At 43.8% G+C, this 72,089-nt stretch overlaps 2 protein-coding genes across 5 annotated transcripts; one reads left to right on the top strand and one right to left on the bottom strand.

Annotated features, from left to right (window-relative positions):
• Positions 1-28,673: 28,673 nt before the first annotated feature.
• Positions 28,674-49,490, top strand: mtx3 (metaxin 3). 4 transcript variants are annotated; one of them, XR_014570389.1, is made up of 10 exons: positions 28,674-28,800; positions 32,841-32,913; positions 35,506-35,582; positions 37,414-37,506; positions 39,445-39,630; positions 42,337-42,413; positions 44,276-44,448; positions 44,728-44,813; positions 45,009-48,991; positions 49,085-49,490. XR_014570389.1 is itself a non-coding variant. In XM_083784369.1 (9 exons), exons 1-9 carry the CDS (start codon positions 28,720-28,722, stop codon positions 45,114-45,116), a joined length of 945 nt encoding a protein of 314 aa, XP_083640495.1. In that variant the 5' UTR covers positions 28,674-28,719; the 3' UTR covers positions 45,117-49,490. The 4 variants fall into 4 exon arrangements, 2 of the variants coding, with proteins under 2 accessions (XP_083640495.1, XP_083640494.1); XR_014570390.1 differs by having other exon boundaries at positions 49,025-49,490; XM_083784369.1 differs by having other exon boundaries at positions 44,276-44,439; positions 45,009-49,490.
• LOC310872667 (gamma-aminobutyric acid receptor-associated protein-like) lies at positions 31,639-32,160 on the bottom strand (the record flags this gene model as incomplete). The annotated part of the gene is made up of 1 exon (XM_083784711.1): positions 31,639-32,160. The coding sequence occupies one exon, from the start codon at positions 32,158-32,160 to the stop codon at positions 31,639-31,641; it is 522 nt and encodes a 173-aa protein (XP_083640837.1).
• Positions 49,491-72,089: the final 22,599 nt, after the last annotated feature.

Here is a 72,089-nt window from a genome sequence, read left to right as displayed (position 1 = left end):
ATCATGAAGCAGAGGGAAACACAAAAGTCAGTTGGCAGCGCCACAGCCCAGCGACACCCACGTTGTGGCCAGAAATGTCACTCCGTTTGTAAGCTAAAGGATCCCACATAATGTAGGTTTGTAATAATGTTGTTTTTTGATGAATTGAACAATGTGGACTTTTGATGAATTGAACAATGTGGACCCTCTAAAACAAGTGTAATGCTTAATTGGGTCGTCCACTCACAGTTAACAGTCTTTGTATTGAGTTTGTGCTTGAAATGTACTGTAATTCTACAAACTATTAATAAAATATTTAAATCAATCAATCAAACCAGAGCTAGACTACACCATGATATATTATTAGGAGTACAATAACTTTGCATTGTGAATAAAAAGGTATAGCCACAGTGGGGTTGCAGTGTAATGTAATGCTGAAGGTTTAATCACAGGGCTGTCTGCTTTATGTACTATGATTAAACGTGCATTCTGGTATTGTGAATCAATGATTGAGAAAAACATCAGAGGGGTTTGAACCCGTGAAGTTATATAAAGTTTAATTCAAAGTCGGGTGTCTAAACCGCTAGACCACTGAGGACGCTGCCAGGAAGGGGACTCATGTCTGTATTGACTATTTATAAGCCGTGACGTAACCCGCTTCCGGGTCTTACTCAAGGAAGCTCCACGTCCTCGCGGGCGTGGCCTCACGTCATACCCGGAAGGAAGTGCCGCCCCCCCTCAAATCAAGAAAGCTCCACGTCCTCGCGGGCGTGGCCTCACGTCATACCCGGAAGGAAGTGCCGCCCCCCCTCAAATCAAGAAAGCTCCACGTCCTCGCGGGCGTGGCCTCACGTCATACCCGGAAGGAAGTGCCGCCCCCCCTCAAATACGGAAGAGACGCGTGGAGGGGGTTTTGCTCAGTGTTGTTTTGCCACGTCACCATGTCGGTCGTCGTCGTGTCCGCAGCAAGCAGGTACGTTCAATGTTATTTAATACTTCACGTTGTTGTTGTTCAAACATCTGTGATCACTTTATATGTTAACTTGTTGTGATGTTTATATATTATGTTCGTGCCACTCTGTGAAACCGTGTTCCAGTAGCCCAATGGTTACTCTCGGCGCCTAGTAGACAACAGGGCCCGGGTTCGAGTCCCCATCGAGGACTGAGAGTTAGCTTCATTCTTACCAAACTAGCACAATTGTTTTAGCTTTTCTCGTCGAGGTCCATTATTCATTCAGTATTTGAGCCTAAAAATGGTGGTCCCGTGGCTCAGATACGGAATGAATAAAGGACCTCGACTTGATGCAAACAAACAGTGTTGTGTTTGTTAAGAAGAAAATAAACTCGGTCATCGACTGGGAAGTGAACCCGGGCCCGGATGTTCACATACCATCGACTTAACGATTAGGCTACTGGATCATGGTTTTATAAAGTAGTAGTAGTAACATATATGAACACAACACAGTAGGAACAAAGCATTCTGGGATGCACGCTAGTTCGTTAGCTATCTAGCGTGCTGCCGTCGTGAACGTGCACAATGATAGTCAACGGACCAGCGCGTTCATGTGTTTGGGGCCAGGCTGCAATTCCTTCATTCGGCCACTATGTCCATTTCGCCTCAGGGTTTCCTCTGGGTGCCTTCTCTATTCATAATATACTCTATGCTCACAATGGTGGTCCGTGGCTGAATAAATAATCGACTAGAGGTGAACAGAGTAGTGTTTAGATGGTTCTGTTATGACTGCATGCTGTAGTGTTTAGATGGTTCTGTTATGACTGAATGTTGTAGTATTTAGATGGTTCTGTTATGACTTCCCCTCTGCATGTTGTAGTGTTTAGATGGTTCTGTTATGACTTCTCCTCTGCATGCTGTAGTGTTTAGATGGTTCTGTTATGACTGCATGTCGTAGTATTACTATTTAGATGGTTCTGTTATGACTTCCCCTCTGCATGTTGTAGTATTTAGATGGTTCTGTTATGACTTCTCCTCTGCATGCTGTAGTATTTAGATGGTTCTGTTATGACTTCTCCTCTGCATGCTGTAGTATTTAGATGGTTCTGTTATGACTGCATGCTGTAGTGTTTAGATGGTTCTGTTATGACTGAATGTTGTAGTATTTAGATGGTTCTGTTATGACTTCCCCTCTGCATGTTGTAGTGTTTAGATGGTTCTGTTATGACTTCTCCTCTGCATGCTGTAGTGTTTAGATGGTTCTGTTATGACTGCATGTCGTAGTATTTAGATGGTTCTGTTATGACTTCCCCTCTGCATGTTGTAGTGTTTAGATGGTTCTGTTATGACTTCTCCTCTGCATGCTGTAGTATTTAGATGGTTCTGTTATGACTTCTCCTCTGCATGCTGTAGTATTTAGATGGTTCTGTTATGACTTCCCCTCTGCATGCTGTAGTGTTTAGATGGTTCTGTTATGACTTCTCCTCTGCATGCTGTAGTATTTAGATGGTTCTGTTATGCCTTCTCTGCATGTTGTAGTATTTAGATGGTTCTGTTATGACTTCTCCTCTGCATGCTGTAGTGTTTAGATGGTTCTGTTATGACTTCTCCTCTGCATGCTGTAGTGTTTAGATGGTTCTGCTATGACTTCTCCTCTGCATGTTGTAGTGTTTAGATGGTTCTGTTATGACTTCTCCTCTGCATGCTGTAGTGTTTAGATGGTTCTGTTATGACTTCTCCTCTGCATGCTGTAGTGTTTAGATGGTTCTGTTATGACTTCTCCTCTGCATGTTGTAGTGTTTAGATGGTTCTGTTATGACTTCTCCTCTGCATGTTGTAGTGTTTAGATGGTTCTGTTATGACTTCTCCTCTGCATGCTGTAGTGTTTAGATGGTTCTGTTATGACTTCTCCTCTGCATGTTGTAGTGTTTAGAATGGGGGTGGGCAACTTTGACGATAGAGACTATATTTCCACAGTCCACTATATTTCCACTCTCACTCCAGAGGGCCACGTTGCATATTACTGTTGTAGCAAAAATAGCCGATGTACAAGCTCAAAACGCGTCGCAGTGCAACGCGTTTGGGGCTTATTGATCAGCTATTTTTTCCCCAAGACGGTGGATTGTGGCCCATGCCTTCCTGCTGTTATTTGTCATGTTGGTGTTCTCTATATCTTTTCGTCCTGGGCATGACGTTAAACTGTTCCGTTCGAGAGGACCGGCGACCCTCGAATGTAAACAGCCACGAAAGGAAACTATGTGTGTGTGAGGTGTTCTCTATCATTTCATTCCAGTACTACTACTTTGGGTAGTGGCTGGACGTTTGTGTAGATATTGAAAAGGAGGGGGCGAGCAGGCTACCTTGTGGTAGGCCGTTCTTTTGGGCTTTCCATTTACTCCTCTGGTCATTTAACTGGACATAGAAGCGCCTGTTGTTGAGGAGGCTTTTCCTGACCATTGTGCGGTGTTGGACAGTGTCGTAGGCAGCAGAGAGATCTCTGAATGCTGCTCCAGTTATTTGTTTTCCCTCAAACCCATCCTCAATGTGTTGGTTGAGGTTGAGCTCTGTCCAGCACAGGAGCGGCCAGGACGGAAACCACCTTGGTCTTTAGTCAGCTTGGTGTCTATGAGTGGCAAGAGGCGTTGGAGTAGCAGCCTCTCTTCTAGGTGATGCAGAGGAGGGAAATGGGTCGGTAGCTCTTTGTGGATAATGGGTCTTTGCCAGGTTTAAGGATTGCAACCACTTTGGCCTTTTCCCAGACAGAAGGGATGGTTTTCTGTGCTATGCATGTGTTCAGCATCCCCACAAGCCAGGTCTTTGCGTTGGGTCCCAGGTGCTGTAACATTTCTGCCAGTAGGTCATCAATCCCTGCTGCTTTTCCGGGTTTCAACTTTCCCATTGCAGTTTCAAGTTCTTCTAGGTCGAAGGGTTTGGTTTGAGGGCTGGCTGATTGTGCTTGGTCTGATACCACTGCGCAATGGTATTCTCCTGTGGGTCGGTGGCGGTCTTGGTCACAACTGGTGGCCAACAGTTGTAACCAACACCGCCACCGACTCACATAGAATACCATCGCACAGTGGTATCAGACCAACCACAATCAGCCAGCCCTCAAACCAAACCCTTCGACTTAGAAGAACGTGAAACTGCAATGGGAAAGTTGAAACCCGGAAAAGCAGCAGGGATTGATGGCATACTGGCAGAAATGATACAGCACCTGGGACCTAACGCAAGGACCTGGCTTGTGGGGATGCTGAACACATGCATAGCACAGAAAACCATCCCTTCTGTTTGGAAAAAGGCCGAAGTGGTTGCAATCCCTAAACCTGGCAAAGACCCATTATCCCCGAAGAGCTACCGACCCATTTCCCTCCTGCATCACCTACAAGCTCTATGAGAGGCACTAACATTTCTGAACAGACTATATTTACATCAATATGTCTGGGTCCCCACCTACTCACTCAGGGTTGACGTGTCACACCTGCAGTGATGGGAGGGGTACCAAAATGTGGTGTTTTGATTGGTTGATGGGGGCACTCCCTTAGTATAAAAGTGTATGTTTTGTGTACACATGACCTGATGAAGATCAAATAGATCGAAACGTTGTCAGTATTTCAATACAGAACGTTTTTTTTATACCTGTGAAGTGCGGGCTCAATCCAATACCTACACCAGTTGTGATGCAACAGAGTTTGCTGTGACCGTTGTGAATTATGGGTGGTGTGGTTTTTGCCAAGACGGTGGATTGTGGCTCATGCCTTCCTGCTGTTATTTGTCATGTTGGTGTTCTCTATATCTTTTCGTCCTGGGCATGACGTTAAACTGTTCCGTTCGAGAGTACCAGCGACCCTCGAATGTAAACGGCCACGAAAGGAAATTATGTGTGTGTGAGGTGTTCTCTATGGGTTGGGTTTCAGGTGGTTGTATTGTAGTAGCTTGACATTTCTTGGAGGGCACTTTCAAGGACAGACTCAATCTTCTGGAAGTCTGCTTGTTGGGTCGTAATGCAGAGGTTGTCGGCGTAGATGAAATGCTGGCATTAGGCATTGGGTAGTGGCTGGTCGTTTGTGTAGATATTGAAAAGGAGGGGGGCGAGCACACTACCTTGTGGGAGGCCGTTCTTTTGGGCTTTCCATTTACTCCTCTGGTCATTTAACTGGACATAGAAGCGCCTGTTGTTGAGGAGGCTTTTCCTGACCATTGTGCGGTGTTGGACAGTGTCGTAGGCAGCAGAGAGATCTCTGAATGCTGCTCCAGTTATTTGTTTCCCCTCAAACCCATCCTCAATGTGTTGGGTGAGGTTGAGCTCTGTCCAGCACAGGAGCGGCTGGGACGGAAACCAGCTTGGTCTTTAGTCAGCTTGGTATCTATGAGTGGCAACGAGGCGTTGGAGTAGCAGCTTCTCATATAGCCTTGTAGGTGATGCAGAGGGAAATGGGTCGGTAGCTCTTTGTGGATAATGGGTCTTTGCCAGGTTTAAGGATTGCAACCACTTTGGCCTTTTCCCAGACAGAAGGGATGGTTTTCTGTGCTATGCATGTGTTCAGCATCCCCACAAGCCAGGTCTTTGTGTTGGGTCCCAGGTGCTGTAACATTTCTGCCAGTAGGTCATCAATCTCTGCTGCTTTTCCGGGTTTCAACTTTCCCATTGCAGTTTCAAGTTCTTCTAGGTCGAAGGGTTTGGTTTGAGGGCTGGCTGATTGTGCTTGGTCTGATACCACTGTGCAATGGTATTCTCCTGTGGGTCGGTGGCGGTCTTGGTCACAACTGGTGGCCAACAGTTGTAACCAACACCGCCACCGACTCACATAGAATACCATCGCACAGTGGTATCAGACCAACCACAATCAGCCAGCCCTCAAACCAAACCCTTCGACTTAGAAGAACGTGAAACTGCAATGGGAAAGTTGAAACCCGGAAAAGCAGCAGGGATTGATGGCATACTGGCAGAAATGATACAGCACCTGGGACCTAACGCAAGGACCTGGCTTGTGGGGATGCTGAACACATGCATAGCACAGAAAACCATCCCTTCTGTTTGGAAAAAGGCCGAAGTGGTTGCAATCCCTAAACCTGGCAAAGACCCATTATCCCCGAAGAGCTACCGACCCATTTCCCTCCTGCATCACCTACAAGCTCTATGAGAGGCACTAACATTTCTGAACAGACTATATTTACATCAATATGTCTGGGTCCCCACCTACTCACTCAGGGTTGACGTGTCACACCTGCAGTGATGGGAGGGGCACCAAAATGTGGTGTTTTGATTGGTTGATGGGGGCACTCCCTTAGTATAAAAGTGTATTTTTGTGTACACATGACCTGATGAAGATCAAATAGATCGAAACGTTGTCAGTATTTCAATACAGAACGTTTTTTTTATACCTGTGAAGTGCGGGCTCCATCCAATACCTACACCAGTTGTGATGCAACAGAGTTTGCTGTGACCGTTGTGAATTATGGGTGGTGTGGTTTTTGCCAAGACGGTGGATTGGGGCTCATGCCTTCCTGCTGTTATTTGTCATGTTGGTGTTCTCTATATCTTTTCGTCCTGGGCATGACGTTAAACTGTTCCGTTCGAGAGTACCAGCGACCCTCGAATGTAAACAGCCACGAAAGGAAATTATGTGTGTGTGAGGTGTTCTCTATGGGTTGGGTTTCAGGTGGTTGTATTGTAGTAGCTTGACATTTCTTGGAGGGCACTTTCAAGGACAGACTCAATCTTCTGGAAGTCTGCTTGTTGGGTCGTAATGCAGAGGTTGTCGGCGTAGATGAAATGCTGGCATTAGGCATTGGGTAGTGGCTGGTCGTTTGTGTAGATATTGAAAAGGAGGGGGGCGAGCACGCTACCTTGTGGGAGGCCGTTCTTTTGGGCTTTCCATTTACTCCTCTGGTCATTTAACTGGACATAGAAGCGCCTGTTGTTGAGGAGGCTTTTCCTGACCATTGTGCGGTGTTGGACAGTGTCGTAGGCAGCAGAGAGATCTCTGAATGCTGCTCCAGTTATTTGTTTCCCCTCAAACCCATCCTCAATGTGTTGGGTGAGGTTGAGCTCTGTCCAGCACAGGAGCGGCTGGGACGGAAACCAGCTTGGTCTTTAGTCAGCTTGGTGTCTATGAGTGGCAACGAGGCGTTGGAGTAGCAGCTTCTCATATAGCCTTGTAGGTGATGCAGAGGGAAATGGGTCGGTAGCTCTTTGTGGATAATGGGTCTTTGCCAGGTTTAAGGATTGCAACCACTTTGGCCTTTTCCCAGACAGAAGGGATGGTTTTCTGTGCTATGCATGTGTTCAGCATCCCCACAAGCCAGGTCTTTGTGTTGGGTCCCAGGTGCTGTAACATTTCTGCCAGTAGGTCATCAATCTCTGCTGCTTTTCCGGGTTTCAACTTTCCCATTGCAGTTTCAAGTTCTTCTAGGTCGAAGGGTTTGGTTTGAGGGCTGGCTGATTGTGCTTGGTCTGATACCACTGTGCAATGGTATTCTCCTGTGGGTCGGTGGCGGTCTTGGTCACAACTGGTGGCCAACAGTTGTAACCAACACCGCCACCGACTCACATAGAATACCATCGCACAGTGGTATCAGACCAACCACAATCAGCCAGCCCTCAAACCAAACCCTTCGACTTAGAAGAACGTGAAACTGCAATGGGAAAGTTGAAACCCGGAAAAGCAGCAGGGATTGATGGCATACTGGCAGAAATGATACAGCACCTGGGACCTAACGCAAGGACCTGGCTTGTGGGGATGCTGAACACATGCATAGCACAGAAAACCATCCCTTCTGTTTGGAAAAAGGCCGAAGTGGTTGCAATCCCTAAACCTGGCAAAGACCCATTATCCCCGAAGAGCTACCGACCCATTTCCCTCCTGCATCACCTACAAGCTCTATGAGAGGCACTAACATTTCTGAACAGACTATATTTACATCAATATGTCTGGGTCCCCACCTACTCACTCAGGGTTGACGTGTCACACCTGCAGTGATGGGAGGGGCACCAAAATGTGGTGTTTTGATTGGTTGATGGGGGCACTCCCTTAGTATAAAAGTGTATGTTTTGTGTACACATGACCTGATGAAGATCAAATAGATCGAAACGTTGTCAGTATTTCAATACAGAACGTTTTTTTTATACCTGTGATGTGCGGGCTCCATCCAATACCTACACCAGTTGTGATGCAACAGAGTTTGCTGTGACCGTTGTGAATTATGGGTGGTGTGGTCTTTGCCAAGACGGTGGATTGTGGCTCATGCCTTCCTGCTGTTATTTGTCATGTTGGTGTTCTCTATATCTTTTCGTCCTGGACATGACGTTAAACTGTTCCGTTCGAGAGGACCGGCGACCCTCGAATGTAAACAGGAGTAGCAGCCTCTCTTGTAGGTGATGCAGAGGAGGGAAATGGGTCGGTAGCTCTTTGAGGATGATGGGTCTTTGCCAGGTTTGGGGATTGCAACCACTTTGGCCTTTCTCCAGACAGAAGGGATGGTTTTCTGTGCCATGCATGTATTCAGCATCCTCACGAGCCAGGTCTTTGCGTTAGGTTCCAGGTGCTGTATAATTTCTGCCAGTATGTCATCAATCTCTGCTGCTTTTCCGGGTTTCAACTTTCCCATTGCAGTTTCGAGTTCTTCTAGGTCGAATGGTTTGGTTTGAGGGCTGGCTGATTGTGGTTGGTCTGATACCACTGTGCGATGGTATTCTCCTGTGGGTCGGCGGCGGTGTTGGTTACGACTGTTGGCCACCAGTTGTGATGCAACAGAGTTCGCTGTGACCGTTGTGAATTATGGGTGGCTCCCTGAGGTCCTTGATCGCCATTGGGTCCAACAGTGGTCATTGAAGCGTGCGCACACATGCACCTACACACGCACAGGCGCACATGCGTATGCACACCTGGACCTTTAAATGAACAACAACACAAAAACTAAGGCACTGGTGTCGGACTTCTGGTTTACCGGAACGGGGTTCAACTCCCTGCAGTGCCCTGCTCAATGTGTTGTATTTCATTCATTGGTCCATGGTCTCAGAGGTCATTGAGCGGCGCGCTATAGTGCGCGATTCTTCATCATTGTTGAGGATTTAAAAAAAAGGTGAAAATCAAGGAAAAGCAAAAGGCTATAGTCCATGGTCACGGACCACATACTGGTCAAGGTCATTTATACTGGTGAAGATCATTTACTAGTCTTATGAAGGTCATTTATACTGGTCAAGGTCATTTACTAGTCTCATGAAGGTAATTTATAATGCCTTCCTGCTGTTATTTGTCATGTTGGTGTTCTCTATATCTTTTCGTCCTGGGCATGACGTTAAACTGTTCCGTTCGAGAGGACCGGCGACCCTCGAATGTAAACAGCCACGAAAGGAAACTATGTGTGTGTGAGGTGTTCTCTATCATTTCATTCCAGTACTACTACTTTGGGTAGTGGCTGGACGTTTGTGTAGATATTGAAAAGGAGGGGGCGAGCAGGCTACCTTGTGGTAGGCCGTTCTTTTGGGCTTTCCATTTACTCCTCTGGTCATTTAACTGGACATAGAAGCGCCTGTTGTTGAGGAGGCTTTTCCTGACCATTGTGCGGTGTTGGACAGTGTCGTAGGCAGCAGAGAGATCTCTGAATGCTGCTCCAGTTATTTGTTTTCCCTCAAACCCATCCTCAATGTGTTGGGTGAGGTTGAGCTCTGTCCAGCACAGGAGCGGCCAGGACGGAAACCAGCTTGGTCTTTAGTCAGCTTGGTGTCTATGAGTGGCAACGAGGCGTTGGAGTAGCAGCTTCTCATATAGCCTTGTAGGTGATGCAGAGGGAAATGGGTTGGTAGCTCTTTGTGGATAATGGGTCTTTGCCAGGTTTAAGGATTGCAACCACTTTGGCCTTTTCCCAGACAGAAGGGATGGTTTTCTGTGCTATGCATGTGTTCAGCATCCCCACAAGCCAGGTCTTTGCGTTGGGTCCCAGGTGCTGTAACATTTCTGCCAGTAGGTCATCAATCCCTGCTGCTTTTCCGGGTTTCAACTTTCCCATTGCAGTTTCAAGTTCTTCTAGGTCGAAGGGTTTGGTTTGAGGGCTGGCTGATTGTGGTTGGTCTGATACCACTGTGCGATGGTATTCTCCTGTGGGTCGGTGGCGGTCTTGGTCACAACTGGTGGCCAACAGTTGTAACCAACACCGCCACCGACTCACATAGAATACCATCGCACAGTGGTATCAGACCAACCACAATCAGCCAGCCCTCAAACCAAACCCTTCGACTTAGAAGAACGTGAAACTGCAATGGGAAAGTTGAAACCCGGAAAAGCAGCAGGGATTGATGGCATACTGGCAGAAATGATACAGCACCTGGGACCTAACACAAGGACCTGGCTTGTGGGGATGCTGAACACATGCATAGCACAGAAAACCATCCCTTCTGTTTGGAAAAAGGCTGAAGTGGTTGCAATCCCTAAACCTGGCAAAGACCCATTATCCCCGAAGAGCTACCGACCCATTTCCCTCCTGCATCACCTACAAGCTCTATGAGAGGCACTAACATTTCTGAACAGACTATATTTACATCAATATGTCTGGGTCCCCACCTACTCACTCAGGGTTGACGTGTCACACCTGCAGTGATGGGAGGGGCACCAAAATGTGGTGTTTTGATTGGTTGATGGGGGCACTCCCTTAGTATAATAGTGTATGTTTTGTGTACACATGACATGATGAAGATCAAATAGATCGACACGTTGTCAGTATTTCAATACAGAACGTTTTTTTTTTATACCTGTGATGTGCGGGCTCCATCCAATACCTACACCAGTTGTGATGCAACAGAGTTTGCTGTGACTGTTGTGAATTATGGGTGGTGTGGTCTTTGCCAAGACGGTGGATTGTGGCTCATGCCTTCCTGCTGTTATTTGTCATGTTGGTGTTCTCTATATCTTTTCGTCCTGGGCATGACGTTAAACTGTTCCGTTCGAGAGGACCGGCGACCCTCGAATGTAAACAGCCACGAAAGGAAACTATGTGTGTGTGTGAGGTGTTCTCTATCATTTCATTCCAGTACTACTACTTTGGGTAGTGGCTGGACATTTGTGTAGATATTGAAAAGGAGGGGGCGAGCAGGCTACCTTGTGGTAGGCCGTTCTTTTGGGCTTTCCATTTACTCCTCTGGTCATTTAACTGGACATAGAAGCGCCTGTTGTTGAGGAGGCTTTTCCTGACCATTGTGCGGTGTTGGACAGTGTCGTAGGCAGCAGAGAGATCTCTGAATGCTGCTCCAGTTATTTGTTTTCCCTCAAACCCATCCTCAATGTGTTGGGTGAGGTTGAGCTCTGTCCAGCACAGGAGCGGCCTGGACGGAAACCAGCTTGGTCTTTAGTCAGCTTGGTGTCTATGAGTGGTATGAGGCGTTGGAGTAGCAGCCTCTCTTGTAGGTGATGCAGAGGAGGGAAATGTGTCGGTAGCTCTTTGAGGATGATGGGTCTTTGCCAGGTTTGGGGATTGCAACCACTTTGGCCTTTCTCCAGACAGAAGGGATGGTTTTCTGTGCCATGCATTTATTCAGTATCCCCACGAGCCAGGTCTTTGTGCTAGGTCCCAGGTGCTGTATCATTTCTGCCAGTATGTCATCAATCCCTGCTGCTTTTCCGGGTTTCAACTTTCCCATTGCAGTTTCGAGTTCTTCTAGGTCGAAGGGTTTGGTTTGAGGGCTGGCTGATTGAGGTTGGTCTGATACCACTGTGTGATGGTATTCTCCTGTTGATCGTTGGCGGTCTTGGTCACAACTGGTGGCCAACAGTCGTAACCAACACCGCCACCGACCCACATAGAATACCATCGCACAGTGGTATCAGACCAACCACAATCAGCCAGTCCTCAAACCAAACCCTTCGACCTAGAAGAACTTGAAACTGCAATGGGAAAGTTGAAACCCGGAAAAGCAGCAGGGATTGATGACATGCTGGAAGAAATGATACAGCACCTGGGACCTAGCGCAAAGACCTGGCTTGTGGGGATGCTGAACACGTGCATGGCACAGAAAACCATCCCTTCTGTCTGGAGAAAGGCCAAAGTGGTTGCAATCCATAAACCTGGCAAAGACCCATTATCCCCGAAGAGCTACCGACCCATTTCCTTCCTCTGCATCACCTACAAGCTCTATGAGAGGCACTAACATTTCTGAACAGACTATATTTACATCAATATGTCTGGTTCCCCACCTACTCACTCAGGGTTGACGTGTCACACCTGCAGTGATGGGAGGGGCACCAAAATGTGGTGTTTTGATTGGTTGATGGGGGCACTCCCTTAGTATAAAAGTGTATGTTTTGTGTACACATGACCTGATGAAGATCAAATAGATCGAAACGTTGTCAGTATTTCAATACAGAACGTTTTTTTTATACCTGTGATGTGCGGGCTCCATCCAATACCTACACCAGTTGTGTTGCAACATAGTTTGCTGTGACTGTTGTGAATTATGGGTGGTGTGGTCTTTGCCAAGACGGTGGATTGTGGCTCATGCCTTCCTGCTGTTATTTGTCATGTTGGTGTTCTCTATATCTTTTCGTCCTGGGCATGACGTTAAACTGTTCCGTTCGAGAGGACCGGCGACCCTCAAATGTAAACAGGAGTAGCAGCCTCTCTTGTAGGTGATGCAGAGGAGGGAAATGGGTCGGTAGCTCTTTGGGGATGATGGGTCTTTGCCAGGTTTGGGGATTGCAACCACTTTGGCCTTTCTCCAGACAGAAGGGATGGTTTTCTGTGCCATGCATGTATTCAGCATCCCTACGAGCCAGGTGTTTGCGTTAGGTTCCAGGTGCTGTATAATTTCTGCCAGTATGTCATCAATCCCTGCTGCTTTTCCGGGTTTCAACTTTCCCATTGCGGTTTCGAGTTCTTCTAGGTCGAAGGGTTTGGTTTGAGGGCTGGCTGATTGTGGTTGGTCTGATGCCACTGTGCAATGGTAATCTCCTGTGTGTCGGCGGCGGTGTTGGTTACGACTGTTGGCCACCAGTTGTGATGCAACAGAGTTCGCTGTGACCGTTGTGAATTATGGGTGGCTCCCTGAGGTCCTTGATCCCCATGGGGTCCAACAGTGGCCATTGAAGCGTGCACACACACATGCACACATGGACCTTTAAATGAACAACAACACAAAAACTAAGGCGCTGGTGTCGGACTTCTGGTTTACCGGAACGGGGTTCAACTCCCTGCAGTGCCCTGCTCAATGTGTTGTATTTCATTCATTGGTCCATGGTCTCAGGTCATTGAGCGGCGCGCTATAGTGCGCGATTCTTCATCTCCATCCAATAACTACACCAGTTGTGACGCAATAGAGTTTGCTGTGACCGTTGTGAATTATGGGTGGTGTGGTCTTTGCCAAGACGGTGGATTGTGGCCCATGCCTTCCTGCTGTTATTTGTCATGTTGGTGTTCTCTATATCTTTTCGTCCTGGGCATGACGTTAAACTGTTCCGTTCGAGAGGACCGGCGACCCTCGAATGTAAACAGCCACAAAAGGAAACTATGTGTGTGTGAGGTGTTCTCTATCATTTAATTCCAGACTTTCCTTCGTTCATTCCCAACTTCACTGTCTATCTCCTGTGTTCTCCATTCATCTTGAGCGATACACAGTCGTCTGATGTGCGGGGGGAGGTGCCGGCTAGCGCATAAAGGCACGGGACAGGTGTTGTCTTGACGCATCCCGTGTTGATGCGACAGGTGTCATTTAGGGCTGTGTCGACCAATTTGGTGTGACGTGATCGGCTCCAGCTTGAGCAGGCATACTCTGCTGTAGAGAAAGACAGGGCCATGGCAGTTGCACAGATTGTTTGTGGGTCTGCGCCCCTCTTGGATTTCACTAGTTTTCACAGGATGTTATTGTGGGTGTTGACCGTGGCTTTTGTGTTCTCCAGGTGTTTTTTGAAGAAGAGTGTCCTGTCCAGTGTAACTCCAAGATACATGGGGTGGGTATGGTTGGAGAGTTTGTGACCATCCCAAGTGACGCTCAGTTCTTTTTTCGCGTCTCGGTTCCTCAGGTGGAAGCTGCATAGTTGGGTTTGTGTGTCTTTCTTTTTCTGTCTTTCTTTCTTAGGACGGAGATCAAGGTAGACGCCGTTGGAAGGCTCAACACAAGCCGGTGCCCCTAGAGATCCATCCCAAAGCTTCCCTCAGGGAGCCCAGCATGCCAGCTAGCCAGCAAGCCTGCCCAGTCAGCGAACGCAGCCAGTCAGCTCCGCCAGTCAGCCAGTGTAGATAGTCAGGCTGCCAAGCCAGAGCATATCAGCCCTTGCAGTCAGCCACTGCAGCCATGCCAGCCTTGCTCAGTCAGCTCAGCCAGGCCTCTCTCGAGGCCTGGCTCTCTGTCTGCCTGGCCCGGTCTGCCCCGCCCTGCCTTGCAGCAACAGAACCAGCCTTTCTGGCAAGCCAGCCAGCTCAGAATGCGAGCTGAGCAAGCCAGTGCAGCAACAAGCCCAGACTAGGTTACTGCAGCCTTACTGTGCAGCCACAGCCACTCAGCGGAGATCAGCAGGAGCTGGCCAGGCTCCAACCCTTGCAGCGCAGCCTTAGGCCGGATAGTCCCCCTGCCTGCACTTTGTTGCCTTCCTGGCCTGTCTGCCTGCCTAGGCGCCTCGGTCTTCCTGTCTGTCTGCCTTGGCCTGCCTGTCTGAAACTGGTTAAGACTAACTGCGTGCTTGCCAGCTGCGCTGGCTTGCTGAGCTCGTATTCTGAGCTGGCTGGCTTGCTAGCAAGGCTGGTTCTGTTGCTGCAAGGCAGGGCAGGGCAGACCGGGCCAGGCAGACAGAGAGCCAGGCCTCGAGAGAGGCCTGGCTGAGCTGACTGAGCAAGGCTGGTATGGCTGCAATGGCGGACTGCAAGGGCTGATATGCTCTGGCTTGTCAGCCTGACTTTCTACACTGGCTGACTGGCGGAGCTGGCTGGCTGCGTTGGCTGACTGGGCGGGCTTGCTGGCTAGCTGGCTTGCTGGACTCCCTGAGGGAAGCTTTGGGATGGATCTCTAGGGGCATCGGCTTGTGTTGAGCCTTCCAACGGCGTCTACCTTGATCTTCATCCTAAGAAAGACAGACAGAAAAAGAAAGACACACACAAAGTCAACTATGCAGCTTCCACATGAGGAAGGCAGGCAGGAAGGCAGGCACGCAGGCACAAGCTGCCTGCGTGCTTGCTTCGCCCTCCAGTTGCTGCTCCAGTTATTTGTTTTCCCTCAAACCCATCCTCAATGTGTTGGGTGAGGTTGAGCTCTGTCCAGCACAGGACGGGACGGAAACCACCTTGGTCTTTAGTCAGCTTGGTGTCTATGAGTGGTATGAGGCGTTGGAGTAGCAGCCTCTCTTGTAGGTGATGCAGAGGAGGGAAATGGGTCGGTAGCTCTTTGAGGATGATGGGTCTTTGCCAGGTTTGGGGATTGCAACCACTTTGGCCTTTCTCCAGACAGAAGGGATGGTTTTCTGTGCCATGCATGTGTTCAGCATCCCCACGAGCCAGGTCTTTGCGTTAGGTTCCAGGTGCTGTATCATTTCTGCCAGTATGTCATCAATCCCTGCTGCTTTTCCGGGTTTCAACTTTCCCATTGCAGTTTCGAGTTCTTCTAGGTCGAAGGGTTTGGTTTGAGAGCTGGCTGATTGTGGTTGGTCTGATACCACTGTGCGATTGTATTCTCCTTTGGGTCGGCGGCGGTGTTGGTTACGACTGTTGGCCACCAGTTGTGATGCAACAGAGTTCGCTGTGACCGTTGTGAATTATGGGTGGCTCCCTGAGGTCCTTGATCCCCATGGGGTCCAACAGTGGTGAAGCGTGCACACACACATGCACACATGCACCTACACACGCACAGGCGCACATGCGTATGCACACCTGGACCTTTAAATGAACAACAACACAAAAACTAAGGCACTGGTGTCGGACTTCTGGTTTACCGGAACGGGGTTCAACTCCCTGCAGTGCCCTGCTCAAATGTGTTGTATTTCATTCATTGGTCCATGGTCTCAGGTCATTGAGCGGCGCGCTATTGTGCGCGATTCTTCATCATTGTTGAGGATTTTTGAAAGGTGAAAATCAAGGAAAAGCAAAAGGCTATAGTCCATGGTCACGGACCGCATACTGGTCAAGGTCATTTATACTGGGGAAGGTCATTTACTAGTCTTGTAAAGGTCATTTACACTGGTCAAGGTCATTTACTAGTCTCATGAAGGTAATTTATACTGGTCACAGTCATATACTGGTCACGGTCATTTCTACTGGTGAAGGTCATTTATACTGGTCAAGGTCATTTGTACTTGTCAAGGTCATTTATACTGGTCAAGGTCATTTACTAGCCTTATTGAAGGTAATTTATACTGCTCAAGGTCATTGATATTGGTCAAGGTCATTAAGTGGCACGCTATAGTGCGCGATTCTTCATCATTGTTGAGGATTTGAAAAAAGGTTAAATCGCAGAAAAGCGAAAGGCTAAAGTCCATGGTCACGGAGGGCATACTATAGTATGTTGTTTTTCATTTTTTGGTGGTGTGCGGGCTCCATCCAATAACTACACCAGTTGTGATGCAATAGAGTTTGCTGTGACCGTTGTGAATTATGGGTGGTGTGGTCTTTGCCAAGACGGTGGATTGTGGCCCATGCCTTCCTGCTGTTATTTGTCATGTTGGTGTTCTCTATATCTTTTCGTCCTGGGCATGACGTTAAACTGTTCCGTTCGAGAGGACCGGCGACCCTCGAATGTAAACAGCCACAAAAGGAAACTATGTGTGTGTGAGGTGTTCTCTATCATTTCATTCCAGACTTTCCTTCGTTCATTCCCAACTTCACTGTCTATCTCCTGTGTTCTCCATTCATCTTGAGCGATACACAGTCGTCTGATGTGCGGGGGGAGGTGCCGGCTAGCGCATAAAGGCACGGGACAGGTGTTGTCTTGACGCATCCCGTGTTGATGCGACAGGTGTCATTTAGGGCTGTGTCGACCAATTTGGTGTGACGTGATCGGCTCCAGCTTGAGCAGGCATACTCTGCTGTAGAGAAAGACAGGGCCATGGCAGTTGCACAGATTGTTTGTGGGTCTGCGCCCCTCTTGGAGTTCACTAGTTTTCACAGGATGTTATTGTGGGTGTTGACCGTGGCTTTTGTGTTCTCCAGGTGTTTTTTGAAGAAGAGTGTCCTGTCCAGTGTAATTCCAAGATACATGGGGTGAGTATGGTTGGAGAGTTTGTGACCATCCCAAGTGACGCTCAGTTCTTTTTTCGCGTCTCGGTTCCTCAGGTGGAAGCTGCATAGTTGGGTTTGTGTGTGTCTTTCTTTTTCTGTCTTTCTTTCTTAGGACGGAGATCAAGGTAGACGCCGTTGGAAGGCTCAACACAAGCCGATGCCCCTAGAGATCCATCCCAAAGCTTCCCTCAGGGAGCCCAGCAAGCCAGCTAGCCAGCAAGCCTGCCCAGTCAGCGAACGCAGCCAGTCAGCTCCGCCAGTCAGCCAGTGTAGAAAGTCAGGCTGCCAAGCCAGAGCATATCAGCCCTTGCAGTCAGCCACTGCAGCCATGCCAGCCTTGCTCAGTCAGCTCAGCCAGGCCTCTCTCGAGGCCTGGCTCTCTGTCTGCCTGGCCCGGTCTGCCCTGCCCTGCCTTGCAGCAACAGAACCAGCCTTTCTGGCAAGCCAGCCAGCTCAGAATGCGAGCTGAGCAAGCCAGTGCAGCAACAAGCCCAGACTAGGTTACTGCAGCCTTACTGTGCAGCCACAGCCACTCAGCGGAGATCAGCAGGAGCTGGCCAGGCTCCAACCCTTGCAGCGCAGCCTTAGGCCGGATAGTCCCCCTGCCTGCACTTTGTTGCCTTCCTGGCCTGTCTGCCTGCCTAGGCGCCTCGGTCTTCCTGTCTGTCTGCCTTGGCCTGCCTGTCTGAAACTGGTTAAGACTAACTGCGTGCTTGCCAGCTGCGCTGGCTTGCTGAGCTCGTATTCTGAGCTGGCTGGCTTGCTAGCAAGGCTGGTTCTGTTGCTGCAAGGCAGGGCAGGGCAGACCGGGCCAGGCAGACAGAGAGCCAGGCCTCGAGAGAGGCCTGGCTGAGCTGACTGAGCAAGGCTGGTATGGCTGCAATGGCGGACTGCAAGGGCTGATATGCTCTGGCTTGTCAGCCTGACTTTCTACACTGGCTGACTGGCGGAGCTGGCTGGCTGCGTTGGCTGACTGGGCGGGCTTGCTGGCTAGCTGGCTTGCTGGACTCCCTGAGGGAAGCTTTGGGATGGATCTCTAGGGGCATCGGCTTGTGTTGAGCCTTCCAACGGCGTCTACCTTGATCTTCATCCTAAGAAAGACAGACAGAAAAAGAAAGACACACACAAAGTCAACTATGCAGCTTCCACATGAGGAAGGCAGGCAGGAAGGCAGGCAGGCACGCAGGCAGGCACAAGCTGCCTGCGTGCTTGCTTCGCCCTCCAGTTGCTGCTCCAGTTATTTGTTTTCCCTCAAACCCATCCTCAATGTGTTGGGTGAGGTTGAGCTCTGTCCAGCACAGGACGGGACGGAAACCACCTTGGTCTTTAGTCAGCTTGGTGTCTATGAGTGGTATGAGGCGTTGGAGTAGCAGCCTCTCTTGTAGGTGATGCAGAGGAGGGAAATGGGTCGGTAGCTCTTTGAGGATGATGGGTCTTTGCCAGGTTTGGGGATTGCAACCACTTTGACCTTTCTCCAGACAGAAGGGATGGTTTTCTGTGCCATGCATGTGTTCAGCATCCCCACGAGCCAGGTCTTTGCGTTAGGTTCCAGGTGCTGTATAATTTTTGCCAGTATGTCATCAATCCCTGCTGCTTTTCCGGGTTTCGAGTTCTTCTAGGTCGAATGGTTTGGTTTGAGGGCTGGCTGATTGTGGTTGGTCTGATACCACTGTGCGATGGTATTCTCCTGTGGGTCGGCTGCGGTGTTGGTTACGACTGTTGGCCACCAGTTGTGATGCAACAGAGTTTGCTGTGACCGTTGTGAATTATGGGTGGCTCCCTGAGGTCCTTGATCGCCATTGGGTCCAACAGTGGTCATTGAAGCGTGCACACACACATGCACACATGCACCTACACACGCACAGGCGCACATGCGTATGCACACCTGGACCTTTAAATGAACAACAACACAAAAACTAAGGCACTGGTGTCGGACTTCTGGTTTACCGGAACGGGGTTCAACTCCCTGCAGTGCCCTGCTCAATGTGTTGTATTTCATTCATTGGTCCATGGTCTCAGGTCATTGAGCGGCGCGCTATAGTGCGCGATTCTTCATCATTGTTGAGGATTTTTTAAAGGTGAAAATCAAGGAAAAGCAAAAGGCTATAGTCCATGGTCACGGACCGCATACTGGTCAAGGTCATTTATACTGGTGAAGATCATTTACTAGTCTTATAAAGGTCATTTATACTGGTCAAGGTCATTTACTAGTCTCATGAAGGTCATGTATACTGGTCACAGTCATATACTGGTCACGGTCATTTCTACTGGTGAAGGTCATTTATACTGGTCAAGGTCATTTGTACTTGTCAAGGTCATTTATACTGGTCAAGGTCATTTACTAGTCTTATTGAAGGTAATTTATACTGCTCAAGGTCATTGATATTGGTCAAGGTCATTAAGTGGCACGCTATAGTGCACGATTCTTCATCATTGTTGAGGATTTGAAAAAAGGTTAAATCGCAGAAAAGCGAAAGGCTAAAGTCCATGGTCACGGAGGGCATACTATAGTATGTTGTTTTTCTTTTTTTGGTGGTGTGCGGGCTCCATCCAATAACTACACCAGTTGTGATGCAATAGAGTTTGCTGTGACCGTTGTGAATTATGGGTGGTGTGGTCTTTGCCAAGACGGTGGATTGTGGCCCATGCCTTCCTGCTGTTATTAGTGTGGTTGCCCGAATGGGCAACCAGACTCTAGTAATTGTAACACTTTATTATTATTATTTCACGGGAGTAGTCTTTTTTTTGTCGCTTTATACCTCCCACACTGTACGCTGTACGCACTTGAGCCATATGTCAAATTGACCGGAAAAATCGGGAATCGTGTGCTTGTATTTTGTTAAGAGAAATGTTGTATAGTTTAATTGATATGAATTTATTAGTGAATTAAATTTCCCCATTGACATGAATGGGAAAAGGCAAAAAATCACATTCAAGTATTTTTTCCTCGGAGACTGTAATCACTATAGTTACAAAACTTTTAGGGATATTTCATAATTATCACTAAAATTAATTAAAATTATAATTTTATAGGTCGGCCTCATGGTGGCGCTATAACAGCCCACTTTACCTTTTGGCTTATAACTCTTGAACCGTAGGTCGTAAAATCAAAATTATTTTTTCCCTGGATTCCTTGGGTCATGACGCATCTCCCCATATAGGCCACGCCCATTTCCGCCATGATAGATTTTCCGCCATTTTGAATTTTGTCCAAAACAAACTTTTTGCTTTTCCTCCTACATATTTTGTCCAAATCTCACAGAAATCGGCACACAAGATCTCTGGACATATCCGATTAAAACACCAAATGCAGAATTTTGGTAGTGCGTATCGTTCGACCGTAATCGTCTTCCGAAGTTAGTAGGAGGGGCCTATATCACAAAAATGCCATAAATCACGAACGGAATGTCCAATCCATCCCAAATTTTTAATCACATGTCCGGGGTTCTAAAAGCAATTCCATTTTCATCCATAGGGGGCGCCGCAAATGCGAGAAATGTAACCGTTTGTCGCAAAAACATGAATTTCGGGGGTTAAATCCCCTCTGAATTACTTACGCATGATCTAAGGCGTGACTTGAAATTGTAATTGGCTGGCAATATTAGTGGGAGGGGCATATGTAAGCCACTGCGGCAACCACACTCTGCAATTTTTTTAAATTGCGAATTTTCTAGTTTTTCCTGCTTCCACCGCTCCCTATCGGTTGGTAGGTGTTCTGCACCCCCAATTACATCATAATGAGACAATGTCCACAGATGTGATTCAAATGTATTTAATGTAACAATAGTGAAGATAATGTTACTTCTATCATCCCGAGGAGGATTATAACATCCGTGGCTCTGAGGAGAGACCTTTATATGTGAAACCTGAACGTTTATGTAGACTGAGAACTGTAAAAGGAGCAAGAAGTGCAAACGGGTTGAAGTTCCATAAAGTTTAATTATGTCACCACATAAAAATGTAATCTTTGATTGTAGGCTGTACATAACCTTTTTATGTGGCCTATGTTCTTTCACACAGACTCAGAGACCAGTTTGTGAGTGGATGTAGAATTATGTGCAGGGTGTAATTTATAATTATGTGAGGGGACTTCATTTCACAGACTAAATCTTTTTGAAAAAGTTATTAAAATAAAAGATCTCTCTCACACACTATTATCATGCCACTGACCAAGGTCAAGGTAAACTTTATTGTCCACAAGGGAAATTTATCTTGGGCTTTCACCCCAGCTACAGCCACACATAAAACATCAATGACAACAAAAATACACTACAGAGGAAGACACAACATTACACAATTGCGGATGTGGAATCGTGGATTATAGCCTCACGTAGTTACCGCTGTTTCAGAGCCTCGTTCAGCATCTTAGTTGATGCTGATACAAACGATTTTTTAAATCTGATGTAGCCTACTTCCACTTTGGTTCTTTGTATCTTCTCCCAGAGGGCAGAAGTACAAACTCGCCATTTAACACTAGGAAGTCTGAGCAGCCGTTCTGACCGAATTTGAGATTTCAATGTTTATTTTCTCAGCCCATGGAGTCCAGAGAAAGTTCCCCTTTCATGACTTTGTCTAAATATTCGATTGAAATCATCTCTGTTTTTTTCCCCATTTGAAACTTTTTCTAAATATGATTTTAGGCATATATCTCTTACTCAGTCTGACTATATCGGCCCATTCGACCGCTCTCCCCCTTTATCCCCCCACCCCCGCACCACTCGTTCACACCTCTTCAGCTGGAGAAGTCATTGTTGCCTACACGCACTCACTTTTATTTATTTTTTCTTCCCTCTCTTATGAATACATTATTATACACCCAATGAAAATGTACACTTCACGGATTATATAGGCCATTTGGAATTAGAACAATCGGTAGAAAATTGGCCGAGAATAGCACAATAGCACATTAATTATTGCCTAAATGTAGGCTACGGACTTTTCTGAAAATGGTTAATCTGCAAGCTGCCCGACATTTCAACTTGATATGTTTCGTAGAGAGGGCATAGGCCTACACAAGCCAGAATTCCGTAGTTTACATGGTATTTTGAATTTTTTAAAATGAGCAAAAAATAAGCGAGTTATGTAAAGAGGGGTGGAGGGGAAAAGGCGATTATTTGGCACAATCAATCAAATATATATTAATTACATCGCGTAGCCTATAATGTTTCCCCCTCTATATAAAAATGACAATATATAACTCTAATGTCGTATTTCGTCATGTATGTGAACTATAGGCTGCTTGAAATACTGTTGGTCAAAGTAACTAGTTGGGCAGGCTAAATATAATAGTAGGCTATAAGCCCGTTTTCAGCTAAATGCGGAAATGTCCAGGCTAAAAAACTTATCGAACGGGAGTCGTGTTAATATTTATTTACTCGTCATTGTCATGTTCACTCCAAATAAGCAAGTATTATGTAATAAATAAATTAATTTCGTGGCTTTTTGTTCTCTTTTCTCCAGGCGCATACCCGCATCGAGATGAGCTCTGCGACAGCCGTGCTGTGCTGTTTTCAATTAAATTACTTGCAGTATAATATTAATAAATACTACATCCTATATACATTGCTTGTCTGTCTAATCATTCAAATGTTTTTCTATATGCATATTGCATAGTTTATGTAAGCCTGAATTAAAGTCTGATTACTGAGGCTTTTTCCCCCGTCTCTCTCACAAACAACGAAGCCTATAAATATTGTCACCTTTATGCAAGTTCGTTTGATATTGTTTAATTCGATAACGATAGCGAATATGCAGCTATCCGTATAGGTGCCCTTTGTGTCAGTGTGCGCCTGCCCAACCCCTGGCCTCTGTAGAACCTGAATCCCCCCCCCCACCTCATTTCCCCTCACTGTATTTTACATTCCTGCTGTTGTCACCACGCGGTAAATAATGAATACTTTGTGTTAATTCAACCATGTTTATTTTTTCTTATTGTTCACAATATCAGAAAGCATGAAAGAAAGTAAATATAAAGCGAAATAAAATCAGGGAAAACACAAATCCAGTTTCTGTTGCTATACTTAGAGACACTTGACACATGTCATTGTAATTGTTCCCGTACATGTGCCACATGCCCGTTTGCCACATTTGTGGCAGCTGGATAGCGTCTTGTTTCCACATCGAATATTTGGGCCTAAGCAGTTTTGTGTGTGTGTGTGTGTGTGTGTGTGCACCTGCACCTACAGTATATATATATATATATATATATACAAATAGACACTTCTATGTTGCTAAAGAACAGAACAGGAATTCATCATATAGGAAGCAAAAAGGGATAGTGTTAAAACTACACTTTTGGGGTGGAATTAACTCTAGGCTGAGTTTGGTAACACTGGCGTGATCAACTCTTTCAAATGACTCCAACACTGAACCCAATTTAAATCTGAAGGTGTTAAAATGACACTTTGGGAGTTGAAATCAACTCTGCAATGTTTAACCCTGGAATTTTAACTCATGTTCTGTTCTTTAGCCACATAGAAGTGTCTATTTGTATGTCTCTAAATGTTGTGATGAATTGAACAATGTGGACCCTGTTGTAAACAAGTGTAATGCTTAATTGGGTTAATATAGTATGTTTTTGAACGAATATTTGGGCCTACAGTTTTGTGTGTGTGTGTGTTTCTGGCCAGTGTTGCCACATCTGCTGTTTATAAGCGATTTTGGGATTATCTTTGTAGATTGAAATGTTTGAGAACCACTGCTCTAAAACAATATTAGACAAAGTTTGAGTGGGCTATATTACTACAGAATTCCAATGCATTGACAGAGAGGGCGTGGTGATTGCGCGGTAATTGCTGTTGTCACCACGCCCTCTCTGTCAATGCATTGGAATTCTGTATATAGCCCACTCACAATGTGACACATTGTGACAACAGTCACAACAATCCCAAAATCGCTTATAAACAGCAGATGTGGCAACACTGGCCAGAAACCCCATTTCCCCTCACTGTATTTTTTTTAAAAAGTGTTAGTCGACTCGGAATTGCAGCCATCCGTAGGTGCCCTTTGTGTCAGTGTGCGCCTGCCCAACCCCCCCAACCCCTGATGTGTGGCACCTATACGGATGGCTGCAATTCGAAGTGGCCTCTGTAAAACCTGAATCCCCCCCCCCACCCCATTTCCCGAGTCGACGAGCAACACTGGTCACACACACACACAAAAAACTGCTTAGGCCCAAATATTCGTTCAAAAACATACTATATTAACCCAATGAAGCATTACACTTGTTTACAACAGGGTCCACATTGTTCAATTCATCAAAACATTTAGAGACATACCAATAGACAAATAGGGAAATATATATATATATATATATATATATATATATATATAGCTTGTCCCATGTAGGCCTAAATGTAGGCCCCCCCCCCCACCCCATTTCCCCTCACTGTATATGTATCTTTTCCCTTTTTGCTTCCTATATGATGAATTCCTGTTCTGTTATAGCGCATCATTATATCAAAACCAGGCCTATACTGAATGTATTACTTTTGTTTAAATCAACTGAACTAGACCAATAAAATAGTAGGCTAGTATTTATGTTTTTCGTTAATAATAATACATGCTGAGGGAATGTGCTCCGTTCATTGGCTCTATATAGGCCGTGCGAGACAGGATTATTTTAAATAAATATGTCTCTGCTCTGACAGAATGCGGCGGCATGCTTAAAATAAAAAGATATACAAGGCCCTATACAAGACATAGGCTACCAGCCAGTAGAACAGGAATTCATATAGGAAGCAAAAAGGGAAAAGAATAAAGATACATATACAGTGAGGGGAAATGCCAGGCCAGGTCCTACTGCTTTTGCCAAAGTCAGAATCCACGACGAGTTGAGCAGTTTTTTGTGTATGTTTGACCCCGACATGTTGGAAAACGTCAAAGACTGCACAGTGAAGTTTGCCCGCAGTGATGGACAGAATCAAGAATGGGATCTGTCTGTTACTGAACTGAAAGCATTCATCAGCGTGTTTTTCATTCGTGCGATGTCGACATCTGGTTATCCATTGAATCAACTGTGGGCGAAAGGGGCATGGGGGAATGAGACGGTGAGAGAAACAATGTCTCGTGACCGTTTCAAATCCATAATGCGATACCTGCGATTTGACGACAAGGACACCAGAGAAGCACGCAAAGAAACAGACAAGTTTGCTGCAATAACGGACATTTGGAATCAGTTAGATTAGTTACAATAGGGGACCCTACAATAAGGCAGAGTCCACATTTAAAATAAAAGATTTAGTAGATAAACTAAACAAAATAAAATGTACTGTATGCGATTGCCATTTGTAGATAGGCTAGTTTCTGCGACCCCAATTTATATTGTAAAATCAATGTTAATTAAACTCAGAGTGTACAAATGGAACCAAATGTACACTCTCAGAGTTACAGACCCCCTGGGGGTCCCCGGACCCCACTTTGGGAACCACTGCTTTAGAGCAGTGATTTTCAACCTGTGGTCCGGGGCCCACTAAGGATATTCCAAGTGGGCCCCCAAATAATTGGCAAAAAGCTAATGCTTTAATGTGTATAAAAATGATATATATAATAAATAATAACTTGAAAGTTTATCACGTTAGTTCCTCTGCGGAATACGACTGATTGATCATTAAAATAAATATGCTCTGTAAATACTACATCCTATATATATTGTTTGTCTGTCTAATCATTCAAATGTTTTTCTGCATGCATATTGCATAGTTTATGTAAGCCTGAATTAAAGTCTGATTACGGAGGCTTTTTCCCCGTCTCACAAACAACGAAGCCTATAAATATTGTCTGAGAAGTTGAGAATTGGTGTCATGCACATATATATGCACCACACATTCCTGCTGTTGTCACCACGCGGTAGCAAGATATGCAGTTATCTGTGAACTGATTCCAAATGTCCGTTATTGCAGCAAACTTCACTGTGCAGTCTTTGACGTTTTCCAACATGTCGGGGTCAAACATACACAAAAAACTGCTCAAGTCGTGGATTCAAAAAGGGAAAAGATACATATACAGTGAGGGGAAATGGGGTGGGGGGGGGGCCTACATTTAGGCCTACATGGGACAAGCTATATATATATATATATATATATATATATATATATATATTTCCCTATTTGTCTATTGGTATGTCTCTAAATGTTTTGATGAATTGAACAATGTGGACCCTGTTGTAAACAAGTGTAATGCTTCATTGGGTTAATATAGTATGTTTTTGAACGAATATTTGGGCCTAAGCAGTTTTTTGTGTGTGTGTGTGACCAGTGTTGCTCGTCGACTCGGGAAATGGGGTGGGGGGGGGGGATTCAGGTTTTACAGAGGCCACTTCGAATTGCAGCCATCCGTATAGGTGCCACACATCAGGGTTTGGGGGGGTTGGGCAGGCGCACACTGACACAAAGGGCACCTACGGATGGCTGCAATTCCGAGTCGACTAACACTGGTCACACACACACACAAAAAACTGCTTAGGCCCAAATATTCGTTCAAAAACATACTATATTAACCCAATGAAGCATTACACTTGTTTACAACAGGGTCCACATTGTTCAATTCATCAAAACATTTAGAGACATACCAATAGACAAACGTTAAAAAAAATACAGTGAGGGGAAATGGGGTTTCTGGCCAGTGTTGCCACATCTGCTGTTTATAAGCGATTTTGGGATTGTTGTGACTGTTGTCACAATGTGTCACATTGTGAGTGGGCTATATACAGAATTCCAATGCATTGACAGAGAGGGCGTGGTGACAACAGCAATTACCGCGCAATCACCACGCCCTCTCTGTCAATGCATTCCTGTTCTGTTCTTTAGCAACATAGAAGTGTCTATTTGTATATATATATATATATATATATACTGTAGGTGCAGGTGCACACACACACACACACACACACACAAAACTGCTTAGGCCCAAATATTCGATGTGGAAACAAGACGCTATCCAGCTGCCACAAATGTGGCAAACGGGCATGTGGCACATGTACGGGAACAATTACAATGACATGTGTCAAGTGTCTCTAAGTATAGCAACAGAAACTGGATTTGTGTTTTCCCTGATTTTATTTCGCTTTATATTTACTTTCTTTCATGCTTTCTGATATTGTGAACAATAAGAAAAAATAAACATGGTTGAATTAACACAAAGTATTCATTATTTACCGCGTGGTGACAACAGCAGGAATGTAAAATACAGTGAGGGGAAATGAGGTGGGGGGGGGGATTCAGGTTCTACAGAGGCCAGGGGTTGGGCAGGCGCACACTGACACAAAGGGCACCTATACGGATAGCTGCATATTCGCTATCGTTATCGAATTAAACAATATCAAACGAACTTGCATAAAGGTGACAATATTTATAGGCTTCGTTGTTTGTGAGAGAGACGGGGGAAAAAGCCTCAGTAATCAGACTTTAATTCAGGCTTACATAAACTATGCAATATGCATATAGAAAAACATTTGAATGATTAGACAGACAAGCAATGTATATAGGATGTAGTATTTATTAATATTATACTGCAAGTAATTTAATTGAAAACAGCACAGCACGGCTGTCGCAGAGCTCATCTCGATGCGGGTATGCGCCTGGAGAAAAGAGAACAAAAAGCCACGAAATTAATTTATTTATTACATAATACTTGCTTATTTGGAGTGAACATGACAATGACGAGTAAATAAATATTAACACGACTCCCGTTCGATAAGTTTTTTAGCCTGGACATTTCCGCATTTAGCTGAAAACGGGCTTATAGCCTACTATTATATTTAGCCTGCCCAACTAGTTACTTTGACCAACAGTATTTCAAGCAGCCTATAGTTCACATACATGACGAAATACGACATTAGAGTTATATATTGTCATTTTTATATAGAGGGGGAAACATTATAGGCTACGCGATGTAATTAATATATATTTGATTGATTGTGCCAAATAATCGCCTTTTCCCCTCCACCCCTCTTTACATAACTCGCTTATTTTTTGCTCATTTTAAAAAATTCAAAATACCATGTAAACTACGGAATTCTGGCTTGTGTAGGCCTATGCCCTCTCTACGAAACATATCAAGTTGAAATGTCGGGCAGCTTGCAGATTAACCATTTTCAGAAAAGTCCGTAGCCTACATTTAGGCAATAATTAATGTGCTATTGTGCTATTCTCGGCCAATTTTCTACCGATTGTTCTAATTCCAAATGGCCTATATAATCCGTGAAGTGTACATTTTCATTGGGTGTATAATAATGTATTCATAAGAGAGGGAAGAAAAAATAAATAAAAGTGAGTGCGTGTAGGCAACAATGACTTCTCCAGCTGAAGAGGTGTGAACGAGTGGTGCGGGGGTGGGGGGATAAAGGGGGAGAGCGGTCGAATGGGCCGATATAGTCAGACTGAGTAGGAGTGATTTTTTTTCAGCCTTCCTAGTGTTAAAACATGGGTAACATCACTGACATTTTTTTTTAGCCTGTTTTAATGTAGCCTGCTCATAAATAGACTGAAGAGAGGGGACCAGTGACCACCCTCCCCTGTGCCAATGTGGGCACCCGTGCCTGAGGTTTGCTACCCCTGCACTAAGCCACGCCTCCTCCTCCTCCTCCACACAGAGGATCCAACATGGCGCTGCCCATGGAGCTGAGATGTTGGGGAGCGGACTGGAGTCTGCCCTCCGTTCACCCCGAGAGCCTGATCGTCCTGGTAAATACATGATACTAATATACTACAATACTAATAAACATATATATATACTCACCGTCTGCATGGGTGTGGACGCACGCGCCGTGCACGCACGGACCGTGCACAGTCTGCCTTTGAAACGACGTTATTTACAGTTAAAACAAAAACAAATAACCTTCGTTTTTTTTGTTGGGAGTATTATTTCATTAAGGTTATATATAGGCTATAGCTGTTTATTTTAATATCTGGGCTAAAAGCTGCTATGATAGCGTCCCCGTTTTATTAGATGCATTGATTGTTGATGCAAGAAAATACATATTTAATTTTATTTTAAATATAATTGTGATTTCTCAGATAAAGCTAGGGTTGTTTGTCACGAATCCTGAAATATTTAGTTCGCGGTTTCATGACAATAAACGTCATTGTCGTCATGTTGATTGTAAAGTATAATGATTTAATTGTGTGTGTTTTTTTTGGCATTGGAACAACATTTGAACTGAAATGCAGTCATTTGCCATTTCATGCTTTGTAAATAATTCTTACAGCCTCAAGTGTGACTTTTGCTTTTCTTATAGTTAGGAAAGTAAAAGTCATCAAATAAATCCCGTGATAGTCTTTGATCCGAGGCTGTGATAAATAAACCTGAATCCAGTCCAATATTAATTTCACCTTTTAAAATGTAATCTAAATCAGTGGTTCCCAAACCTTTTAATGTCAAGGACCCCCAAATTGACATAAATTATCCCGCGGACCCCCCATTTGAAAAGATATTCCAGGGACCCCCATAAGAGAAGATTTTTACGGCTCTAGCAGTTGATTCTCAAACCGTTTAATTTCAAGGAATTTGATGAATTGAACAATGTGGACCCTGTTGTAAACAAGTGTAATGCTTAATTGGGTCGTCCACTCACAGTTAACAGTCTTTGTATTGAGTTTGTGCTTAAAATGTACTGTAAATTCTACAAACTGTTAATAAATATTTCAATCAATCAATCAAACCCCCAGTTTGACATGCATTAGGCTACGGACCCCCATTTAATGGCAGTTCTATCTCTTTCTGGATAGGACTTTTCTGTGTGGATGTATGGGCTGTCAATCAGATATAGGACTTTTCTGTTTGAAATGTATAGGGCTGTCAGTCAGATAGGACTTTAATGTTTGGATGTATGGGCTGTCAATCAGATATGGACTTTAATTTGTGGATGTATGGGCTGTCAATCAGATAGGACTTTAATGTTTGGATGTATGGGCTGTCAATCAGATAGGACTTTAATGTTTGGATGTATGGGCTGTCAATCAGATATGGACTTTAATGTGTGGATGTATGGTCTGTCAATCAGATAGGACTTTAATGTTTGGATGTATGGGCTGTCAATCAGATATGGACTTTAATTTGTGGATGTATGGGCTGTCAATCAGATAGGACTTTAATGTTTGGATGTATGGGCTGTCAATCAGATAGGACTTTAATGTTTGGATGTATGGGCTGTCAATCAGATATGGACTTTAATGTGTGGATGTATGGTCTGTCAATCAGATAGGACTTTAATGTGTGGATGTATGGGCTGTCAATCAGATAGGACTTTAATGTTTGGATGTATGGGCTGTCAATCAGATAGGACTTTAATGTGTGGATGTATGGGCTGTCAATCAGATAGGACTTTAATGTGTGGATGTATGGGCTGTCAATCAGATAGGACTTTAATGTTTGGATGTATGGGCTGTCAATCAGATAGGACTTTAATGTGTGGATGTATGGGCTGTCAATCAGATAGGACTTTAATGTGTGGATGTATGGGCTGTCAATCAGATAGGACTTTAATGTTTGGATGTATGGGCTGTCAATCAGATAGGACTTTAATGTTTGGATGTATGGGCTGTCAATCAGATAGGACTTTAATGTTTGGATGTATGGGCTGTCAATCAGATAGGACTTTAATGTGTGGATGTATGGGCTGTCAATCAGATAGGACTTTAATGTGTGGATGTATGGGCTGTCAATCAGATAGGACTTTAATGTTTGGATGTATGGGCTGTCAATCAGATAGGACTTTAATGTGTGGATGTATGGGCTGTCAATCAGATAGGACTTTAATGTGTGGATGTATGGGCTGTCAATCAGATAGGACTTTAATGTTTGGATGTATGGGCTGTCAATCAGATAGGACTTTAATGTTTGGATGTATGGGCTGTCAATCAGATAGGACTTTAATGTTTGGATGTATGGGCTGTCAATCAGATAGGACTTTAATGTTTGGATGTATGGGCTGTCACGCGCATAGTCGCATACCCTATACTATTGTATATCAATGTTAATTTAACTCTGAGAGCGAACAAATGGAACCAAATGGACCTGTTTGGACCATTTGTACTCTCTGAGTTACAGACCCATGAGGGTCCATTTGGTTATGTGGTAAATATAGTGTTGTTTTTCCATGTTTAGCTCTAGAAGTCATAACTGTATATACTGTAAACAATGAATCCAGTTTTATTGACCAGCATCAGTGTTTTGTTTTTGGCGGCACATTTTAGTTTAGTCATAGTCTCTTTGAACAGTTTTTTTTCATTTTTCATTTCACATTTTAGTCACCTGGAATGTTCTAGTGTTTAGTCTAGTTTTAGTAGACTAAATATCATACAATTTTAGTCGACTAAATCTACAGTTGATTTAGTCGACTAAAATGTATTTTGGCGCGTAGGTTTTATTGGCCGTTTCGTAGGTTTCAGTGGCCGTTTCGTAGGTTTTAGTGGCCGTTTCATGGTTTTAGTGGCCGTTTCGTAGGTTTTAGTGGCCGTTTCGTAGGTTTCAGTGGCCGTATCGTAGGTTTCAGTGGCCGTTTCGTAGGTTTCAGTGGCCGTTTAGTAGGTTTCAGTGGCCGTTTCGTAGGTTTTAGTGGCTGTTTCGTAGGTTTCAGTGGCGTAGGTTTCAGTGGCCGTTTCGTAGGTTTCAGTGGCCGTTTCGTAGGTTTCAGTGGCCGTTTCGTAGGTTTTAGTGGTCGTTTCGTAGCTGCTGTCGGAACCGTAGACGCTCTCCTCGCTGTAGCACACGTACAGGAAGTAGTCATCGTCGTGGTGCTCCTGGTACAGCGCCCCCATGCTGTAGGAGGCAGTCGGGATGACATCGCCGTTGACCAATAGGAAGAGGGTGTCCTCGGCGCGCAGCGCCACCTTGCTGCGGATCAGGAAGTGGAACTGTCCCGCCGTCATGTCCGACGGCACCAGGAACTTGTTGCGGTCCAGGGGGGGCGGGGCCGAGGCTGCGCGGGCGCCGGGCGCTCGCTCCACGATCACCGGGACCTTGTCGGGGTAGCGCCTCCGCACACGCTCGCCCTCCAAGCGCCGCTGCTCCAACGGGAACTGATGCTTGTATTGGAAGTCCATTTGGTTTGTTGGTAGAGAGAGAGAGAGAGTTGTTAGCTCTGGATACGTTGGTAGAGAGAGAGAGAGTTGTGTTAGCTCTTGATACGTTGGTAGAGAGAGAGAGAGGTGTGTTAGCTCTGGATACGTTATCGATAAGCTCCGACGGAAAGTTTAGCTCCCTCCTGCTTTTATGCCCCGGCGATGACATCATCACCGTGTCAGAGTGATGTCAGTGTGATGTCAGCCCTGACCAAAGCCTCCCAGGCTGCTCCATAATATGGTCACAAAATGGGGCATGCCCAAATATGGGCATAAACTGATGACATCAGGATGTCCATATATGAGCGTGAAGGGGATAGTGACAGATACATAGCTCTCCATATATGGACATATTAGTTGAGCTTGTTGTTATTCATGTCCTCACTGTATGGCCGTATTTTATGGTATCGTTTTAATGTTGTTTTATGCCTTTGCTTTTTCCCCTCTATTGCTCTGTAAAAAGCAGTTTTGAAGGAGTCTAGGGATTCACACGTCTTAGTGGCCGTTGGAACGGCACATTTTAGTGGCGTGGGAGCGAAATTAATTGAACCCCTTTTTTGGCCGAATCTGGGTGGCACAAGGTTTGTTTGAACTCCCTCTGGTGGTGTGGGTGTGAACTCTGTTGACATTAACCCTATCACTGCCTGGTCTTTGTGTTTCAGGCCTACGCCAAGTTCTCTGGGGCAAATATCACAGTTTCTCCTATTGACTGGACATGGAGGACCTGGAGAACAGGTAACGTGTGTGTGTGTGTGTGTGTGTGTGTGCCCGCGTTTTTTGTCAAATCTACTATCAGTGGGTCATAATATCAATATGACATTTGACACAGATCTCAAAGTGTGCTAAACACTCATAAATCACAGATCTCAAAGTGCGCTACACACTCATAAATCACAGATCTCAAAGTGTGCTAGACATTCATAAATGGACACGGAGGACAATAATATCCTGGTCCTCACGAGACAAGTCATTTTTTATCATTCATAAAAATGGAAGTAAAAATAAGTATTTTTTTAAACATAATGCTTGTTAAAACAGTGGTTTTCAACCAGGGGTCCCTGAGGGGGTTCCAGGTGGTCCCCATGTGGTCCGGGGACCACCAGGGGTCCTTGAGGGTCGTAGTGGTCGTAGTGGAGGGTTGATCTCAGTTCATAGAGTGTTTTCCTGTGGTCGTAGTGGAGGGTTGATCTCAGTTCATAGAGTGTTTTCCTGTGGTCGTAGTGGAGGGTTGATCTCAGTTCATAGAGTGTTTTCCTGTGGTCGTAGTGGAGGGTTGATCTCAGTTCATAGTGTTTTCCTGTGGTCGTAGTGGAGGGTTGATCTCAGTTCATAGTGTTTTCCTGTGGCCGTAGTGGAGGGTTGATCTCAGTTCATAGTGTTTTCCTGTGGTCGTAGTGGAGGGTTGATCTCAGTTCATAGAGTGATTTCCTGTGGTCGTGGTGGAGGGTTGATCTCAGTTCATAGAGTGTTTTCTCCTGTGGTCGTAGCGGAGGGTTGATCTCAGTTCATAGTGTTTTCCTGTGGTCGTAGTGGAGGGTTGATCTCAGTTCATAGAGTGTTTTCCTGTGGTCGTAGTGGAGGGTTGATCTCAGTTCATAGAGTGTTTTCCTGTGGTCGTGGTGGAGGGTTGATCTCAGTTCATAGTGTTTTCCTGTGGTCGTAGTGGAGGGTTGATCTCAGTTCATAGAGTGTTTTCCTGTGGTCGTAGCGGAGGGTTGATCTCAGTTCATAGTGTTTTCCTGTGGTCGTAGTGGAGGGTTGATCTCAGTTCATAGTGTTTTCCTGTGGTCGTAGCGGAGGGTTGATCTCAGTTCATAGAGTGTTTTCCTGTGGTCGTAGCGGAGGGTTGATCTCAGTTCATAGAGTGTTTTCCTGTGGTCGTAGTGGAGGGTTGATCTCAGTTCATAGAGTGTTTGTTGTGTTTCTCCTGTGGTCGTAGTGGAGGGTTGATCTCAGTTCATAGAGTGTTTTCCTGTGGTCGTAGTGGAGGGTTGATCTCAGTTCATAGAGTGTTTGTTGTGTTTCTCCTGTGGTCGTAGTGGAGGGTTGATCTCAGTTCATAGTGTTTTCCTGTGGTCGTAGTGGAGGGTTGATCTCAGTTCATAGAGTGTTTTCCTGTGGTCGTAGTGGAGGGTTGATCTCAGTTCATAGAGTGTTTTCCTGTGGTCGTAGTGGAGGGTTGATCTCAGTTCATAGAGTGTTTTCCTGTGGTCGTAGTGGAGGGTTGATCTCAGTTCATAGAGTGTTTTCTCCTGTGGTCGTAGTGGAGGGTTGATCTCAGTTCATATAGTGTTTTCCTGTGGTCGTAGTGGAGGGTTGATCTCAGTTCATAGAGTGTTTTCCTGTGGTCGTAGTGGAGGGTTGATCTCAGTTCATAGAGTGTTTTCCTGTGGTCGTAGTGGAGGGTTGATCTCAGTTCATAGAGTGTTTTCCTGTGGTCGTAGCGTAGGGTTGATCTCAGTTCATAGTGTTTTCCTGTGGTCGTAGCGGAGGGTTGATCTCAGTTCATAGAGTGTTTCAGTGTTTCCTGCAGGAAAAGGTCTTGGCATGATGCTGGGCTTCTGGCTATTAATTAATTAATTAATTTGATTAATAAATTAAGATTACTTTGGATTATTGGGTTAGGGTTAGGGTTAGGGAGGCACTGGGGGACACTGGGGAGGCACTGCAGGGGCACTGGGGAGACACTGGGGGGGGGGCACTAGGGGGACACTGGGGAGGGCCTGGGGAGACATGGGGAGGCACTGGGGGGACACTGGGTTGACACTGGGGGGACACTGGGCAGGCACTGGGGAGGCACTGGGTAGACATGGGGAGGCACTGGGGAGACACTGGGCAGGCACTGGGCAGGCACTGGGAAGACACTGGGGAGGCACTGGGGGGACACTAGGGGGGCACTGGGGAGACCTGGGGGGACACTGGGCAGGCACTGGACAGGCACTGGGAAGACACTGGGGAGGCACTGGGGAGACTTGGGAGACACTGGGGAGGCACTGGGGAGAAACTGCAGCCACTGGGGAGACATTGGGGAGGCACTCAGGGGGACACTGGGCAGACACTGGGCAGGCACTGGGGGAGGTACTGGACATTTCATATCACACACACTATGATTCACTATCCCCCTTTTTTTTGGAAGCTTGGCATGGCGCGATTTATTTCAAGCATGGCGCAGCGCCATGCCAACAACATTGTGCAGGAAACCCTGGTGTTTTCCTGTGGTCGTAGTGGAGGGTTGATCTCAGTTCATAGAGTGTTTGTTGTGTTTCTCCTGTGGTCGTAGTGGAGGGTTGATCTCAGTTCATGGAGTGTTTGTTGTGTTTCTCGTAGCGTCCGTTCCGGAGCTGCTCTGTGGAGACGAGGCGGTGACGGAACCCAAACACATCCTCAACGTCATGAGGAAGCAGGTGAGGAGGTTTTAGTCGACTAAATCAACTGTAGATTTAGTCACAAACCAACAACACTTGACGGAACCCAAACACATCCTCATGAGGAAGGAGGTGAGGGAACCCTGTCCAGTGTTGTTTTCGTCGACTAAAACTAAGACGAAAAACGTCCGTCGACTACCTTTTTTCACTGACTAAAACTAAATGGAAACTAGAACTGCACTCTGTCGAGTGCATACTTGCTTGTTGCACACTAGTAGGCCATAAATGGCCAACTAGTGCGCAAGCAGAGCGCGCAAGTCCTTTCGACCGCTGTAAACTGTCAAATCTCAGTATCTCTGTGAAGGAACGTTTGAAATGTATAATTTTTAGATGTAACTATTTGCTACCTACCTACTTTATGCATATAAACACCTAGTATTATTAAGTATGATTCAAGTTTCTATCTATATAAGTTTGGGTGAAGAGCTAGTCATACATATACACACCACGTACTCTGGTCCCAGCAGATCAGGCACAACTTGCTATTTTATTTTTTACTGATTATGTATAATAGTATACGTATGACTAGCTCTAAATGATGACGTAAGAGATATGGTCATTTGTGGTCGTTTGGTCCCAGCAAAGCAGGCATATACTATATAGGCATATACTATATATAGTATATATATAGTATATAGGCATATACTATATACGTATACATATATACTATATAGAGTGTGTAGTTGTAAGTTGATTAGCGGTATACTGTGGTTACTTTGTGCCAAAATCCGTGACAGCTGTCCCGCCATTTGATGTTTATGCAAGAAAACAGCAAATCTGTGCCTGGTTTGCTGGGACCAAACGACCACAAATGACCATATTTCTTACGTCATCATTAAGAGCTAGTCATACATATACACACCACGTACTCTGGTCCCAGCAGATCAGGCACAATTTGCTATTTAATTTTTTACTGATTATGTATATAGTATACACATATATACTCTATACTCTATACTGTATAAAGTGTGTAGTTGTAAGTTGATTAGCGGTATACTGTGGTTACTTTGCGCCAAAGACTGTGACAGCTGTCCCGCCATTTGATGTTTATGCAAGAAAACAGCAAATCTGTGCCTGGTTTGCTGGGACCAAACGACCACAAATGACCATATTTCTTACGTCATCATTAAGAGCTAGTCATACATATACACACCACGTACTCTGGTCCCAGCAGATCAGGCACAATTTGCTATTTAATTTTTTACTGATTATGTATATAGTATACACATATATACTCTATACTCTATACTGTATAAAGTGTGTAGTTGTAAGTTGATTAGCGGTATACTGTGGTTACTTTGCGCCAAAAACTGTGACAGCTGTCCCGCCATTTGATGTTTATGCAAGAAAACAGCAAATCTGTGCCTGGTTTGCTGGGACCAAACGACCACAAATGACCATATTTCTTACGTCATCATTAAGAGCTAGTCATACATATACACACACCACGTACTCTGGTCCCAGCAGATCAGGCACAATTTGCTATTTTATTTTTACTGATTATGTATATAGTATACGTATGACTAGCTCTAAATGATGATGTAAGAAATTTGGTCATTTGTGGTCATTTGGTCCCAGCAAAACAGGCACAGATTTGATGTTTTTCTGCATAAACATCGAATGGCGGGACAGCTGTCACGGCGGAAGAGACCGGGCGAAAACATTACTTGCGCGCTCTGCTTGCGCAAGTAACTACATGAAAACTAAGCTATTTTCTGTCGTCCGATTCGTTGTACTGTCTTCTGATTGGTTGTTTCCTCAGGGGTTGAATGCAGACGTTGATCTGTCTTCTCATTGGTTCTCTCCTCAGGGGTGTAATGCAGACTTTGACCTATCGTCGCGGCAGGGCGCTGATACCCTGGCTTACATCGCCCTATTGGAGGAGAAGCTCCGCCCCGCCCTGGTAAGAAGCTACGCCGCCCCCCCGCCCTGGTAACCAATCAACACTTAACAATGATTCAACATAGCTCCGCCCCCCCCGCCCCGGTCACTAATACTTAACCCATTTAGACCTTAAAGCTAAATCATGACCGCTTTCTGAAAAAATCACACCCGTGTGAACTGAGTGGTGCAACTCCCCTCTCCCCCCTCCTCTCCTCTCTCTCTCTCTCTCTGTCTCTCTCTCAATAGCAGGCAACAGTGCAGCACTAATACTATCTCTCTCTCTCTGTTTCTGGCACAACAGCGCCCCTACTGGTACTCATAGTCATATACTGGTGCTCATGGCCACATAGGTACATAGTAACATAGGTGAACACAGACATTGCTGTTCCTTGGAGTGGTTGCACCACTCAAAAACCCTATGTTAAATTATAACGATAATGAATAGCAGGCAAAGTTATTTTGTCTTTGTTTATTTAACTAGCCCTTACCCGTTGTGCAATATTGCCCCCCCCCCCCTTGTGGCCGTGGGGGATACTGCGCCTAGTACATTCACTAATTAATTAATTATTAATCATTAATGTGTTGAATCGAAAAAAGGGCTTCATTACGCCCTCCATATTATTATGGTCAATGCCTGTGTGAAAAGTGGGAGTGATTGGTGCAGCCGGTGATGAGCTACGGCAGTGACAGACAGACATTCAGACATTGACTGAATTATAGTATGATGATATGGATAATTAATGAATGAGCTTATAGGCAGCTCTGCTGCTTCATTGATTTGGCTCAGGTTTGTGTAAACATACTGGCATGATGTATTCTGTCTGGTGCTAGGACTCTGGTGCAACGCACAGGTCCTCGCTCTGGTGAGAGCAGGAGTGGACCTAGTGAGACGTAGGAGGGGCCCGGACAGGTGTCAACCCACAGAGCCTAGTCCTTCCATGTGCCAGAAGTGTACCTCCCAGCCCTGGCAGAGTAGTTCTGGAGTAGTTCCAACGGATTGTGTGCCCCTGGTTTTTCCCTAGTGGGACTGATTGAGGGTAGCTACTGGGACGTAAGTCGGGACTTGATCACTCCCGGCTGGGTCGCCTGAGGGAGGGGTATGATGTTGAGAGACCCGAAACCCCGTTGACCTCAGGATACATCACTGAGGATACGTCCCAGGTGCATCCATGCCATGTTTTTTTTGTTATATTCAGTTATTTGGCATTATTTGGTACAATTCCAGTAGTATAAACATTTTAAATGGCTGTCATATACAGCCTTCATTCAGTCACACAAAACACTTTTAAAAATAGACTTGACAAATTTTGGTCAACACAATATTGTTTGTTAACTACAAACTGGTAAATGTGGGACTTTGTAACTTATGTATATTATGTATAAGAAAGAAAAATTTGCAGGTCCGCCTTCAGAACGGAAACCCCTTTTGGTGTTTTAAGCATTGTTATACTTTAGCTATTGAAAAATAGCAGATCTACAAGCTCATAGCACGGCACCGAGTGCCGTGCTATGAGCTTGTAGGTCTGCTATTTTTTGAAAAATCGTGAAAACGTTTGAACTCAAATCGTTTTTAACTCCCTGGAACAACATCTTTTCAGATGGGGGTCGGCGGCCAATTACATATAATTTTTGGGTTCCTTGACATGAAATATTGAGAACCACTGACATAGAAACATGAGGTATTTCAGAAAACTGTCCGGATTTAGAAGACATTTTTTAAATGTCGAAGTCAGACCTAAATGGGTATATATATATATATATATATATATATATATATATATATATATATTCTTTTGAAATTATGTTTCAATCAAAATGACCAATGGACTGTCCCCATGAAGTGACCAGAGTTGTTGTGACTCATCTACGTGTGTGTGTGTGTGTGTGTGTGTGTGTGTGTGTGTGTGTGTGTGTGTGTGTGTGTGTGTGTGCGTGTGCGCACGCGCGCGTCCTGTAGTTGCACACCTTCTGGGTCGACGCTGAGAACTACGCCAACGTGACGCGGCCGTGGTTCGCCTCCCGCTCGCCCTTCCCCCTCAACTTCCTGGTCCCCGCTCGCCACGCCGGCCACGCCCTCTCCCACATCCTGTTGACCCGCGGAGGGGCGGGGCCTCTGCACACCGTCACCGAGGTGGAGGGCAAGGTAAAGAGTAGAGAGCGCCCCCTGGTGGCTGCCCGTCAAAGAACTCCTTTTCTTTTTTTTTTATCCCATGATTTCGTAACCCATTTCTCACCCCAGTGTCAATTATCTAATGTGATCCTGGGCTCTACACACCCTCCACCAACCTAGTCCCCATATATGGGGGACAAGGGGAGAGCAACGGACTTGAACTCATGCTTCCTTCATGCCTGAGTGTCCAAGTTGCTCCTTTACACCTGACAGGGGGGAGTTTCCCTGGTTGGACGTAGCGCGTGGAAGGAACACGTTATTCCAACCAGTTCCTTTCCCCTCCATCAGGCGCCCCGGCTGGCCAGGGGGAGACAGTTTAGAGACCAGGATTACTGCAACTCCACACAGAAAGGCCCTTTCGCCAAACCCCGCCTCGGGGAGTTATTTTCTAATTCATTAGAAAATAACTCCTTTTCTAATTAATTATGTCATAGACGTGGGCAACATGCGCCCCCCCTTCCCCTCCAGCAATTGCCAAATGCATTTGAAATTGAATTCAAAGGTTAGTCGAAGGTACAGTGGGAGTTTGTTCCACGCCGTCGGCCCCTAGAAGCAGAAAGCTGCTGAACTGTATTTTTTAGTTGCTATTTCTTTAGGCAAAGCGAGCAGGCCAGCAGTGGAAGACCTTAGAGGCGGTTTAGGACATATTTAGGCAGGCAGTCATGTAGGTAGGAAGGTTTGGGACATATCTAGGCAGGCAGTCATGTAGGTAGGAAGGTTTGGGACATATCTAGGCAGGCAGTCATGTAGGTAGGAAGGTTTGGGACATATTTAGACTTTTTATACAGTAGATCTAATGAATATCAAAGTATAAAAAATAAAGAAATACAGCAACACAAAACCTGTATGGTACGCTAAGGCTGCAACAACGAATCGATTAAATCGATAAAAATCGATAATTAAATTCGTTGCCAACAAATTATCTTATCGATTATTATCGCGAGTGTTTTCCAACATTAAAATGTAACGTAAAGCTGCTTTCTTTTTACCGTTCCGTAACGGCACTAGGCTGAACGAACAATATGCAACGGGTCGGTATAAACACAACACAGGGCGCGTTCGGAAATAGCGCACTGAGCGCAATGTGCAATGCAAACTAATAGGCTATTGCGCTCCCGGTGTGCATTTCCAAACGCACCCACAATATTGTCTTGAACGTGACCAGAGCGCCCGGTCCGCATCTACCCCTCTCTCTCCCAACTAACTTCAGTCTCCCCCACACACACACACACACACACACAGAGAGGGAGAGCGTCAGCTCTGTGGCTGCGATGATCTGCTTGCAAAATGCCCCAAACAGGTCCCAAAACATAGCATTTGTGAGCACAGCCACTGTCCATATTTGTTTGTCTTATGACAAAAAATGCTCCACAATGTCTGAATCTGTGAGCTTGCAGGCTGTCTACGACGAGCACTATAGCAGTGTAGCTTGCTAACGATCGTTAGCTCCTCATTTGTTCCACCTGTGTAATCACAGCAGCGCATTGAAGTGGGCACAGGGCAAAAATCTCCGTGAACTGAACGTTTTTTGCTTAATGATTTATTCAGTGCTGTTTAACTTTAGCAATATGTGATACTAGAGCCTAGACCCTAGAGAACATGCCAATATGGCTGCTATAAGAACGGTTTCCCCTATCAGCTAGCATGCTACTTAATTGTAACTTGTGTGCACTGTGTGTGTGTGTGTGTGTGTGTGTGTGTGTGTGTGTGTGTGTGTGACTGTGTGCGTGCGTGCGTGTCCACACAGACTGTGTAGGACAGTGGTTCTCATAGTGGGTGTTCCAGCTACATTATAGATAGTTAGGAAGTAAACCAAGTGGACCCTAAAGGGTCTGTAACAGAGAGTGCAAAAATGGAACCAAATGGACTCACAATTGATTTTACCATAGAAATAAAAAAATAAAAATTGGGGTCCCAGAGATAGAAATGGAAAGAGACAGTCAGCTATACACGGTCAACATTACAGATTACAGTATCATTACAAGTAGGAATGGCAATGAAATCAAATTGGATAAAAAAGGGGGTAAAATATTAATTTTGAATGAGTATTCATTTTTATTGTCTTTATTGTTAGTGTTTATATGCCTAAAATAATTTGAAGCTCATTTTTTTAAGTAATTGCAAAAAGGTGCCATAATCCGATTCATCGATTCATCGTTTAAATAATCGGCCGATGAATCGATTATGAAATTAATCGTTAGTTGCAGCCCTATGGTACGCACACACACACACACACACACACACACACACACACACACACACACACACACACACTATAACCACCGCGTCTCTACTCTCCGGAATAATCCTTAGCTTTCTTGCTATGCTGTCAAGGAAAAGGAGTCTGTGTTGCAGAACTGGTGATTTAATAAACAAAATAATAATTAAAAAAAGGACAAACGTGATCAGCCAGGGTTCTAATTCTGTATCCAACCTCCGTAGTGAACAACAAAGTAATATCTCTCTTCCTCTTAATAATGCGACCGCTTCCCTGCACACCAGAACACAAAGTAAACACAAGATATCCCATAATACTCCTCGTCCCAGCCTCAGCCCGCCAACACAGTTAAAGGAACAATCCCCCTGTATATACCTTAGGGTTACAACACACACACACACACACACACACACACACATAATGAATGACATGGTGCACGTCTTGTTTGTCTCCCTCCGTAGATCTACAGCGAGGCCAAGGAGTGTCTGAACCTGATCTCCCACCGGCTGGGAACGGCCGACTACTTCTTTGGAAACACGTAAGTTCACCTCATCCATCTTCAACCGCTTATCCGTAGTCGGGTCGCGGGGGCAACAGAGAGAGAGAGGTGTGGGGGGGGGGGGGGGGGGGGGGGAGTTTCACCACTCAGTTCACACAGGTGTGATTTTCTTTAAGATGAAAGAGTATTTGAAGTGATCAAACTAGCGATAGGGAAATACAAGTTTAGAGTCATCTTCCAGAAACGTGAACGGTCTCCGTTAAATGTCACGACGTCTTCAGCTGGTCTGGCCCTAAAAAAACATCATCGTTACATCACATGATCTTCGTCTTGAGATTGTATTTGTGTTTTTTATTCCTTGAGGTAGTGAGCCAAGGAAACGAGGTAGTGAGCAATTTACAATTTAGGCATTTATCAGACGCTCTTAATCCAGAGCGACTAACATTAAGCAAGAACAAAAAAGCATGGGAATACATCACATAAAAACATTTATCATGAAACATGCGTAAGCTAAGAAAGTAACAGTGGAATATCTATATAATGAAACTATACATATTTACTATACTATGCTATACATATGTACTATGACGTGCTATGACTACATACAATGCAATTATAGTGCTGTCTACGTAACATGCTATAAGTCTGTATCAAATGCTATCTAAGTCTACAGAAATGCTATCTAAGGGGGTAGGGTAAGTGCTATGGGCCATGATGGAGTCTGAAAAGGTGGGTTTTCAGACTACGGCAGAAGATTGGGAGTGATGCTGCAGTTCTGACTGCAATGGGAAGTGCATTCCACAGTTTTGGAGCCAGAAGGGAGAAGAGTTTGGGACGTGTGGAGCGTTGTCCCGGCGTTTTTAGTGAGGGAGCCAAGGAACTGAAGTGAAAAGAACCCCCCCCCCCCCCCCTAACATCTGCCTCCGCAGCAGACATAAACTCAGGAAGTCTCGCCACGCCCTGATGAAGCGACAGAATCCACGGTGGCGAAAAAACCACAAAGAATCCTAAACAATACTTTTATTTATTATAATATTATTTGTATTACCAGAAGAAGAAGGGAATGGAAGACGTAGCTCGGCAACAATGCAGTGTGGCTGGAATGAGATGAGCGCTGCTGCCACATGGCCGAGGAGGGGAACCGGGGGCCATTGACCATTTGCAGACCCCGGCCATGTTTCCATCAGAGTTTGGAAGCACTCGTTTTCAGTAAAGCTAACGTCCTGCTGCCTCCAGCATTATGTGCTAATTCACTAATCACTAATAATAGTGATATCTAACGAGCGCTTCCAAACTCCAGCACTTAAAAAAATAATCACCTGCAAGGACACAAAGTAGCTCCTCATAACAACATGTCTGCAGGGGATTTTTATGAAACAAACACTGAGGATATAAAGAGGATAATTCAAGCTTTCCGTAACAGCTGCAATGTTGATGAGTTTAACATTGTTTAAAGTTTAAAGTTGTTTATTCAGTGATTTCACTCAAAAAACCTTAGGTTTCGTTTTTGGCTGGGACCTAAGCCTTTCATCCAATCAGGATAGAGAGCCAAAAATGAAACCTAAGGTTTTTTGACCCCCAGGGGTTAACTGGGGACAGGGAGGAACTCCTTATATGGTCAGCACACTCTATAGTAGAGAGGATTATCACAACAAAACAAAAAAATAAGTGATATTTGAATTAAGTGAAATCACTGAATATACCTTTAATTACAATCAGACAGGACTTTTCTGTCTGAATGAATGGGCTGTCTATATGGGAAGTTCCACCTTGTTAGCACCTTGCCATTAACTTATATGGTAAGATGGTCCGCGGTCGGTCTGCATATGGAGAATCTTCTTTTCGCAGGACGTTTTTGGGAAGAGGAGTGCTTGTTTTTGCTACCTTAACTCTCCCCCCAGGCCATCCAGTCTCGATGCCTTCGTGTTTGGCTTCGTGGCTCCCCTCCACAAGGCCGTCCTCCCCAGCAGCGGGCTGCAGAGTCACCTCAGACAGCTGGTCAACCTCACCTGCTTCTGTGACTCCGTGCTGCGCGTCCACTTCAGCCCCGGGAGCAGCAGCAACGGTAACCACGGTAACACTGAACCAATGGGACACACTTCATTAGAACATATTATATATATATATAGCCGATCTACAAGCTCAATATGGGCGGAGCAGATGCGACGCCTTTTGAGCTTGTAGATCGGCAGTTTTTTTGCTACTTTCTGAATTGGAATCTTGAAAAGTAACATTTTAGCACACACTATACGCACACTTACACTCTTCTCTCTCTGTCTGTGTCTGTGCGCGTGTGTGTGTCTGTGCGCGTGTGTGTGTGTGTGTGTGTGTGTGCGTGTGTGTGTGCGTGCAGCTGGTCCTCCTGTTCAGGAGGCTGTTGATGCCAACCTACTGAAACTAACTCAGCTTGTAAACAAGGAATCCAACCTGATCGAGAAGGTATCATCTTTGTGTCTGTGCGTGCGTTTGTGTCTATGTGTCTGTGCGTGCGTTTGTGTCTGTGTGTCTGTGCATGCGTTTGTGTCTGTGTGTCTGTGCGTGCGTTTGTGTCTGTGTGTCTGTGTGTGTGTGTGTGCGCGTGTGTGTGTGCGTGCGCGCATGCTCCAAACCGACTGTGCGCGTTTGTTGTTTCAGATGGACGATAACCTGCGCAGCAGCCCTCAACACAAACCTCGCCGACCACACCCCAAACCCAGCCTGGCCAATGAGAGCAGCCGACCAGACCCCAAACTAATACCCTGAGTTCCCGCCCCCAACACCCCCACCCACCCCCTCCCCCCCATCAGCCATGAGCCTCCCAGTCATTTTCAGTCATGATGATGATATTTCCAAGATGTTGATTTTTGAAAGAAATACGGATTAGAGTAAGTTGGAAAGATCTCGATGGCTGTGTGTGTGCGTGTGTGTGTGTGTGTGTGCGCGTGCGTGCGCATGTGTGCGTGCACGTGAGCAAAGTGGTGCAGAAAAGGAGAGTTTCCGAACATTGAGAGACACGAAGGTGACCCAGCGAGCGCTTCGGTTATTCGAAAACAGCCGATCTGCAACTTGTAGATCTACTGTTTTTGAAAGGATTGTGGAAGAACGTCTGGGCCAGTTTTCCCCCCTGTGATTTTCCACGTGCCCTGCAGGGTTTCAGTGCCCTGCAGGGTTTCAGTGCCCTGCAGGGATTCAGTGCGCTGCAGGGTTTCAGTGCCCTGCAGGGTTTCAGTGCGCGGGCCAACACTGATATTTTCCCAAATTGGTACCGCCTAAGGCAGGGTTCCCCAATTAATTAATTTTCCTCAAGGGCCATATTTTAACTAGGGCACCAGGCTGTGGGCACGCGCGAGGTCGAGGTGTTGCCAGCGCAAGACCCCATTTGAAAAGGATGCCCAGTTTGACATGCATAGGGGCTACTGACCCCCATTTAATGCCATTTATATCTGGGGGAAATTCCTCCATGGGCAGCGCTACAAGGGGCCGCAAATGGCCCGCAGGCCGCCTATTGGAGCCCTGGCCATATGTGACCCACCGTGAATGGGAAACTGTCATTGGAATTATTATTAATTTCCGTTTTTTCATGTCATAGTTTTCCTCTTCGATGGAACACTAACGTATTGTTTCGTATCATAAGATATTTAGATGTAAGCTGCATTTTGAAACACAGACGCAGACTAACTAACGTCTGTCCACTTGACTTCGCTGAGGATCATCATAAGGTTGAAAATCGCTCCTCCTTCCTTCTAAATTAACATGGATTATTTCCAAGCCTGCGTTGTGCTGTGGTTTGAATCAGTGGCGTGCACAGACATTTAGAGGGGCAGGACAGTGGCGTGCACAGACATTTAGAGGGGCAGGACAGGGGCGTGCACAGACATTTAGAGGGGCAGGACAGTGGCGTGCACAGACATTTAGAGGGGCAGGACAGGGGCGTGCACAGACATTTAGAGGGGCAGGACAGGGGCGTGCACAGACATTTAGAGGGGCAGGACAGGGGCGTGCACAGACATTTAGAGGGGCAGGACATTTGCGTGCACAGACATTTAGAGGGGAGGGACAGTGGCGTGCACAGACATTTAGAGGGGCAGGACAGTGGCGTGCACCGACATTTAGAGGGGCAGGTGGCGCTTGTACAGTGCGTGGAACCGGCCGGTTGCCTTAATAGCGTGAGATTGATAGATTTTGAGGTCCTAAATAATATATTAGAAGCTTCTTATCAAGAATTGATTAATGTCACCATGGTCCATATAACCGAGACCTAAATATGGCCGTGTCTGGTCGGGGGTAATGCCGAGGAGATAGAGACAGAAATATCTCTCCTTGAGCACAAGTGTAGAACCGGCGGTCGGTAGCAGATCTTGATATAGTATCCGAGGTCTGCTACGTGATCTGGGTCCGTCTTAGCTTAATCCGTCGTAACTTGCGTAGGCATTGATATTTATGGTGTTGGGATGTCAGGCGTTGATGTCACTCTGACGCCCCGGTTATGATGTCAGAGAGGCGTCGTGTCAGAGAGGCACTCCGTTCCTTCGTAACAGTCCACATGCTGTACAGTGTACAGGGCACATTGCCAAAAGGGCAGGGGGGTCGTGTATCTGTGCACGCCACTGGTTTCAATGATTCTCCTTCACTGGTTCTCCTCCTATCCATTGCACCAATGAGGTTGAAACACACACATAGATCTATATATACTGTTGTACGTATGACTTCTTCTCTAGAGGAATAATCTCTATTTTGCTATTATATGCTCTCGCCTTCCTTCCTGTTTGAACTGACCGTTTTCTTCCTCGTTTTCTTGTCACTGTACATAATTTTCCAACAGTTAGTTTTAACTTTTTTTTGTTGCACATTTTATTCACCTGGATAACGATATTTTAGTTTGCTAGTAGTGTTGGGATCCTTCTTAGCGTTCCAATTCCTTCAACGGTTCACTTTAACCATTTCCTAGATATATTTGGAAATATGTACTGTCGTCATAATCGAAACACAAAGTCAATCATACATAATAAGGTCCAGGGACCTTACCGGTCTGTAACTCTGAGAGTGTACAAATGGAACCTAATGGACCCTTACAGGTCTGTAACTCTGCATACTGTCAGAGAGATGCCGTTGAAATATAAAAATATGAGTACTTGAATTGTGTAGCAAACGTGACGACGATGCCCGACGTACAGTACCAGCTCTATATGCAGTAAAATATATAGAATAATCAAATGTGGAATCGATTCCTGTTCCTCAATGTTGGATCCCAGCTCTAGTTGCTAGATGGACAAAGGGAACGGAACGGTAATACTAAACGAATTGTGGAAGTGGATAGCGTTACGCGCTATGCTAACAGTCTAGTAATACTAAACAAATGGTGTTGTGCGTTTTTTTTTTCAGAAAGGGAATATCGTTTGTTTCAATAGTTTGTCTCTGGTCTCCGACGCGAGTTGAACAAGTGCATTATCGACAATTATCCATCCAACGTTGTTTTCGTAATTTTTTTCCCCGTTTTTCTCCGTGTGTCAAATTCACGTGTTGTTTTTTGTAAAGTAATTTTGTAAGACAGCGTTGTTGTTCTTTTTGACATAACGTGTGTGCTGCTGTATTGTTTTTGTTTGCTGTGCCTGTCTTTACATTTGCCTGATCGTAAACCACGGAAAACCTAGACATTCTTTGACCTACGTTCACCCCCCCCTACACCAAATCGCAGGAAAATCGTCGATCTGCAATAAGCTTGTAGATCAGCGATTTCCACTGATTGTCTTTCCCATTTTGCTGCTTCGCCCATCATGAAGACCTGAGACCAGATTCTACAAAATGTCATCCTGACAGTTTTCTGAAAAACTTAATCAGGATCGTCTGTATTTGGCCACCGGGCCCACATCTGAAAATATGTTGTTCCAGGAAACCCCCTCACAGAAGCCAAGATATGAGTTAAAAAACCCTTTTGCTGTGAAAGAATATATATTATTCAAAGATTTGCACGCATTTTTCACAAAAATAGCAGATCGACTACAAGCTGTGAGCTTGTATATCTGCTATTTATCAATAGCTAAGGTATAAAATAATGTCCCAGGTCTTTAATGAATGGCTTAATGTCTGTCCCTATTCGGCAGAATGTCTGCCACGCCCAGGAAAGAGGCGCTGTCTCTGGGGTCACGTGGTTTACGTCAGCAAGTGGTTTTCATGTTCTGCCTTTTTGACACTTTAATTTGAACATTTAAAGTTTAATCCGAGTCCGTTTGGTTGTAGAGACGGTGTTCCTAGGAGCGCTACTCATGTTTGTGAGTGTCTAGTCTCGCGTTACCAGACTGCTGCCTCTCGCAGTTTCCAAATGCTTCCGTCATACAGTCTGGAGCAACGGAAGAGCTGTCATGAGTAAAATATAAATGCTTCCGTCATACAGTCTGGAGCAACGGAAGAGCTGTCATGAGTAAAATATAAAGCGGAAGTGGAGCCTCCTCCCCACTTCTCCACTTCTGTTTCGTCTTCACATTTATCTTACATTTCCTAATATAAATAGAAATCATCTAAGCATGCATGTATAGCTTGTTGCTTAGCAGAAATGGAAATAAAATAAATAAATGATAAAGATATTTTAAAATATATTTTCGTGAACGGAAATGGCAGCTTCCTTACTCGGATTTCACGAGGTGTAGTTCCAGAGACTATATAGCATTCAGGAGCTGTAGTTCCAGACTCTATATAGCATTCTGTAGTTCCAGACTCTATATAGCATTCAGGAGCTGTAGTTCCAGACTCTATATAGCATTCTGTAGTTCCAGACTATATAGCATTCAGGAGCTGTAGTTCCAGACTCTATATAGCATTCTGTAGTTCCAGACTCTATATAGCATTCTGTAGTTCCAGACTCTATATAGCATTCATGAGCTGTAGTTCCAGACTCTATATAGCATTCTGTAGTTCCAGACTCTATATAGCATTCAGGAGCTGTAGTTCCAGACTCTATATAGCATTCTGTAGTTCCAGACTCTATATAGCATTCAGGAGCTGTAGTTCCAGACTATATAGCATTCGGAGATTGTGCAATAGTTGTCTGGCTACGTGAGACTAGAGAGTGTCTGGTTTGAAGAATGTGACTACTGTACTTGACGGTTGAGCCGAATTGAAAGATTTCATAATAAACATATAGTTCCAAAACCTCTTGGAGTGTCAACGTGTGAGCTGCTTTATTGAAGGCGTTGTGAGTGAGATTGCTGTGAGAATATTAAGTGTTAATATTAGCTATTGTGTCGATCGTCACTTCCACTTGTTTGTTCTGTAGCCGTGTTGGTTTTGGCAGCAAATTTCTATTTTAGTTTAGTCATAGTCTTTGAAATGAAACTTAATTTAGTTTTAGTCATATTTTAGTCACCTGGAATGTTTTAGTGTTAGTCTAGTTTTAGTCGACTAAAGTGTCTTGTTGATTACAGTACAGTACACAGTTGATTAGTCGACTGAAATGTATTTAGGCGGGCCTTGATGCCGCCATAATGACTGATTTTACACATGCTGAAAATAGCAGAGCGACACGTTGTGAGCTTGTAGATCGGCTATTTTCAGCATGCAACCAAGTGTAAAATGACTTTTTTAGTCTTTTTTTAGGCGTTTTCCTCTGAGCTACTGTAGGTACAGCTGGTGCATCGAGCATCCCTACTATTTAACACTTATTCTAACGAAACAAAAAACAATATCACTTACAATTACATCACCTTTTAACCCATTCTGAACGGGAACCCCTTTTGGTGTTAGCATCATGTTAGCTATTGAAAAATAGCAGATCTACAAGCTGACAAGAACGACTGACATAGAAACATAGATTTTTCAGAAAACAGACATTTTTAGGTCAGAATGGGTTAAAGGAAACAAATAATCATTTTGGAAAAAAAGAGCGTGCCGTTTTTATTTTATTTGGGGGATAGAGTGAGACGCCTGTTGTTCTGGAGGACAGACCGGTCTTTGTTTGGTTCTGCAGAACCTGTAGTTAAAAAAACAAAACAACGATGCAAACCTGACCTGAGCTCACATACTGTCCAAGGCATCCAAGTGTTTAACAGGCCTGCCGCCTGTTAGCAGCACACAAACGGCTTGTAAAAACTACACAATCTGCTGAATTATGTGTGTTTCTTATTTTTTTATCCCACGATTTTGTAACCCATGTTTCACCCCTGTGTCAATTATCTAATGTGATCCTGGGCTCTACACACCCTCTGCCAACCTAGTCCCCATATATGGGGAACAAGGGGAAAGCAACGGACTTGAACTCATGCTTCCTTCATGCCTGAGTGTCCAAGTTGCTCATACAGATACAAAACTCATACAGGACATAAGCCCTACCACTGTGAGCAGTCCTTTATGGCAATGTGTACCAATTAGAGCTGGGACTCGATTAAAAAAATTAATCTAATTAATCAGAGGCTTTGCGATTAATTAATCTAGATTAATCGCATTTTAATCGCATATCATTATTTGACCCGAGAACAGTGAGAAAGCAATTTTTTTCAAATGGATTTTGGTATACTAGTGAATCAATGAATAGTGAATACATAAGTTTAAGCAATAAAACATTGTTTTTGTAGTAATAGGGGTAATAATTATTTATTGAATAATTGCACACAACTGTGCTGTAATCCACGCTACCATCGGATAGCCTTTTAAATCCTATTTCCAATCCACGGGGACAAGCAAAGTGATCTCAGCGGCTTCCCCCAGTCTGGTGAACTGTGCGGTTTCTGGTGGTGTTATTGTCTGAAGAGGACACGGACACTTGGTGCGCAGGTCCGTCTGAAAACTGTCCAGTGACAACGTTCGGCGGTGAAGAAAATAGTGCGATTAAAATGCGTTAATTTTTGTAGTGCATTAATTTTTCTGTAGTTAATTAATCGCAATTAATCGCAATTAGTCCCGGCCCTAGTACCAATATGATGTTTTAATGGCTGCATAGGCTACTAGAAAAATGAAGGCAACAAAAACACCTGATAATTGAAAAAGTGTGGGAAAATAATTATGGTTTTGAACAGTAAAGACATCAGGCTTAGGTTAAACCTGGCTGTTAGCCTGGTCCGGATCAGGCTAAGTCCACATCATTAGTTTACATGGTAACTAGTGTGGCATTGCATGCTTTTGTGAAACCGAATCAAGCCTCAACATATCCAGGTTAACTGGCTATCAGCTTTCATGAAACCGGTTAATCGCTGATCCAGGATATATTAAGCCAGGATATCTGTTACATCCCAGCTTAATGCATTTCATGAAATAGGCCCGTGCTTGTGTGGACAACATATCGACAACATATTCATATTTAGGCTATTTATTTATATCTGACATGGATGTACAGACCTATGTATTTAATGGACAGACATCATAGCCTATTCAGAAAACTAAAGTGTTTAGGTGTGTCTCTCTTTTTTCTTTACATAATAGGCTACAAATATTAACAAGAGCTTGTTACTAAATATTTGGACAGAATTATTATTGTTTACAGCATAAACATGAATGGTTAAAGAGTGACACCTGCTGGATATAAACACTTAGGCTACTGCAGTCATTCTCAAAGCTTTTCATTTTAAAGACTTGATCAGGACAAAAAGGACGAGAATAGAATAGATCATGTACGCGTTTATCGTAGTTATTCTCTGGGACTGACTTAACTCTGACAAAAGGAACCAACCAAATGGACCCTTTTATACTTGTGTCTGATGAATTGAAAATGGTGGACCCTGTTGTGTTGCAAACGAGTGTAATGCTTTATCAGGTTAGGGGGGGCGGGACTGAGCCTGTGATTGCTGTAGTCAGGAAGCAGAGCAGAGGACTGTCCGTCCAATGAGCAAATTTAAGACTTCCGGTCTGAGAGCTAGCAGATTTAAGACATCCGGTTGCTTTCAGAATAAAATAAGGTTTTTTAATTCGTTAATTAAATAACTATTACATTACTCACCCAACAAGGATTGTAGTTTAGCCCAGCCGGGCAATAGTTTATTATAAAGTCCCGTGCTCAGAGTAGTAATAAACAACCTGTCAGCTCAGTCTAGTGCAACCAACAACAGGTACCGTGCGTCACCTGTATAAGCAAGGTTCCTACCTAAAGCAATAAAGGTTCCTACTTCAGCAAGCAATAATAGAACACCTATTATAACAATTAGTATTATTATTACATTACAGTTATTGTAAAGACACACATTATGTTTCTGTGTAAAAATAAGTAATGAAATAACTAATAAGTAATTAAATAATAATAAAAGTTATCTAAATGATTAAATGCTATTCACTGGAGTGCATGGACTTTATAAAGTGGACACTGGACAAAGGACGGCTCCGCGAGGCAAATATCTGGACATACCCACGCGTTCGGGGAGTTGTCCTTTACCACACCCCACTCTCCGCTAAACGGGAGAGGTGTAAAATTCACAGCAGCAGACCTTCTACTGGGGTCAAAGCTGAAAAAAGTACCGTTTCCGGACCCAGAATGAACACTGGACAAAGAGGCCTCCGCGAGGCAACTATCTGGACATACCCACGCGTTCGGGGAGATGTCCTCTACCACACCCCACTCTCCGCTAAGCGGGAGAGGTGTAAAATTCACAGCAGCAGACCTTCTACTGGCGTCAATGCTGAAGAAAGTACCGTTTCCGGACCCAGAATGGACACTGGACAAAAGACGGCTCTGCGAGGCAACTATCTGGACATACCCACGCGTTCGGGGAGATGTCCTCTACCACACCCCACTCTCCGCTAAGCGGGAGAGGTGTAAAATTCACAGCAGCAGACCTTCTACTGGGGTCAATGCTGAAAAAAGTACCGTTTCCGGACCCAGAATGGACACTGGACAAAGAGGCCTCCGCGAGGCAACTATCTGGACATACCCACGCGTTCGGGGAGATGTCCTCTACCACACCCCACTCTCCGCTAAGCGGGAGAGGTGTAGAATTCACAGCAGCAGACCTTCTACTGGGGTCAATGCTCAAAAAAGTACCGTTTCCGGACCCAGAATGGACACTGGACAAAGAGGCATCCGCGAGGCAACTATCTGGACATACCCACGCGTTCGGGGAGATGTCCTCTACCACACCCCACTCTCCGCTAAGCGGGAGAGGTGTAAAATTCACAGCAGCAGACCTTCTACTGGGGTCAATGCTCAAAAAAGTACCGTTTCCGGACCCAGAATGGACACTGGACAAAGAGGCCTCCGCGAGGCAACTATCTGGACATACCCACGCTTTCGGGGAGATGTCCTCTACCACACCCCACTCTCCGCTAAGCGGGAGAGGTGTAAAATTCACAGCAGCAGACCTTCTACTGGGGTCAATGCTCAAAAAAGTACCGTTTCCGGACCCAGAATGGACACTGGACAAAGAGGCCTCCGCGAGGCAACTATCTGGACATACCCACGCGTTCGGGGAGATGTCCTCTACCACACCCCACTCTCCGCTAAGCGGGAGAGGTGTAAAATTCACAGCAGCAGACCTTCTACTGGGGGCAATGCTCAAAAAAGTACCGTTTCCAGACCCAGAATGGACACTGGACAAAAGACGGCTCCGCGAGGCAACTATCTGGACATACCCACGCGTTCGGGGAGATGTCCTCTACCACACCCCATCTCTGCTAAGCGGGAGAGGTGTAAAATTCACAGCAGCAGACCTTCTACTGTGGTCAATGCTCAAAAAAGTACCGTTTCCGGACCCAGAATGGACACTGGACAAAGAGGCCTCCGCGAGGCAACTATCTGGACATACCCACGCTTTAGGGGAGATGTCCTCTACCACACCCCACTCTCCGCTAAGCGGGAGAGGTGTAAAATTCACAGCAGCAGACCTTCTGCTGGGGTCAATGCTCAAAAAAGTACCGTTTCCGGACCCAGAATGGACACTGGACAAAAGACGGCTCCGCGAGGCAACTATCTGGACATACCCACGCGTTCGGGGAGATGTCCTCTACCACACCCCACTCTCCGCTAAGCGGGAGAGGTGTAAAATTCACAGCAGCAGACCTTCTACTGGGGTCAATGCTCAAAAAAGTACCGTTTCCGGACCCAGAATGGACACTGGACAAAGAGGCCTCCGCGAGGCAACTATCTGGACATACCCACGCGTTCGGGGAGATGTCCTCTACCACACCCCATCTCCGCTAAGCGGGAGAGGTGTAAAATTCACAGCAGCAGACCTTCTACTGGGGTCAATGCTCAAAAAAGTACCGTTTCCAGACCCAGAATGGACACTGGACAAAAGACGGCTCCGCGAGGCAACTATCTGGACATACCCACGCGTTCGGGGAGATGTCCTCTACCACACCCCATATCCGCTAAGCGGGAGAGGTGTAAAATTCACAGCAGCAGACCTTCTACTGTGGTCAATGCTCAAAAAAGTACCGTTTCCGGACCCAGAATGGACACTGGACAAAGAGGCCTCCGCGAGGCTATCTGGACATACCAGTGTGAGAAACGGTTCAGCCAGAGAAGTGGTCTCAAACTTCACCAGAGAACTCATACAGGAGAGAAGCCCTATGCCTGTGACCAGTGTGGGACTAGGTTCACCACAAGCAGTCATCTCAAAAGTCACCAGCTAATTCATACAGGAGAGAAGCCCTATGCCTGTGACCAGTGTGGGAGTAGCTTCAGGCAGAGAGGTGATCTCAAACTTCACCATAGAACTCATACAGGAGAGAAGCCCTATGCCTGTGACCAGTGTGGGAGTCAACTAGGTTCACCACGAGCAGTAATCTCAAACTTCACCAGAGAACTCATACAGGAGAGAAGCCCTATGCCTGCGACCAGTGTGGGAAACGGTTCAGCCAGGGCAGTGAACTCAAACGTCACCAGAGAACTCATACAGGAGAGAAGCACTACGCCTGTGACCAGTGTGGGACTAGGTTCAGCCAGAGCAGTGATCTCAAACTTCACCAGAGAACTCATACAGGAGAGAAGCCCTACGCCTGTGACCAGTGTGGGAAACGGTTCAGCGAGAGAAGGAATCTCAAACGTCACCAGAAAACTCATACAGGACTCTAAAGATGTCATGTAGTCAGAGAGCAGGTAACACTGGTGTAGCTGATCTACAAGCTTCCTCGTGACACGTTGTGCGGTTGCCAGATCAGCTTTGTGCGGTGGTTAAAACAACATTTAGAGTATACAGTAAATGTATTAAATATGGCCTATTTGATTATTATTTTTTGTTTAATAAAGCCTAAAATAGTTATATTTCAATGCTACAATGTTCTTTACCAGTAAAAACACTATTTGTGTTCATCACAATTATTGATGTGTCAACGAATCGTCAAGTAAAATGATGGTGACAACAACACTTAAAGCCTCTATTATGCATCCATTACAAAGAAACAGCCGATGTGTGAGCTTGTAGATCGGCTATAATAACATACGGTTTATTTGGCCTCCGAAGTAGTGACGACTAAATGACGAAAACAAAATAAAAACGAAGCTATGGTGACTAAAACTGGGACTAAATATATTGACAATTTTACCAAAGAAAAAAACTAGACTAGAAAATGACAGTGAGGGACTTGTGGAGAAGAGATCCAGTAGATCTAAAAGACTAGTGGTTTTTATGTTGGTGTAGCTCCTCCTATATTCAGACTAGTGGTTTTATGTTGGTGTAGCTCCTCCTATATTCAGACTAGTGGTTTTATGTTGGTGTAGCTCCTCCTATATTCAGACCAAGGTTATAATAGTTTTGTTTTTTTCATTATAGTTTAGTTTTAGTTAGTTTTGACATATTTTTTTCTAATTTAGTTAGTTTTAGTTAGTTTTTAGAGCGGGTTTGCTAGTTTTTATTTAGTTTTTATTTCGGTGAAAATGCTTAGTTTTAGTTTAGTTGTAGTTTAGTTTTAGTTTTTTTCGTACTTTAGTTTAGAGTTAGCGTGGCTACATGCTGCCGTACGGTGCTGAAAACTGCCGTAAAACTTGTTGGAGAAATGAGGAAATGAATCTAATGAATTTAAAAGGATTATAATATAAATATCCGAAAGGCATATACATATTGATAAAAACTAAAACTAAGCGTATTTTGTCTATAATTTCAGTTAGTTTTGAGGACACACAATACAGTTTCAGTTTAGTTATCGTTTTTTAATTTATTTTTAGTTTTTATTAGTTTCAGTTAACTGAAATGTTTTTTTAATTCTAGTTTTCGTTTTTTAGTTAGTTTTAGTTAACTATTATAACCTTGATTCAGACTAGTGTTTTTAAGGTACTGTAGCTCCTCCTATATTCAGACTAGTGGTTTTATGTTGCTGTAGCTCCTCCTATATTCAGACTAGTGGTTTTATGTTGCTGTAGCTCCTCCTATATTCAGACTAGTGGTTTTATGTTGCTGTAGCCCCTCCTATATTCTGTAGCTCCTCCTATATTCAGCTATAGTGTAGATTTTTGTCCTATCACAGACATTGAATGCCGTTGGCAATTAACCCTTTTAGACCTGACGTCGAAAAAAAAAAAAAGTTCACTCTGAAAGAATAAATATTCAAAGACGCATTTTTACGATTTTTTCAAAACATAGCAGACCTACAAGCTCGTAGCGCGCCACTCGGTGGCGCGTTACGAGCTTGTAGATCTGCTATTTTTCAATAGCTAAAGTATAACATAATGCTTAAAACACCAAAAGGGGTTCCCGGCCCAGTGTTTGACAATGAATGGAGAATGTATGTCATAGAAAATCGACATGTTGCGTCATGATGATGTACGATGATAAGAGCGCCCCTCACTTCACACGGGTGTGATTTTTACAGGTACATGTTTTCCTTTATTTTCTAACTGTTTTTTTTCCCTTTTTTGCATAGAAATGTATATCTGTGTATTTAAATTTAATTGAAAATGGCGGACCCTTATGTAAACAATTCTTAGTGCTTGTTCTGGTTTTATCCTCTTTTTTTTGTATTTTCATTGAAATGTTCCCATTCTACAAACTGTTTTGTAAAAAAACTAATTTGAAAACTAATTTTCAATCAATCAATCCCTATAGAGCGTCGCAGTCCCGCCCCCTTTCAGAACGACGAGTAGCCCAGGAAATAATTCTCAGTTTATTTTCCTCAGACTTTTCAAAAAGTATTTATTTAAAGAATACGAGACTGCTCGCCCCTTTACCAACTCGCCCCCGAGATTTTTTTAAATGTAGTTAACAGTTAATTTAGTATTTCCCTCCATCTCTGACATATGAAATTATCTTGTATAGCCTACAGATTTATTTGATTGCATAGTAGTCGATATCTATACTTAAGCAGACGGTGACTGCTTAATTAAGTTAATTTAGGACGTTCTAGCAGTTAATTTAGTTTTATTAATAAAATTTCTTCCATGTAGCCCATGTTTTGTAATGGCATCATCATGCTATTATGCCCGTGGATATACAGAGTGAACTTAACAATGATAAATGAATATGATAATACCTAAATAATCACAAACAAAATAATAATAATAAATAAGTCAATGGAGGGTATTGCAACTCTAGATTCATCCCATTATAAAACAATCTAGAGTTGCAAATTGCGGCTAGTCTTTTAATGTATTAGCAAATGTCATTGGTTTTCTTAGCCTTTATTAGTTGCGTTATTAGACTTTCCTGTTTTTCCTGAGCTTCTTTGTTAGGAAATCCCCAAACATAGCTGTTATGATGCCTAATATCAGCTAGGTCTCGCCTGGGCTTTAAATGAGACGTTATCACTTTTTATTTTTAATATTTCTTCGATCAAAGCTGGGAGTATTTGTTCTAATTTTTATGCTCCATTTTAATTGTATCTATTATAATCTTCTTCTTTTTTTTACTACTTTTTTTATCCCGCAATTTTGTAACCCATTTTTTCACCCATTGTCAATTATCTAATGTAATCCTGGGCACTAAATAAAGTTGCCTTGCCTTGATTTAAGATTGTGGGTATTGTGTTCATGATTGCTGTACATGTATGTTCCTGTTATTGTTTTGTTTTTATTGTTACAGTTACAGGATCACAGCCATCAATCCTGGCTGAATGCACAGCCATGAATCACTAGACCCATGCGGTTGAGCACAGATTTACTGATCCTTCTTCGTGGGGTATTATGGCAGTATAGTTGCATTACCGTCCCCTTAAAGTATATCTCAGTATAGTACAGTATAAAAGAGAGAGAATATCTCAATAGTGGACAGACTGAATGATTAACTACCCCAAAAATATGGTCTACATTTAACCGCACTCTTAACTTAAACTTCATAATGAAATTGTCATAAATATACTATACTATAAAAGAATTGTTCATATTGTAAGCATACTGATATTGTAGCGTCTTGATATTTGGCCATAACTCCCTTCTCTGAGGGAGGTAGGCTACCTTTGTGGTTGTTTTACAGACTGGTGAACCGTGGGTCATGTGTTCGGTCCTGACTTGGCCGCGATGCACTTCTTAGCCATTGGTGTGTGCAATGTTACAATGGTAATATGTTGTATAATAACGAGTAATGGTAATATTTAGTAATGTTTTAACTTCTACAAAAAAACAAAAATAGGATGTAGGCCTATTTGATTCTTCTTAACCACTTGCAGCCCAGCAAACATATTCTGGGAGAACATTTGCCAAAAGTATCTGATCTACAAGCTCACAAGGTGTCATGATGAGGTTGTGCAGCCTATATATTTTGGCTCTTTGATTTTGTATATAGGGCTTAAGTTAGTCCTTTATTGCAATGTGTACCAATATGATGTTTTAATCCATACTAATACAATTAAGGCAACATAAACACATAATAATTGATAAAGTGTGGAAGAAATATTGGTTTTGAACAGTAAAGACATCAGGATTAGGTTAAACCTGGCTGTTATCCTGGTCCGGATCAGGCTAAGTCCGCATCATTAGTTTCCATGGTAACTAGTGTGGCATTCATTGCTTTCATGAAACCGAATCAAGCCTCAACATATCCAGGTTAACTGGCTTTCAGCTTTCATGAAACCGGTTAATCGCTGATCCAGGATATATTAAGCCAGGATATCTGTTAAATCCCGGCTTAATACATTTCATTAAATAGGCCCCTGCTTCTATTGACTTTGTATGGAAAACATATTAATATAATTTATATCTGACATGGATGTATAGACCTATGTATTTAAAGGACAGACATTATATATTGTTTTTTTAATTCAGGAAATGAAAGTGTTTAGGTGTGTCTCCTTTTTTCGTCTTTTTTACATAATACAAATATTAACAAGAGCTTATAGTTGTACTTGTTACTAAATAATTGTACCAAATTATTATTGTTTTTTACAGCATAAACATAAATGGTTAAACAGTGACGCCTGCTGGATATAATCACTTACTGCAGACTGCAGTCATTCTCAAAGCTTTTTATTTAAAACTAAAAAAGACACCCAGAACCACAAAAGGAACCAATACCAAATGGACCCTTACGTGTGTCTGATGAATAGAAAATGGTGGACCCTGTTAATGTAAACAAGTGTAATGCTCAGTGTGTCGTCGGATTACACAGTCGTCCACACAGTAACTAGCCTAGGAAACCCAGACGTTAGTAACAGTCTTTGTATTGAGTTGTGCTTTCACAGGGAGGGGGGGGGGGGGGTGCTGTAGCAGTGGGTGGAGTTTAGTCAGGAAGCAGAGCAGAGGACTGACTCTAGACCACAACAACATTATGCGACGGTAAAAGAAGGACCTCAACATTAAACGTGAACCATCAGAGACTTCAGAGTGGACCGAAGGAGGAGATGAACTATTTGGGCTTTTCAGCTGCAGCGGAGAAGGACCAGATCTACCAAGCAGCCATGCTGAAGCAGCCCGTGATAAAGCTACACAGAATAGGTATGTGCATGTTTTCAACTCACTGTATATAGCCTACACTATTACACTTTGATTTAATCTGCAACAGAAAGCACATGTACACAAATGTCGTCGCTACACGGTGGAGAAACGGAGTAATGCTTCTAACGAATACGAGACTGCTCGCCCCTTTACCAAACTAGCACTGTAGGCCTAGAGTAGATAAGCATGTCCATTTGCAATTCATAGGAGCTTCTTTGGCATGAGAAAAAATACGATTACATTGTCAAAATACAATAAAAAACAGTTGAAAATGGGCAAAGTATATAGGCTACAGTTGGAGACTGTACACTACAGCATTTTGTAAACGGAGCTAAGTCAAATTGCATTGTTATGTTATACATAGGGTATAAAACTTTTCTGAAACAAATAGCAGCATTGTTTTGCCATCAGTTTAAGACAAATAGCGTTGTGTTCTCAAGACTATTTAAATATATACAATAATCAGATTTAAGAAGTGTTTAAAGGTAGCAGCTCTGTTTACATGTGCAGTAGGTCTACTGGTACTTAAGTACCAAGTTAGCCCTGTTAGCCCTGGTCCAGAACTAGCCCCTTTCGGGACCCTCCATAAAGCTTTTCTGAAATTTGGATGAGTTTTATGTAGGGTCCCTGCTCATAACTATATTTTGGTATGGGAATTCTGGAACGCGGACATAAATATTCTCTCTAAGATCGTATCTGCGGCGTTTGACGGACTTTTTTAGTTTAAGTTATTCTGAATTCGTGAACTTTAAGTACCTATACATACCGCTGCGAATATCTCCTGTGGCGCGGAAGCCAAACTTTGTTTGACCGATTTGGTCGCTTTATTTCTTCTTGTTTGTTTACCGTTTATTGTACCGCCTCCCGGTGTGCGGTTGGCTTGTGCGGCTACGTCCCTGCCTCTGATCTGCTCTGTCATAGCTATAGCGCCACTAGCTAGCCAGATAGGCGGTACAATGAGGTGTCAATAAACAAGGAAGGAAGAGAAGAATCAAAGCGACCAAATCGGTCAAACAAAGATTAAAAATACTTAACGGCTTCCACGCTACAGGAGATATTCGCAGCGGCATGTATGGGTACTTATACTTCACATATTCAGAAGCCCTCACAGGAAAAAATGTCGTCAAAGAGCGCAGACAGGCGTTATCCACGTTGTTTATGTTTTATGTATGTCCGCGTACCAGGTGGCAGGATACTGCTGGAACAGGACCCAATGGTCTGTGTCGTCAAAAAGTCAGAAACTTCAGTACCATTGGGTTCTGCTTGGAGGGCTAGTCCAGAACCTGGTCCAGTGCTTACAGCGAGTCTCTCTCTGACCTGTAAGAACTGGACCAGGGCTATAGGTGGTTGTATTCCAGCAGCTATTACGGCTACCCTTCTTTTGTCAGTTCACACATCTTGCTGCTGTGCAAACAACAATGTTTGCACAACCCACCCCACCCCACCCCCGCCAGAAGAACCTCTCTCCAGTGTCCACATCACAGCTAATCATTAAACAGGGCAGGATAAGGAAAGTTGCAGTTTAGAAGCACTCGTTTTTGTTAACGGGTCGCGCTGCTGCCTCCTGCATTTTGTGCAAATTCGAAACAGGTGGTACGCAGGGCCGTTCAGTGACTTATGACGAGTGCTTCCAAACTCCAGCACTTAGAAAAAGAATAACCTGCTACAGCTGCAATGTTGGTGAGTTTAACGTCGTTTAAGACAAACAGATCGCAAACCAAATTGGATGAGTGGGGAGTCAATGGAGGGTATTGCAACTCTAGATTCATCCCATTATAAAAAAAATCTAAAGTTGCAAATTGCGGCTAATATCCTGGGTAAATTCAACGGGTGCTCGAACAATAAAATAACAGACTGGAAAAGGAAGAATAAGTCTGCAGTTACATAGTTACATCTATCGGATGACAAACCTTCAGGTACAGACAATCTTGACTGCAAATTACTTAGAATAGCAGCTAAATAAATTTCAAAGCCCTTATGTCACATATTCAATAAATGCCTAGAGTATGGTGTATGCCCCAAGATTTGGAAGGAAGCAAAGGTCATTCCACTGCCCAAGGATAAAAGAGCAGCATTTGCTGGTCCAAACAGTCGTCCTATAAGTCTTCTTCCAGTACTGAGTAAAATTCTAGATCAGATTCAAGACTATCTAGCAAGTAATGAGCTGATAACAAGCTGCCAACATGCATACAGAGAAGGTCACTCCACAAGCACTGCTCTGGCACAAATGACTGATGATTGGCTAAAGAACATGGATGATAAGAGACTTGTGGGGACAGTACTGTTAGATTTCAGTGCTGCTTTTGATGTTATTGATCATGATTTGTTATTAGGAAAGCTTGAATGCTATGGTTTTGGCCCTGTTGCTTTGTCTTGGATGGGGAGCTACCTGTCAGAAAAAGCAGAGGGTATATTTCAACGGAAGCTTTTCTGACAGTAAGGAGCTGCAGTGCGGGGTTCCTCAGGGAAGCTCATCAGGGCCTCTCCTATTTTCGATATTTACTAATGACTTACCTTTGGTATTGAATAAATCTAATGTAGTAATGTACGCGGATGACTCGACAATGTACAGTACAGCATCTACAGTAGGTGAATTAAATGATATACTAAAGTATGAAATAAAAGAAGTAGCGGATTGAGTTGACGAGAATAAATTAGTATTGAACATTGCTAAAACCAAGTGCATGGTGTTTGGATCTAGACATAAGCTAGAGGGTGATCCTCAACTGAGCCTGTCACTTGCCGGGAAGCCAGTAGAACAGGTAACAGAGGCTAAATTACTTGGAGTGGTACTAGATCCTAAACTTAATTGGACTAAACAAATTGACAATATAGTAACTAAAATGGGAAGAAGTATTGCCGTAACCAGGAAATGTTCTAGCTACATAACACTAGGAAAGCAGTAATTCAAGCTCTAGTGTTATCACAACTTGAGTATTGCCCAGTCATCTGGTCATCGGCTACAAAAACAGACATACATAAATTACAAATAGCTCAAAACAAAGCTTCCAGATTAGCTCTCCAGTGTTCCAACAGGACACACATTGCAGAAATGCACAGACATCTATCATGGCTTACTGTTGAGAATAGATTAAATTCACGTATTCTTACGTTTTTCAGAAATGTAATAATGGACAAAAAACCACAGTATTTCTTTGAACAGGTAGCACATGTAAGAGACGAACATAATCATATGACTAGACAAGCCAGTTCGGGTGTTTTGGTGGCACCTAAACCAAGAACAAATATTCTTAAATCTTCTATTATCTATAGAGCAGTAATAGGTTGGAATGCACTACCAAAGTGTATAACCAATACAAATACAAAAGTCATCTTTAAAATCAAGTTAAAAGAACACCTTATGTAAATCATACTGCAGTAACCCTGGGAAAAGAACAATTCAAATGTATAATGTGTTGAAAGTGATTTTTTTTAATTGCTATGTTTCTTTGTTTTTTATTTCTCCTATGTTTTCTTTTCTTTTTTTTCTTATTTTATATTTTATTTTACTATGTTTTATGTTGAGTTAGTGTTTGTAAACAATTGTAAGTATTGCCTATGTTAATTGTTTGTCTGTGTCGGACCCCAGGAAGACTAGCTTTTGTCAAGGCAAAAGCTAATGGGGATCCTTATAAACAATAAACAATAAACCTACATGACTGCCTGCCTAAATATGTCCCAAACCGCCCCCTAAGGTCTTCCACTGCTGGCCTGCTCGCTTTGTCTACAAAAATGGCAACACAAAAAATACGGTGAAGCATGGCCGTAGGAAGATATTTACAGTAGGAGGTGCTTTATGTTCAGCAGGGGTACGCGCAAAAACATTTGTGCATTTTCATGCGGAAAAGTGGCTTAAACTTTCCCTCTCCACACGCATGAGCAAAATAACACACTGGTGTAAATGATACGGTTAAGCAATTTAAATTGGGATTGACATTTAAAATTGTAAATGCAGCTTTGCCCTCGATGCCCTCAGTGCACGCATACCTGACTAACTACCTAAAAACGACCTGGTTCCACCCACTTTTAAAACAAACGTGGGTACATTCTCCTTCTACAGCACTGCCACTCGAGTGTGGAATGTCATTAAAAAATGCAAAACAGCCAGAAATGAGAAAATCCACCTTTCAGCCAAAGGGAGATGATTGCTCCTCCCGTAGTTATATAAGTGACTACGCCCATGTCTTTTGTATTTATTTATATATATTTTGTTTTTGTGATGATTTGAATTTTGTGATTTTTGAGGGGTGCCAGCTACATCATAGTGTAAATTGATGATTAAGTGGTGAGGGCGCAAATTGATGTATTATTGATGTAGAGGCAAGCTCAAACTATACTTTGCCTCTCAGCTGGGCACATGCATACAGAAACAGTTTTTGACGCGTATATAATATATTGTCCAGGCATTGACTGCTGTAGGGTGAGGTTCCCATTTATTGTACACGTTCTGTAATACAGCAGTTTTCGTTATGCAAAATACAGTGATACGGTAAAATACCGTGTGATCTCTTAGCCTGTTGTGCCCATACCTTCCAAACCATTCAACCTGGCTTGTTGCACCTGTGTTCTCATATGCCAATCCTTGTGACACACACCCCCCATGGTGAACCCGCCCATCAAACGGATTAAAGGCACACACAGGCAGAAATGGCTCCTTCAATTGAAGATGTATGATGATAAGAGTGCCCCTCACTTCACGCAGCCGTGGATTTCCCCCCCCCTCCTTTTAGCCCTATCTTACCTTTCGCTGTGTTTTACTGTAGTCTGTACTGTTTACATTTCTGTCCCAATCAATCAATCAATCAATTTTGATTGATTGATTGATTAGTCACAAGAAATCCGTTAGGCTTGTTTCTGTTGTGGTCCTCTTGGGGAAAGGGGATGGAGAGCAACAATATGAAACAGACAGAAGCAAAAAAAAAAAAAATTGCCAGGAGACAAAAAACGAATAAAAATAAAACACAAAAACAGAACAATTTCATAAAAACTGACCAATAAAACTGGATTTTTCCCATACATTTTGTTAATTATCTATTCTACACAAAATAATGTCTTAAATACTTACATTTAAATACTTAAATACTAAATTAGGACATTAGGCCAACCGTCTTTTTAATGTGGATTTAAAGTTTTCAAAGGAAGTGATCAACTTGAGGCTGGAAGGCAAGCCATTCCACTGAACTGCTGCTGAGTACAGGGATGATGTTTTCCCCATATTGCTGTGAAAATGGCAGGGTTTAAAATCAGTAGAGCTCCCTCTGGTGTAGTGTCTGTGACTATCACTAACCTTACCTCTGGTGTAGTGTCTGTGACTATCACTAACCTTACCTCTGGTGTAGTGTCTGTGACTATATCTAACCTTACCTCTGGTGTAGTGTCTGTGACTATCACTAGCCTTACCTCTGGTGCAGTGTCTGTGACTATCACTAACCTTTGAAAAGTAGTCACTGAAATTTTTGGGTGCTACATTATTTCCATGTAATCAATCAATCAATCAATCAATCAATCATGTGTGAGACAGAGTCAGGCCAGGAATGTTCCAACTGCCAATCTGTGTCTGACAGTTGCTGCTGTCCTAGATTTAGACCATTATCAGTTGGTAACAGCTTGCATGTTATTTTAAAACATTCTATTCATTTGTTTTGTCCTCTCCTCATTCTCCATCGCAGATGTCGTTCCTGTCCAACTCAAACATGTCTACAGCAGAAATAGACATCTCAACCAACACCAGAGAATCCATACTGGAGAGAAGCCCTACGCCTGTGACCAGTGTGGGACTAGGTTCAGCCAGAGCAGTGCTCTCAAACGTCACCAGATAATTCATACAGGAGAGAAGCCTTACGCCTGTGACCAGTGTGGGAAACGGTTCAGCCATATCAGTACTCTCAAACTTCACCAGAGAACTCATACAGGAGAGAAGCCCTATGCCTGTGACCAGTGTGGGAAACGGTTCAGCCATAGCAGTACTCTCAAACTTCACCAGATAACTCATACAGGAGAGAAGCCTTACGCCTGTGACCAGTGTGGGAAACGGTGCAGCCAGAGCAATGATCTCAAACTTCACCAGAGAATTCATACAGGAGAGAAGCCCTATGCCTGTGACCAATGTGGGATAAACTTCAGCCATATCAGTAATCTGAGAATTCACCAGAGAACTCATACAGGAGAGAAGCCCTATGCATGTGACCAGTGTGGGAAACGGTTCAGCCAGAGCAATGATCTCAAAGTTCACCAGAGAATTCATACAGGAGAGAAGCCCTATGCCTGTGACCAATGTGGGATAACCTTCAGACAGATCAGTCATCTGAGAAATCACAAGAGAACTCATACAGGAGAGAAGCCCTATGCCTGTGACCACTGTGGGACTAGGTTCACAACAAGCAGTCACCTCAAAGATCACCAGAGAATTCATACAGGAGAGAAGCCCTACGCCTGTGACCAGTGTGAGAAACGGTTCAGCCAGAGAAGTGGTCTCAAACTTCACCAGAGAACTCATACAGGAGAGAAGCCCTATGCCTGTGACCAGTGTGGGACTAGGTTCACCACGAGCAGTCATCTCAAAAGTCACCAGCTAATTCATACAGGAGAGAAGCCCTATGCCTGTGACCAGTGTGGGAGTAGCTTCAGGCAGAGCGGTGATCTCAAACTTCACCAGAGAACTCATACAGGAGAGAAGCCCTATGCCTGTGACCAGTGTGGGACTAGGTTCACCACGAGCAGTAATCTCAAACTTCACCAGAGAACTCATACAGGAGAGAAGCCCTATGCCTGCGACCAGTGTGGGAAACGGTTCACCCAGGGAAGTAAACTCAAACGTCACCAGAGAACTCATACAGGAGAGAAGCCCTACTACGCCTGTGACCAGTGTGGGACTAGGTTCAGCCAGAGCAGTGATCTCAAACTTCACCAGAGAACTCATACAGGAGAGAAGCCCTACGCCTGTGACCAGTGTGGGAAACGGTTCAGTGAGAGAAGGAATCTCAAACGTCACCAGAAAACTCATACAGGATTCTCTAAAGATGTCATGTAGTCAGAGAGCAGGTAACACTGGTGTAGCTGATCTACAAGCTTCCTCGTGACACGTTGTGAGGTTGCCAGATCAGCTTTGTGCGGTGGTTAAAACAACATTTTGTGTATACAGTAAATGTATTAAATATGGCCTATTTTATTGTTTTTTTTTGTTTAATAAAGCCTAAAATAGTTAAATTTCAATGCTACAATGTTCTTTACCAGTAAAAACACTATTTGTGTCTGCTATTTTTCAATAGCTAAAGTATAACATAATGCTTAAAACACCAAAAGGGGTTCCCGGCCCAGTGTTTGACAATGAATGGAGAATGTATGTCATAGAAAATCGACATGTTGCATCATGATGTACGATGATAAGAGCGCCCCTCACTTCACACGGGTGTGATTTTTTTTCCTTTATGTTTTCCTTTATTTGCATAGAAATGTATATCTGTGTCTTTAAATTTAATTGAAAATGGCAGACCCTTATGTAAACAATTCTTAGTGCTTGTTCTGGTTTTATCCTCTTTTTTTTGTATTTTCATTGAAATGTTCCCATTCTACAAACTGTTTTGTAAAAAAGCTAATTTTAAAACTAATTAAATCAATCAATCAATCCCTATAGAGCGTCGCAGTCCCGCCCCCTTTCAGAACGACGAGTAGCCCAGGAAATAATTCTCAGTTTATTTTCCTCAGACTTTTCAAAAAGTATTTATTTAAAGAATACGAGACTGCTCGCCCCTTTACCAGCTTGCCCCCGATATATTTTTTAATGTAGTTAACAGTTAATTTAGTATTTCCCTCCATCTCTGACATCTGAAATTATCTTTTATACAGATTTATTTGATTGCATAGTAGTCGATCTCTATACTTAAGCAGACGGTGACTGCTTAATTAAGTTAATTTAGGACCTTCTAGCAGTTCATTTAGTTTTATTAATCACATTTCTTCCATGTAGCCCATGTTTTGTAATGGCATCATCATGCTATTTGTGGATATACTTACTTTACTTACTTACGCCTATTACCCCTTCTGGGGTTTAGGCCGTCGACAAGAGTTCTCCAAGCATCCCGATCCTCAGCCAACACTTCCAGCTGTCCCCAAGTGTGGCCCATAGCTTTCGCATCTGCCTCCAAGTCTCTGCGCCAGGTGTTCCGTGGCCGACCTCTCTTTCTTTTCCCTTGGGGATTCCACTTGAGGGACTGCCTTGTGGTGTTTGAGGCTGGTTTTCGGAGAGTATGGCCTATCCATCTCCAGCGCCTTTTGAGGATCTCTTCCTCTGAGGGCATTTGGTTGGTGCGTTGCCACAGCTCCTTGTTGCTGATGGTGTTTGGCCAGCGGATCTGGAGGATTCGTCGCAGACAGGTGTTGATGAATGTTTGGATTTTGTTTGTGGTATTAACTGTTGTCCTCCATGTCTCTGCACCGTAGAGTAGGACTGATTTTACATTGCTGTTAAAGATTCTAATTTTTGTTGTGATGGCCAGGTATTTTGCGCTCCAGATATTTTTCAAAAGGAGGTAGGCTACCCTGGCCTTGCCAATCCTGCCTTTCACATCGGCATCTGTTCCTCCCTTCTTGTTGACGATACTGCCTAGGTAGGTGAACTCGTCAACCTCCTCCAGTGCTTCGCCTTCCAGCATGATGGGTACAGTGCTGGCAGAGTTCACTCTCAAGACTTTGCTTTTCCCTCTGTGAATGTTAAGGCCTAGGCGAGCGGAGTTGGTTGCGATGGTGCTGGTCTTTTCCTGCATCTGCTGTTGGGTGTGGGATAGAAGGGCCAGGTCGTCCGCGAAATCCAGGTCATCTAGCTGCGTCCACATTGACCACTGTATTCCATTTCTCTTGTCTGCTGTGGATTGCTTCATTGCCCAATCCATAGCCAGCAGGAACAAGAATGGCGACAGCAAGCACCCTTGCCTCACTCCCGTTCTTACTCCAAAGGCATCGGTGAGTTGGCCCTGTGGATATACAGAGTGAACTTAACAATGATAAATGAATATGATAATACCTTTAAATAATCACAAACATAATAATAATAAACTTTATTTATAGCACCTTTCATACATAAATGAAGCTCAAAGTGCTTTACAGAGCAGAAAAGATAATAAAAACAAAAGCAAGACAAAACAGCATTAAAACAATAGGCCAATAATGCAGTGTCAAATCAGGCAAAGGCAGTGGTACAAAGAACAGAACAGATATTTATATATATATTATTATAATTATATTATATAATGTAAAGGCAGTGGTACAAAGAACAGAACAGATATTTATATATATATTATTATAATTATATTATATAATGTAAAGGCAGTGGTACAAAGAACAGAACAGATATTTTAAAACTCAACTAAAAGCAAGAGTAAAAAGGTGAGTCTTAAGATGTGTCTTAAAAATGTCTATAGAGGTTGCCTGTCTGATCCGCAGTGGTCATTTATTCCATATCATGAAGAAATATACGAAAAAGTGAAAATCTACAAGCTCTCAACGCTGCACGAAGCGATGCATTGTGAGCTTGTAGATCTGCTATTTTAACTAGTATGGGTCCCGGGGCAAATGTCTAATTTCTCTTTCGGGTCTGAAGTAGAGGTGCACGATTATGAAATCATGACTGATCCGATCTCTGATTATTTGATCTCTGATTATTTGCCGATTTTGATCGATTCCAATATTATACAGAGGACCACAATGGCTGTGGGCAGTTCAGAAACCTGTCTTACTTTGTATTATTGTGAGGATGCTGGCTTCCAATTCAATTGGACTTTATTTGCATGAGAAAACATTATGTTTACAACATTGAAAACATTATGTTTACAACATTGCCAAAGCAAACATTTCTCGTTGCTCCTGCTTTGACATAATATAGCAGAAGTTGATCTAGTCTTTTAGTGTATTAGCAAATTTCATTGCTTACTAGCTTAGTGTTATTGTTTTAGCCTTTATTAGTTGCGTTATTAGACTTTCCTGTTTTGCCTGAGCTTCTTAGTTAGGAAATCCCCAACCATAGCTGTTTTTAAGCTTATAATGATGCCTTTAAATGAGACGTGTTATCACTTTTTATTATTTCTTTAATCAAAGGTGGGACTATTTGTTCTAATGTATATGCTCCTTTAGCCTATTTTAATTGTATCTATTATAATCTATTCATTTTTAAAGTGCACTGTTGCACTCTGTATTTGTTTTTATTCTGTAAATCACTTTGAATTGCATTGTTTATTAAAGGTGCTATACAAATAAAGTTGCCTTGCCTTGCCTTAAGATTGTGGGTATTGTTTATGATTGCCTATTTGACTCTTATCCACTTGCAGCCCAGCAAACCTATTCTGGGAGAACATTTGCAAAAAGTAGCTGATCTACAAGCTGTCATGATGAAGTTGTGCAGCTTATATATTTTCGTTATTTGATTTTGTATATAGGGCTAAAGTTAGTCCTTTATGGCAATGTGTACCAATATGATGTTTTAATGCATACTAAAACAATTAAGGCAACATAAACACATAATAATTGATAAAGTGTGGAAGAAATATTGGTTTTGAACAGTAAAGACTTCAGGATTATGTTAAACCTGGCTGTTATCCTGGTCCGGATCAGGCTAAGTCCACATCATTAGTTTTCATGGTAACTAGTGTGGCATTCATTGCTTTCATGAAACCGAATCAAGCCTCAACATATCCAGGTTAACTGGCTATCAGCTTTCATGAAACCGGTTAATCGCTGATCCAGGATATATTAAGCCAGGATATCTGTTAAATCCCGGCTTAATACATTTCATTAAATAGGCCCCTGCTTGTATTGACCTTTGTATGGAAAACATATTAATATAATTTATATCTGACATGGATGTATAGACCTATGTATTTAATGGACAGACATTATATATTGTTTTTTTAATTCAGGAAATTAAAGTGTTTAGGTGTGTCTCCTTTTTTTCGTCTTTTTTTTTTTTACATAATACAAATATTAACAAGAGCTTATAGTTCTTACTAAATAATTGTACCAAATTGTTATTGTTATTGTTTTTTTGTTGTTGTAGCAGTGGGTGGAGTTTAGTCAGGAAGCAGTGATAAAGCTACACAGAATAGGTATGTGCATGTTTTCAACTCACTGTATAGCCCTACACTATTACACTTTGATTTAATCTGCAACAGAAAGCACATGTACACAAATGTCGTCGCTACTCGGCGGAGAAACGGAGTAGTAACTAGCACTGTAGGCCTAGAGTAGATTTCCATTTGCAATTCATAGGAGCTTCTTTGGCATGAGAAAAAATACGATCACAGTGTCAAAATACAATAAAAAACAGTGGAAAATGGGAAAGTATTTAGGCTACAGTTGGAGAGGGTACACTACAGCATTTTGTAAACGGAGCTAAGTCAAATTGCATCGTTATGTTATACATAAGATCTGCCCTATGCGGGAGCTAACTATTTCCACAACGCCCTGGTAACGTCTGTCCCAACAGCCAGGAATCTTGGTGTTGTCCTGGACAGTCAGCTCTCGTTCAAAACTCACATCACAGCTGTCACTCGATCCTGTAGGTTCACACTCTATAACATACGACGAATTAGACCGTTCCTCACCCAGGAATCAGCCCAGCTCCTAATCCAGACAACAGTCTTGTCAAAACTCGACTATTGTAACTTCCTCCTTACTGGCCTACCAGTATGCACACTTAAGCCTCTCCAGCTGATCCAAAATGCCGCAGCTCGCTTGGTCTTCAACCAGCCAAAATTATCACATGTCTCCCCCCTGCTCCGCTCCCTCCACTGGCTCCCGGTCGCTGCCCGCACAGAATATAAAACTCTGATGCTGGCATTCAAAGCAGGTATGGCTCCCCCATATCTTGCAAGTATGATTGAACCCTCCCGCGCACTCAGATCAGCCAACGCCGGGAAGCTGGAAGTACCCTCACTAAAAACGCCGGGACAACGCTCCACACGTCCCAGACTCTT

The sequence above is a fragment of the Protomyctophum parallelum genome, assembly GCF_964188405.1.
Source record: "Protomyctophum parallelum genome assembly, chromosome: 15".
In the NCBI taxonomy this organism is placed as follows: domain Eukaryota; kingdom Metazoa; phylum Chordata; class Actinopteri; order Myctophiformes; family Myctophidae; genus Protomyctophum; species Protomyctophum parallelum.
Note: the sequence above shows the minus strand (reverse complement) of the source record. Positions and strands in the feature narration are given on the sequence as shown.

Coding starts and splice junctions, on each gene's coding strand:
- mtx3 (XM_083784368.1), top strand. CDS start 28,720: ATGGCGCTGCCCATGGAGCTGAGATGTTGGGGAGCGGACTGGAGTCTG. Junction 39,631..42,336: donor TCACCGAGGTGGAGGGCAAG/GTAAAGAGTAGA, acceptor CTCCCTCCGTAG/ATCTACAGCGAGGCCAAGGA. Junction 44,814..45,008: donor AATCCAACCTGATCGAGAAG/GTATCATCTTTG, acceptor TTGTTGTTTCAG/ATGGACGATAACCTGCGCAG.